Here is a 72,089-nt window from a genome sequence, read left to right on the forward strand (position 1 = left end):
CTTTTGTTGCGTTCATTAATTTCCCTATAGTGCTCAGGTGATTGTTAGCGCTGCAAAGGCTAACTTATGAGAATCGTTTTATATATATGAGAATCTTTTTATACATGACTGGTCATACGTGTTTTCTAATAAACTTTTGTATGTTTGTACCCTATATTATACATTATGTATATTATTTTAAGTCTTGGAATATACCTTTTTATAACATTTGAACATATTTAACCCTATAGCTGCTAGCACTCATATACTACTATTTTCTGTTTACTATCAGTTTTTTTCCTTCTGTGGGAGCGGGATTGTATATGTGCAAGGGTTTTTGTACCAGCGCAAGAAACGATAATGTGAAATCTATCATATTAAGCAATATCAGATTACTATCTACTATTCCTATGATACCCTGAAGTTTTCAGAATTTCTGCAATTGCCTGTATATGCTATTATTTTATTAAAGGGACATGCAAGTCAAACTTTAACTTTAGTGATTCAGAAAAAACATTCAATTTTAAGACATTTTCCAGTCCCAAGCTGTTTGGATAAACATTTTTTTGTACCTGTATCTTTGTTTTAAAACAGCATGCAAAATTGCTCCATTTTTTTCTAAATGTAACTGTTGTTGCTGGCTGCTCTGATGAAAAATCGGTGCCACTAAAGAAAGTTTAAATATGACTTTACTGTCCCTTTAAATGGACAATAAAATCAAAATGAAACTTTCATGATTCTGAAAGAGCATGCAGTTATAAGAGGCTTTCCAATTTACTTTCAGTATCAGATTGTGCACAGTCTTGTTATATGTACACTTTCTGAGGCACCATCTACAGCTGAGCATGTGCAAGATTCACAGTGTATACAGGGAGTGCAGAATTATTAGGCAAGTTGTATTTTTGAGGATTAATTTTATTATTGAACAACAACGATGTTCTCAATGAACCCAAAAAACTCATTAATATCAAAGCTGAATATTTTTGGAAGTAGTTTTTAGTTTGTTTTTAGTTATAGCTATTTTAGGGGGATATCTGTGTGTGCAGGTGACTATTACTGTGCATAATTATTAGGCAACTTAACAAAAAACAAATATATAATGGGGTTATTTAAGCTTAACTGGAGCTTTTTGTAAGTATTTTAGATTTGTATAGGTTGAACTCGATGGACTTCAGTCTTTTTTTCAACCTTATCTACTATGTTACTATGTTACTATGTTACCCATTTCAATTATTTATTTTTACCAGTGAAACCAATATAACATCTCAACATTCACAAATATACATTTCTGACATTCAAAAACAAAACAAAAACAAATCAGTGACCAATATAGCCACCTTTCTTTGCAAGGACACTCAAAAGCCTGCCATCCATGGATTCTGTCAGTGTTTTGATCTGTTCACCATCAACATTGCGTGCAGCAGCAACCACAGCCTCCCAGACACTGTTCAGAGAGGTGTACTGTTTTCCCTCCTTGTAAATCTCACATTTGATGATGGACCACAGGTTCTCAATGGGGTTCAGATCAGGTGAACAAGGAGGCCATGTCATTAGATTTTCTTCTTTTATACCCTTTCTTGCCAGCCACGCTGTGGAGTACTTGGACGCGTGTGATGGAGCATTGTCCTGCATGAAAATCATGTTTTTCTTGAAGGATGCAGACTTCTTCCTGTACCACTGCTTGAAGAAGGTGTCTTCCAGAAACTGGCAGTAGGACTGGGAGTTGAGCTTGACTCCATCCTCAACCCGAAAAGGCCCCACAAGCTCATCTTTGATGATACCAGCCCAAACCAGTACTCCACCTCCACCTTGCTGGCGTCTGAGTCGGACTGGAGCTCTCTGCCCTTTACCAATCCAACCACGGGCCCATCCATCTGGCCCATCAAGACTCACTCTCATTTCATCAGTCCATAAAACCTTAGAAAAATCAGTCTTGAGATATTTCTTGGCCCAGTCTTGACGTTTCAGCTTGTGTGTCTTGTTCAGTGGTGGTCTTCTTTCAGCCTTTCTTACCTTGGCCATGTCTCTGAGTATTGCACACCTTGTGCTTTTGGGCACTCCAGTGATGTTGCAGCTCTGAAATATGGCCAAACTGGTGGCAAGTGGCATCTTGGCAGCTGCACGCTTGACTTTTCTCAGTTCATGGGCAGTTATTTTGCGCCTTGGTTTTTCCACACGCTTCTTGCGACCCTGTTGACTATTTTGAATGAAACGCTTGATTGTTCGATGATCACGCTTCAGAAGCTTTGCAATTTTAAGAGTGCTGCATCCCTCTGCAAGATATCTCACTATTTTTTACTTTTCTGAGCCTGTCAAGTCCTTCTTTTGACCCATTTTGCCAAAGGAAAGGAAGTTGCCTAATAATTATGCACACCTGATATAGGGTGTTGATGTCATTAGACCACACCCCTTCTCATTACAGAGATGCACATCACCTAATATGCTTAATTGGTAGTAGGCTTTCGAGCCTATACAGCTTGGAGTAAGACAACATGCATAAAGAGGATGATGTGGTCAAAATACTCATTTGCCTAATAATTCTGCACTCCCTGTATGTATTTAAGTCTGTAGTTGGCTGATGGCTGTCACATGATACAGGTGGCTCACAAATTGTAGTACATTTTTACAATTTGTCACAAAAAAATCTACTGCTCATTTAAAATTCAAAATAAGGTCTATAGCATTGTCTTTTTAATATGCATTTGTTGATTATGTAGTTCTACGGTATTTAAAGGACAAATTTACCTATCAACCCTCCTAACTATCCGAGAGTGGAGATAAGTGGGTGAGAATAATTGCAAATTAAATGATCCTATATCGATCTACCCCGACCTCTGCCATCTCATAACAGGTAATATTTGTAATCGCCATGTAAATTCTCTAGTTTTCACAAGGGAGGGCTGCAAAATATATAAAGCATTACACATAACTTTGTCCCTTTGCTTTTCTCAAAGTTACTGAGCACAATATATCAATCAATAATCCATGAGTACTGGTACTTTTTTTTCTTTTTTTTTTTTTTTTTTGAGTACCGGCAACTTTTTAACAAAAAAGCACTGCTCTGCATATATAAAACATTTATACAAAATAGACTGATAAAGCCTGACATAAACTAATGGGCAAATGTATCAAATGGAGAATGGTTGTGCGTGCCTGCAACAGCAAGTTAAAGGGACATGAAAACCATTTTATTTTATTTTATGATTCAGACAGAGCGTACATTTTAAAATAACGTTCCAATTTACTTTTATGATCAATTTTTTTTCATTCTCTTGGTATCCTTATTTGAAGGGACAGCAAAGCACTACTGGGAGCTTGCTAAATACATCAGTAAGCCAATGAAAAGAGGAGTATATGTGCAGCCACCAATCAGCAGCTAGCGCTCAGCTCCTGAGCATACCTAGCAAATATTATAATAGGAGTAAATTGGAAAGTTATTTACAATTGTAAGCTGTATACGAATCATGAAAGAAACTTTTTGGGGTTTTATGTCCCTTTGCTGATGTCTAACTTCTCTGCAACCTCAAAGGTGGCAGATTAAAATCACCCGTGGCCCAGACTTATCTGCCCAGGGTGATTGGCAAGTCATGTTCTCCCACAGCCAATTGCAGGGGGCTGTTTTGCGTAAGAGAGTTTTTCAATTTGTAACCCTACAGGGCCGATTTATGAAGCAGTCAATGCTGCTTATTCCGTGCGAGCCTTCTGGCTCGCTGGAAATGTAAGTTAAGAAGCAGCGGTCTTATGGGGTATATTTAAGACCGCTGCTTCCTAACTCATCCGCCATCTCTGAGGTGGCGGAGAGCAATCACCCCGATCGGATACGATCGGGATGATTGACACCCCCTGCTAGCGGCTGATTGACCGCAAATGTGCAGGGGGCGGTATTGCACAAGCATTTCACCAGAAATGCTTGTGCACTGATAAATGCCGACAGCGTATGCTACAGTGGATTATGTCCATCCGACATTTGTTAAATCGGCCCCTACATGTAAACCTTGTCTGTCCTGAGCATGATAAATCTGCCCCTAAAGGTGCCCACTGGTTGCTGATTGTTTTTTTAATGCTAAAATATGACTTTTCTAGGGACTTCAAATCAATTGATGGGTCCTTAACTGTTGTGCAATCACAGATCATACAAAATTCTCATTATGGATACCAGTTTTTTTTAAATAATCTTGACTCATTAAATGAATAATAAGCACTACATATATTTTATGCACATTCCTCTAATTATGGACACAGCTGGTTTGGAACCTAGGTTTCACTGCAGGTATCTGAAAGAGTTGATGCACATGTGCAAACACATCAGCACTGGAATGCAGTGAAAGCTAGATTTCAAGATGGCGGCCCCCATTTTTGGAGTAGACTGTCCCTTTAAGACATGCTGGCCCAGATTACAAGTGGAGCACACCAGATAGCACAAGGTGCGTTATCCTTAGTGCGACCCTGTAATAAGAATAGTGCACAATCTGGTATTACAAGTGAATGGTAAAAAAGTTTTACCGGAGAAAACAAGGCTAACGTTTATTAAGCACGGCCTGTACTTTAAATGGTTAATGCAGGGTGCACTATTATATTAGCGTTGTGCTCAAAATATTGCTGGAAAATGTAGTGCTTTTGGAGACCTGAAGTAAAAAGTGTTAACACTAATATATGCATAACTAAATACATGTAAATTATATGGAAATATCAAATGTAAAATAAAGGGTTATTATTGAAATAAATGTTTTTACACTGGGATATGGTATATATGACAAGGCACTAGACTGGGAATGACTCAAAGACGTGTATGTATATATATATATATATATATATATACAGTATACATACATATATATATATATACATACACACACACATATATATATATATATATATATATATATATATATATATATATATATATATAAATTATCACAAAAATTGGCAATCTCCCTTCAAACCGCTTCTACCAGGGTGCAGAAGCAGTAATAGAATCCAAAAACAGGCATGCGCTCTCTGGAGTTTTTCCAAATGTGCTTTAATTTACAAAAAAATTATGTTACATCATACACTAAAATGTGTGAATATTTTTAAAAATATCAACAAAGGACTTATCGCATATAGGCTATATTAAAACACAGAAACAAAATGTGCAATTTTTTTAATGCAGTCAACAATATGTCTGTTTATGAATCTATCAAATTAAATGAAAGCATGTATTCAAGCTTTATATACATCATTTTTTTTAGAGTTGACTGTCCCTTTAATTCCCGTTTGAGTTTCCACAGCGTATGCCGCAGCCAGACTGGCCAGTATACTACACTGGTCAATAGGTAAAAAAGAATGATTCTGTCCTACGTCTACAGTAACGCCCATTTCCCCTCCCTGCTCCCCTTAGCACCACGTGTAAAACCTGAAATCCTAAGCCTTAGTAACTGGCCGACTGCCGCGGGAAGCTCAGATATATAGCCGATGACGTCACCATTACTTCGCCTTAAGCCAATCAGTGCTCGATAAACAGCGTTCCAGGAAATAAGTGACTCAGATTTCGCGCCATTAGGGATGTGTCATGCATGCTGCTGACTCTGAGGAGTTCAGTATAACTGGGTTGTAGTACCAGTAAAGAAATTTTAAAATAACTTGTTTGGCTACTTTCACTAAATCTTACTTTGTTTTAGTCAAATATAAAGTGTTTTGGTCTGGTCAACTTTTACTAGTTCAAGGCGTGTTAGTTTTACATAGTTTTGTCAACCAGAATACTTAATAAAGTTATAATTGGCATTTGTACTAATGACTCCTCTAGCACACAGTGGCTTGCACATGCACACAGAGAGCTCATAATACAACTATATATGATTGTGTATGTTGGCTACTTCGTTGTATAGGCTAATGGTAACATTTGATTGCAGCTTTGTTTTTTTCTTCATATTTATAAATAGCTGATATCTGAACTCACGTGATTAAAATCTAAGTGCATTGCTTGATTACTGGAAACTATAGAACAATGTGATGTTTATTAAAAAAAAAAAACCTTTAGGACCCATTTAGAGAATATAAGAACGAAAAGCATACATTTTCTAACTCATTAGATCATGTAATGTTTAATTGATGACAATTCTCTATAAAATTATAGGATGTTCTTATAACTATGCCACTTAATTGAAATCACATTGGACTTTATTGGAGTTACAGCATGTCTGGGCAAAGGATGACAGAAGCAGACAGTGCATAAAGAACAATTGATTCTGTATAGGATCAGATTTACATGACAGCAGGGGTGGAAGACGAAGTTTGACTGTGGCAGCGCTCACACCTTCATTGTCCTATTACAGATACAAATGTTTTATTATTGAAATAAAGTGTATTATGTGGTATGCTAATTTCACACGTTTACAAAACATTTTATTAGGCTACCACTTGCAAGTCTTGTATATTGTACTTTAATAGTGCAGCATAAAAAAGTAAGATTAATTCTGGGCTGAAAATAATATTTTTTTATAAAAATGTGTATAATAATATCACCTCAATCTACAATGCTATAATATCTGAATAAAAGTAAATATGCACATATGTGAACGTGAAAAAGAGAGGGTTAATAACTTTTATATTAAAAGTGACACAAAAGTCACAGTTTTTCTCTTGCCTTTTGATGCCTAGGATGTAACACCTTGTCAAACCCTACAGCAGGAAAGAGCATCTAAAGCTCTAGTAGTGTAGATCATATTGTATCAGATACATACAGGAAATAGTTGCACTCATTTTTACATTTGAATTCTTATTAATTGCTAGTTGTTACTTTATTGAACATGGTGTATGTACTGTTACTGTGCTGCTATTATTTCATCAATACTCAAGTGATGGCGTGTAGCTTGTCACTTTTTATGTCCCACACTCAAATGGTTGGGATACTTTGTTCACAGACAGAATACAGCTCCACCCTCCTGCAGTTAACAACTTAGATTTAGTTTACCCACCCAAACAGGATGTGCACAGTGGCAAGTGAGGTATTGCTGGCCACAAAAGTAAATATATAGAAGTACTGAAAAACATTATGCAAATTATTCAATATAAAAATGTATTTATATATATATTATTTATGGATTGAACATTAGCAATTTCTCACATATTTTTCCACATTTATAATATTTTAAGATGGGATTGATGGACAGTTATGTTCTCTTAAATTAACTGTACTGTCTGTTTCCTTTTTGGGGACTATATTTACAACTTTCATTTATTTGTTAACTATATTTTTAATACTGTAAATACAAAAAAACAATGCAAAGTTTATATTTTTATAACAGCCATGGTTGTTTCTGGTCTCACATAAAACAAGCTATAGAATAAAGAAAAGTGCTTGTCATCAAGGTAAGGTGAGACAGGACTTTCTGTGGAAGACAATGCTACATTATTATGTACATGACTTCTGTCAGGACAAGTTAAACCACAACAAAGATGGCGGCTCGCCCACTTTTCATGTATTCTATTCCTGGTTTCACAGACTTTTTGCCCTGCCCACTCCCATGCGGCAAGCACCACGTGTGCTATCACGGCTTTGCCGGCAAAGTACTGGGGCTGTGGGGCAAGATGGCGGCGCGGTGGGGAGCAGGAGATGAGACGTTAACTATCGGAGGAATGGAGCTCTTCACTGCCGGTAGCCCCTTCCAGGTATAGTACGAGTGCGCCGGGCTTAGGACAAGCCGTGTTACCTTATATCTCCCGCTGTTCTAGCGCAGACATGAAGTGTTTCCTGCCTGCCGGTGACACGTGGATCTTGAGCCACGCGTGTGAGTTTGCTGGAGCCGCCTGATGCAGGCCTCTACAGCTAGATATAGACTATAATAAGACTCTACCCACCCAAACCATATGCAGACTGCCGCAGCGTGACTGTCCGAGCTCTGAATCTCTTACCTGGCGGCTGTCTGACACGTGGAGACAGTGTGCAGAGATCTTGTCTCACTTATAGCCATGAACTAACTTTTTATGCTTTGCCATCATCTAATAACTTCTAGATTGTTATTGACTCTTACAATGCGCAGCTATCTTACATGAGAACATATATTTATTATGTAAGTTTATAAATATAATACGACCTATGCAAACCCAAACCACACGTTAGAGATCTTTACAGTAAGTAGATAATTTGACACGTGACTTTGGAAATTCATATAGTAGCTTATTTGCTATGGGTTTTTTTCAGTGGTGATACAGTATAGCTGTTTATACTGTTTAATGTTTGTAACAATGTATCAGTTTGCAAAGCATATTCCAGCTGGCACTGTTTGGTATATTAATCACGTCTTTTATAAAACTATTAAATGCCAATTAAAATGAATGACATAAGGGCATATACGTTGTTTAGTGTGAAATAGTGTAGAATAAGCACACTTTTAAAGCTAACTTTCTGTTCTTGTCCAGGGAGGCGCATGGGAGTATACCCACGTGTTACATGGGAGCCTCATTCACTGCAGCAATGCCGTGTTCTTGGAAAGTGTTATCATACATTTCAAAATACCTTGTACATACTGTTTACAAAACTCATGATTGCTTATTTGTGGTATTAATTTCCCTACATATTTAACAGCCATTGGATTATTTAAATAGATATTTGTTGAATCACAATGTTATTTTACCATGTTTCTCTCATTTCGGATACATTGTTAGTTTCCTTTAAAGTAACATTTTATACAACTAAAGTAGACGTGGACACACTACTAGGATGTTTTTGAAGATGAATAGTATTTGTTGAATGTTTGGTCACTGTTGCTTTTTCTGTTCCTCTAATGACACTTACTCAGTTTGAAACAATTCAACAAGATTAAAGTGTAGATATGTTTAGGAGCTGTGGAAAAGTTTCATTCAGAAGTGTGATTTTATTATTTATTTATTTATATTTGTATTAAAATATAAGTAGTCAGAAGTGGTGATTCATGTCTAGATGTTTTGTAACCTTGTTCTATGCTGTGTTCATTGCTTAGTATTGGCAGCTGCTGTAAGCCATGGGGGGTAACCCCTCCCACTTACCTATAAGCATGTGGTGTTGTTTTTATAATATATATATATATATATATATATATATATATATATATATATATATATATATATATATATATATATATACCAATACAGTATATATATATGTGTGTGTATATATATAGACCAATACAGTATATATATATATATATATATATATATATATGTATATATATATATATATACCAATACAGTATATATATGTGTGTGTGTATATATGTATATATATATAGACCAATACAGTATATATATATATGTGTGTGTATATATGTGTGTGTGTATATATATATATATATATATATATATCTCAAATTATTTATTTTGTGTGTAAATTCAGCAAATAGTTGCATATGTAGGTATTTTAGAGTCACAGAAAGATCTTAATTTTTTTTTAAATCCCATTAAATATACACTTTATTATCTGTTTTAGAAATCCATTTCACTATAATGAATTACAGATCAACATATTACGGTGTATAAATAAGATTATTTAAAAATTAAGTTTATCACCTGCAGCCATTGACTTTCCAGGAACAGTTTTAATAATGGTTCTTCACAACTGCTTGTAAATGTGAAATATATGCATATTTAAGTAGTTTAATATTTATACCATTTCTATATGTAAGCCGAAAGTGGGTAATCTATCTTTTTATTTAGGGCTATGTATATTTTAGTACGCTTCAAGCAATAATAGTTTCCAATCTATGTAATTGTATAACATAATATCAGTGTTCTCCCTAGGGTCTTTTTTTAACCCCTTAAGGACCACAGCTCTTTTCCATTTTCTGACCGTTTGGAATCAAGGCTATTTCTACATTTTTGCAGTGTTTGTGTTTAGCTGTAATTTTCCTCTTACTCATTTACTGTACCCACACACATTATATACTGTTTTTATCGCCATTAAATGGACTTTCTAAAGATACCATTATTTTCATCATATCTTATAATTTACTATAAAAAATTATAAAATATGATGAAAAAATGGAAAAAACACTTTTTCTAACTTTGACCCCCAAAATCTGTTACACATCTACAACCACCAGCAAACAACCAAAATAAATAGTTTCTAAATTTTGTCCTGAGTTTAGAAATACCCAATGTTTACAGGTTCTTAGCTTTTTTTTGCAAGTTATAGGGCAATAAATACAAGTAGCACTTTGCTATTTCCAAACAATTTTTTTTTCAAAATTAGCGATAATTACGTTGTAACACTATCTGTCAGGAATCCCTGAATATCCCTTGACATGTATATATATTTTTTTAGTAGACAACCCAAAGTATTGATCTAGGCCCATTTTGGTATGTTTCATGCCACCATTTCACCCCTAAATGTGATCAAATAAAAATGATTAACTTTTTCTCAAACTTTTTCACAAACTTTAGGTTTCTCACTGAAATTATTTACAAACGGCCTGTGCAATTTTGCAGAAATGTTTGTAAATGCTTCTCTGGGATCCCCTTTGTTCAGAAGTAGCAGACATATATGGGTTTGGTGTTGCTTTTTGGTAATTAGAAGGCCGCTAAATGCCCCTGCGCACCACGTGTATTATGCCCAGCAGTGAAGGAGTTAATTAGGGAGCTTGTAGGGTTAATTTTAGCTTTAGTGTAGAGATCAGCCTCCCACCTGACACATCCGACCCCCTCAAAAAGCTCTCTTCCATCCCCCACATTAAATTGTCACCGCCATTGTAAGTACTGGCAGAAAGTCTGCCAGTACTTAAAAAAAAAAAAAAATGCTGTTTTTTTTTTTTTTATTAAATCTATTCTGCAGTGTAGCCCCCAACCTCCCTGATTCCCCCCCCCCCCCCTTCATACAGCTCTCTAACACTCTATTTGCTGCCATTTTGGGTACTCTCCCAACATCCGGAGAGCCCCACCATCGCTAAACAATTTTTTTTAAATGAAGCCCCCCTGCCGCTTCTGCCAACTGCCGGTTACATCTCCATGGAAGGAACAGACACGCAGGCCATCAATGGACCACCCACCCGTCTCCCAGCTGCTGCTCCCACCCACGATCATCGCCATCAATGCCCGATGCAGAGAGGGCCTCAGAGTTGGCTCTCTCTGCATCAGTGGCTAAACAAAGGTATTACAGTGATGCCTCAATACAGAGGCATCACTGCAACACCTTGAAAGCGGTTGGAAGCGATCAGGATTGCTTCCACCGCTTGAAATCCCTGAGGACATACTGGGCACTGACATTTTTTGTAGGAAATACCCTGTACGTCCTTGGTCCTTAAGGGGTTAATGGTTGCACCATCCGGCTGATTTTTTTTTTTTTTTTTTTAAACTAATTTTTAGCCAAAAATCTAAATTCTAAGTTTTGTCAATGTTTACTGCTCAAATTAGCATTAAATAAATACATTTATTTAATAATGCAATTAATTTGCTTTGGATAGCAGAAATGTTAGTAGAAAGTAGTACACTACCCTCACCTGGCTACTTTGTCATTCAACTGGCAAAAATTTCTGTGGAGAACGTTTACTGCATATTTTTTTAAAAGTTTTATGATGTGCAAGTTAAAGGACCAGTAAATACAGTAGATTTGCATAGTCAACAAATGTATGATAACAAGACAATGCAATAGCACTTAGTCTAAACTCCAAATGAGTAGTAGATTTTTTTTTTTAATGACCAATTTAAAGGGACATAATACTCAAGTGCTAAAATCACTTGAAACTGATGCAGTATAACTGTAAAAATGTAGACCAGGAAAGAACAAGGACTCATAGAATCAATAACCAAACATGGTTTATTCAAGCTATTACATGTGGAGCACTATTCAGTGTACAGGGCAAGTGCAAAGGAACTGACGCGTTTCGCGCATGCTCAGATGCGCTTCATCAGAGATGAAAAAACTGACAGGAAAATATCACCTGAGCATCTCTATGTAAAAAGGAAGATATTTTACCTCACAATTTCCTCAGCTGACCAGAGGAAATGCTGTGTAAAAAGTTATACTTTAGCTGCTGTCCAGCTGCAGGTGAAAATAAATTAACTGCAGCCAATCAGCATCAGCAGTGCTGAGGTCATGAACTCTTTTACTTTGATCTCATGAGATTTCACTTAACTCTCATGAGATTTTATAGTAAACTTCCTTAAACTGAATAGGGAAATAACACTAGTGTGCACAAAGCTCACTCCCTTGCCTTTCCTGGGACAGACATACTGATTTGCTGCTTAAAGTCCTTTGCAATGTGGTGTGAATACTTAGGATATTTTGAGGTAAATTTTTTTTTTTTTTTTTTTACATAGGGTTTTCCAGGTGATATTTTCTAGTCCGCTTTTTACATCTATGCTGCATCACTTTCAAGTGTTTCAACATTTGGGTATCATGACCCTTTAAGTTTTGTCTTTCTACTACCCCTGTATCATGTGACAGCCATCAGCTAATTACAAATACATATATGTATATTCTGTGAATTCTTGCACATGCTCAGTAGGAGCTGGTGACTCAAAATGTGTAAATATAAAAAGACTGCACATTATGTTAATGTAAGGAAATTGGAAAATGATATGCTCTGAATCATGAAAGTTTAATTTTAACTTGAGTGTCTCTTTAAATAGAGTAGAATTGCATAGTTAAAGGGACACTGAACCCAATTTTTTTTTTTTCGTGATTCAGATAGAGCATGGAATTTTAAGCAACTTTCTAATTTACACCTATTTTTCTTTGTTCTCTAGCTTTCTTTATTTTAAAAAGAAGGCATGTAAGCTAATTTTTTTTGGTTCAGAACCATGGAATGCACTTGTTTATTGGTGGGTGAATTTTTCCACCAATCAGCAAGAACAGTATGTTCACCAAAAATGGGCCGGCATCTAAACTTTCTTGCATTTCAAATAGATACCAAGAGAATGAAGAAAATTTGATAATAGGAGTAAATTAGAAAGTTGCTCAAAATTGCATGCTCTATCTGAATCACAAAAGAGAAAATTTGAGTTCAGTGTCCCTTTAACGTGCATAATAAGCAGATTTCTTTTAACAAAGGGATAGTCTAGTCAAAATTTTACTTTCATGATTCAGTTAGAGCATGCATTTTTCTAATTTACTCCTATTATCACATTTTATTTGGTCTATATGTATCTTTATTTGAAGAAAATCAAGAATGTAAGCTTAGGAGACGGCCCATTTTTGGTTTAGCATCTGGGTAGCACTTGCTGTGACTGGTGGCTACATTTTGACACCAATCGGCAAGCACTACCCAGGTTCTGAACCAAAAATGGGCCTGCTCCTAAACTTACGTTCTTACTTTTTCAAATCAAGATAAGAGGACAAAGAGAAATTAAAAGGAGTAAATTGGAAAGTTGCCTAAAATTGCATGCTTTATCGCACTGCTTTTCAAACCTGTCCTCAGGCCTCCTCAGCAGGCCAGGTTTTTAGGATTACTTTGGATGAGAGCAGGTTAAAGGAACAGTACTCATTTTCATATATCTGCATGTAATATACACTACTATAAAGAATAATATGCAGAGATACTGGTATAAAACGGTTTAAAAACTTACTTAGAAGCTCAGTTTAGCTCAGATGAAAAGGTAGCTGGAAAGCCCACTGCAAGTGGGAAATAAGACACCTTCCTTCTTTTGCATACGAAAAGACGCTTTACACAAACAGGAGCAAGCTGGAGAAGGTAGCTGACTGTATTCTCATAAAACCTTGGGGCTTGGTTAGGAGTCTGAAAATAAGCAAAACTATACAATTTTTTAAAAACAAAACTTTATGGGCTATATAAATCATCTACAAAACATTTATGCAAAGAAAAAAATGTGTAAAATGTCCCTTTAATAACAGTTGACTAATTATCGGATTATTATACCTGTGCTCTAGTTAAGTTATCCACAAAATGCGCCCTCTTAGGCGGGTGAGGGGACAGGTTAAAAAACCAGTGCTCTATCTGAATCGTGAAAGTTTAATTTTGACTAGACTATCCCTTTAATTCCGCCCCCACACACTTTTGCCGGTCACCTTTATCATGTAACAGCCAATCAGACTATTATATACATACGCTTTGATTTTGTGCTCATGCTCAGTAGTAGATGGTGACTGCATATAGAAACATTGTACAATTTGATAATGTAAGTAAATTGGAATGACTTAAAACTTCATGCTCCTTTCTCAATTATAAAATGTTGATGTTTTAATTTAGTGACCCTTTAAATATATATTATTGTTATGGAATGTTTTTAGTAATTGAGTATTTTGTCCACCTATTTAAATAATTAATGGCAAAAATTACAATAGTAATATTTAGTTAGTTTAAAAAGCTACAGCCTAATTATTTCTCTAGATAATATAAACACTACTAAGAATGTATCATTAAATCCAATACATAATCACCCCTCACATTTTTGTAAATATTTTATCTTTTCACTTGACAACACTGAAGAAATGACACTTTGCTACAATGTAACGTAGTGAGTGTACAGCCTGTATACCAGTTTAAAATTGCTGTCCCCTCAAATTAACTCCACACACAGCCATTAATGTTTAAACTATTGGCAACAAAAGTGAGTACACCCCTAAGTGGAAATGTCCAAAGTGTCAATATTTTGTTTGGCCACCATTATTTTCCAGCACTGCCTTAACCCTCTTGGGCATGGAGTTAACCAGAGCCTACCAGGTTGCCACTGGAATCCTCTTACACTCCTCCATGATGACATCACGGAGCTGGTGGATGTTAGAGACCTTGCACTCCCCCACCTCTAATTTGAGGCTGCCCCACAGATGCTAAATAGGGTTTATGTCTGGAGACCTGCTTGGCCAGTCCATCACCTTTACCCTCAGCTTCTTTAGCAAGGCAGTGGTCGTCTTGGAGTTGTGTTTTGGGTTGTTATAATGTTGGAATACTGCCCTATGGCCTAGTCTCCGAAGGGAGGGGGCTTATGCTCTGCTTCAGTATGTCACAGTACATGTTGGCATTCATGGTTCCCTCAATGAATTGTAGCTCCCCAGTGCCAGCAGCACTCATGCAGGCCCAGACCATGCTTGACTGTAGGCAAGGCCCAGTTGTCTTTGTACTTCTCACCTGGTTGCCGCCACACACGCTTGACACTGTCAGAACCAAATAAGTTTATCTTGGTCTCATTGGACCACAGAACATGGTTCCAGGAATCCATGTCCTTAGTCTGCTTGTCTTCAGCAAACAGTTTGCGGGCTTTCTTGTGCATAATCTTTAGAAGAGGCTTCCTTCTGGGACAACAGCCATGCAGACTAATTTGATGCGGTGTATGTTCCGAGCACTGACAGGCTGACCCCCCCACACACGCTTGACACTGTCAGAACCAAATAAGTTTATCTTGGTCTCATTGGACCACAGAACATGGTTCCAGTAATCCATGTCCTTAGTCTGCTTGTCTTCAGCAAACAGTTTGTGGGCTTTCTTGTGCATAATCTTTAGAAGAGGCTTCCTTCTGGGACAACAGCCATGCAGACTAATTTGATGCGGTGTATGTTCCGAGCACTGATAGGCTGACCCCCCCACCCTTTCAACCTCTGCAGCAATGCTGGCAGCACTCATACATCTATTTCCCAAAGTCAACCTCTGGATATGACGCTGAGCACGTGCACTCAACTTCTTTGGTCGATCATGGCGGGGCCTGTTGTGAGTGGAACCTGTCCTGTGAAACCGCTGTATGTTCTTGCTCAGTTTCAGGGTCTTGGCTATCTTCTTATAGCCTAGGCCATCTTTATGTAAAGCAACAATTTATTTTTTTAAGATCCTTAGAGTTCTTTGCCATGACGTGCCATGTTGAACTTCCAGTGACCAGTATGAGAGGGTGTGAGAGCGATAACACCAAATTTAACACACCAGCTCCCCATTCACACCTGAGACCTTGTAACACCGAGTCACATGACACCGGGGAGGGAAAATGGCTAATTGGGCCCAATTTGGACATTTCCACTTAGGGGTGTACTCACTTTTGTTGCCAACGGTTTTGACATTAATGGCTGTGTGTGTTATTTTGAGGGGACAGCACATTTACACTGTTATACAGGCTGTACACTCACTACTTTATATTGTAGCAAAGTGTAATTTCTTCAGTGTTGTCACATGAAAAGATAATAAAATATTTACAAAAATGTGAGGGAGGTACTCACTTTTGTGAGATTTTGAGATTATTGTTTTTTGTTTTAACAAGACGAGTTCCCCTCCACTGAGTATAGTATTGTGCTAAAATTTTTTTTCGTATATTGTCTGTCTGAACATTTTCCTACATAAAAGCCCAACTTGATGTTTTTCAATTTGATCAAGAGTAAGGGTATGCAAATGAGCTTCACGATGCATCACCTTTTAGCTTCCAATGTCTTTCCTTCATGCTAGTGTAGTGTTTAAAGCATATCAAGGATAGGAAAGTACAATAAAAGGAATCGCATGTAGACAGTTGTTTGTCTTTCTTACAAGACATAAACCGCTGTAAACACCTATTTCTTATGGTGAGACAGCTAGTGGAAGTGCTGCATAATCTCTGACTACATTTATGAAGGAAGAAAGAAACTGTATCCGCAGGTACTGTTGATACCATATGTTAAAGTATTTAAATATTATAGCTGGGACCATTAACCCCAAACATCCTTACTAAATAAATATTAGTAAGTATAATCCACTGCCTGAATTTCGAAACACACAATAGGCCACTATACTATATCCAACGTGTATGTGCTCAGATCATATATTCAACTTGCTAGTACTACCGTAGGAAGCGAAAGGCTCATCGGCCGCCTTCGTATTTATCTGGCACAAAAATCCTGCCGTTCTTTTTGTTAGAGCTGGTCTGGGCTCACTGTTTTTCCAATTCTCTACCTGCTGCCGTAATGCCCATTGTCAGCCTGTGACACTGCTTTCCAAGCCGTAGGCAATGCCAGTTAATCCTCAGCATCTGCACACGGTAATCACGTCAGGGTGTGAGTGGTCCTGGTATCTGTCCAGTGTTTAGAGAACAAACAAACTTAACTAAATATCAAATTGAAATGAAGTTGCTTGCTCTCTGCTTTAAAACAAAGTTCTTTATTTAATAATTTTTATAAAAGTACATGACTCGGCTATATAAAAATCCAGAGTGTAGCTCTGACTGGGTCTTACGCGTTTCAGCGGTCAGTCGTAGTAATAGACTCGCTATGATTCAATAAAGGATCTTTGTTTTAAAGCAGAGCAAGCAACTTCATTTCACTTTGATAAATTTATGAAGGGCCAGCCAGCTTCCTATTCTGTGTGACTACAGCTGTAAAGGTACAGCCAGCAGAAGTTGGGGGCATTGTCTGTGTGACTACAGCTGTAAAGGTACAGCCAGCAGAAGTTGGGGCATTGTCTGTGTGACTACAGCTGTAAAGGTACAGCCAGCAGAAGTTGGGGCATTGTCTGTGTGACTACAGCTGTAAAGGTACAGCCAGCAGAAGTTGGGGCATTGTCTGTGTGACTACAGCTGTAAAGGTACAGCCAGCAGAAGTTGGGGCATTGTCTGTGTGACTACAGCTGTAAAGGTACAGCCAGCAGAAGTTGGGGGCATTGTCTGTGTGACTACAGCTGTAAAGGTACAGCCAGCAGAAGTTGGGGCATTGTCTGTGTGACTACAGCTGTAAAGGTACAGCCAGCAGAAGTTGGGGCATTGTCTGTGTGACTACAGCTGTAAAGGTACAGCCAGCAGAAGTTGGGGCATTGTCTGTGTGACTACAGCTGTAAAGGTACAGCCAGCAGAAGTTGGGGCATTGTCTGTGTGACTACAGCTGTAAAGGTACAGCCAGCAGTGGTGCAACAGGTAAACGTTGACCTATACCTTTCCACTTCCAAAGAGAATAAATCTAGGACAAGCTTCTTGATGCTAGGGACCGTTTTCCAGGCGCCAAGTTTTCGTAGAATTGTTCTTTTTCCCCCTTTAATTGCAATAAAATGCTGAAGTCAGATACAGGTATACCTCACTTTACAGCGCTTCGCTAATACAGCGCTTTGTGGAGCTGAAGTTCAACTTCCAAGAATTTTGAAACAGTGCTGTAATCTTTGTAAAATTGCGAGAAAAGTGTCTGGCACCATTTTGCTATGCGCAATTCATCCTTTTTACAGCATTACAGTGCAATCTGTGTCTCAGTGTTATAGTCTGGCAAGTTTCACTACAGTAATTGTCACTATTTTACAGGTACAGTTTCTATTGAGTGTTAAACTAAACGTAGCACTATTGTACCCCTAATATAAGTTAGTTCAAACATGTTTTTATGTTTTTAAACACACTGGCAAGTGAAAAGAAAGCTAAAACTGCCTTGTTTCACTTTAAGGCGGTTTTCACTTTACAGCGGGGCTCCGGTCCCTAACCCGCTGTATGAGCGGGGTATACCTGTATTATATATATATATTTTTTTTTTATTATTGAGGGTCTTTTCATATGCAAAGTAAGGGGGAGTGTCTATTTCCCTCTTGCAGTGGGTGTTCCAGTAACCTTTTAAACAGAGCTAAACTGGAAGCTTCTAAGTAAGTTTTTTTTTAAAAGGTTTTATACTGGATTTTCAGTGTCTGTGCATATTCTTTATAGTGGTGTCTATTACATGCAGTTATATGAAAATTGGTGTATACTGTCCATTTAAAGTGTTTTTGCCCATCTAAAGGAGAGTGGTTTTTCATTAAATAAACTAGGATTATTTAGCAGAGACAAACTCAACAGGGCTGGACAATCCTAGAAGTCAGTGAGCCACTGGCTTCTAGAATCTTACCCTAGACTCCTAACTTTTATGGTTAGTCTCCATATATCTATATACAAATACCACGGCCTTGCTAATGTATGTGAAATGGATTTGTCAACCCTTGAATAGAAACATTTTAGTTTAAAGGGACATGAAACCCACATTTTTTTTTCTTTCGTGATTCAGAGCATTTGATTTTGAATAACTTTCCTATTTACTTGTATTATCTAATTTGCTTTGTTTTCTGGATATCCTTTGTTAAATATGATACCTAGGTAGGCTCAAAAGCTGCCGATTGGTGGCTGTACATATGCCTCACCCAATGTGTTAACTAGCTCCCTGTAAAGCATTGCTACTTCAACAAAGGATAACAAGAGAATTAAGCAAATTGGGTAAACTGGAAAGTTAGTTAAAGTAGTTTTCTATCTAAATTATTTTTTAAAAAATAGGGGTTCCATTTCAAGACTCGAATATACCAGCTACCTGGACAGCTGTTAAAGCTCCAGAAGGCTCTTGTGGCACTTTTCAAGTGCTCGGCATCTTGTAAGTACCCCATTGTATGTGTAGGATTTGGTCTTTACTCGCTGATACCCGCTATGTTGGCGCCTTCTTCTTTGTCATCCTTCATATTATTCATGATTTAAATACACATGCAGTGCATTCAGCCTATTTGGGAAGAGTGGAGACACTACGGTTTCAGAGCTAAATGACAGGAAAAGCAGACACAATGTTTTGTTTTTTTTTTGTTTGCAAATCTTTAAATATAAAAGATACAGACACAGAGAACCACATGGTTCTTTAGATAGATACAGTGGCAACAACTGAGACAAATTTTCTATTGAGTCTCTGGTATTATGTTTTGTTTAACTTTGCATAATTAAATATTTTGGGCTAGATTACTTGTGGAGTGCAAATTAACACTCCTGCTTGATTAATTGCGCTAGAATTAAGACTTTTGTGTTTGTTGGGTTGTGCTCATTTTAAGGGTAAAGTAAACTGCTTTTGCTCTAGCTGTAACCAGACTAGTGCAAAACTCCTCTAGAATATAGCATGCACGTTCATGTATTCCCTCATTGAAGTCAATGGCGAAAAAAAGTGGAAAAAACCCTAACGCCTTACTCTCGCGCAAACACGATTGCATATTCTCATTTGCGCTAAACCAACACGGAAATATGCATATTTCATATTCCAATGTTCTGCCCAATATGTTCATAAATACATATTTCTACATATATTTAATGGTATTTTGGTACAATATATATTTATACCTAAATAAAGAGATTATATATAGGTAAAGATGTATACAGATATAAATATAGGAATATCTATTTAGAAATACTTAGGACATATTCCCCTATTTTCAGAACATTAGAATGTATAGTATTTATGTCTAAAATACATATGCACATAAATACATATGTACACACGCCTATCTCTATCTATAGACATTTTTATGTATTTATCTTAGTGTTGAAGCCCTTACCGTTTATGTGCAAACGTTTTCGCTTCACTCATAATATGGCTGGCCCTTTATGGGGAATACACGTTTGTTTGTCTGTTTAGGAAAATCTTAAATTTGTTAAAGTATCTTTTGGTCATGTTAGCTACTGAGGTATTGTACAGAATAAATTAAGCCATTTTTATTTCCTATAGGATAACATTCTTTTCTCTCCTTTCTGACAGTGCCGTGCATTGGATGAAGATGACACTTGTGGAAATCTATCTGATCTCTCACTTACATCATTGGATTCAGGGGAAATTTTGGGAACTTTTCAGGGCTATGTTGACCATTCAATTATTTCCATCATTAATGCTCCAGAATCTCAAGCTGACGTAAGGAAACAAAACACTATTAACTATTTATTTAACGAATACTTTTTGATCATAAAACGGGTCAGGAAGTTAAGAATTCTTAAATGGAATAGTCAACCTGAATCTATTAAAGGGACAGTAGTGTCAAAATTAAACTTTCATGACTTAGAGTATGCAATTTTAAAGTACTTTTGCTTTGGTTTTTTGGTATTCTTAGTTGGGTAAGCTCAGGAGAAGCGATGGGCTGCTGGGATCTAGCAGGTGATTAATACCTGCACATATATGCCGCTTGTGATTGGCTCAACTGATGTGTTCGGCTAGCTCCCAGTAGTTCATTGGTACTCCTGAGACTGCCTAGGTAGGTTTACTCTTCAACAAAGGATAACAAGAGATGAAGTAACTTCCGAAGTTTTTTTTAAAAAAAAACAAAAAAAACATTGCATGCTTTATTTGAATCACATTAAAGTGAAGGTGAATTTGGATGAATTAGTGCCTGGTTTTTAATAAACCTATTAAAAACAAGGGCACTTTAATTCATCGAAATTGACATTTCACTCCTTTTCTTCAAAAACTTGCCTTTTAATCCTGAATGCCGCTCCAGCGATTACTTCAGAAATGACGAATCCAGGTTCCTCCAATCACAGCTTTCCCCCCGGGGGGATCATGGCCTGATGCAACACCGTGATTGGAGGAAGCTGGATTTGTCATTTTGGACCCGCGAAGAGGGCTTGCGACGGGCGTAGGAAGCGCTGCAGCGGCTGACAAGATTAAAAGGTAAGTTTTTTGAAGAAAAGGCGTGAAATGTCAATTTTGATTAAAGTGCCCTTGTTTTTTAATAGGTTTATTAAAAACCGGGCACTAATTCATCCAAATTGACCTTCACTTTAATATGTTGACTTTACTGTCCATTTGAGCAGTTGAAATTTTTAAATTGTGGCCTTTTTGAGCTGGACACCTTTTTTTTTTTTTTTTTTTTTTTTTTTTTTTTGAGATATTAAGTTAAATGTTGTTTTTGTTTTTAGATGAAGTGTAATTTTGATGAAGAAAACGAATTGTCCCTTCTGACTGCACTCACTGAAATTTTAGACAATGCAGATGATGAAAACCTGTCGCCATTTGACTCTATTCCAGACTCGGAACTCTTGGTTTCACCTAGAGAGAGAGACAGTTCTTCAGTAAGTTAAATAAGTATAAAGTATTTATTTGAATTACTTCTTTGCAAGGCCTTTCTGTTCTTTCTCCCTTATTTGTGATTAGTTGGTGGGGTGGGGTGGGGGGACTGTACACATCTTATATACAGCTTTACTTTTTATTGTAAGGAAGCAAGTTTAGTTTGCTTTGCCACCAGCTTGACAGGAAAAAGAGTCACAGTAACACATCGGCTTTACATGTTATAGAATATTCTGCAGATGAAATATGAATTATTTTTTTCTTTAAGGGAAAATGTTAACTATGCCTTTTTAGACTTTCAGCAGTGTTGCGGATTCTTGTTCCATTCCATCCAGAGAGAGACTGGAGTTCAGATTATTCACTATTCTTCAACTCCTTAAAGGGACATTTTAGTCAATATTAAACTTTCAAGATTCAGATAGGGAAAGCAATTTTAAACAACTTTCCAATTTACTTTTATCACCAAATTGCTTTTGGTATTCTTTGTTGAAAGCTAAACCTAGGTAGACTCATATTCTTATTTCTAAGCCCTTAAAGGCTGCATTTTGTCAGTTTTTCACAGCTAGACAGTGCTAGTTCATATAGATGAGTTTGTCATAAATGCGGAAGTCTGCAGAGGCTTTGATACAAGGTAATCACAGAGGTAAAGAGTGTAGTAATATAAGTGTTGGCTATGCAAAACCAGGGAACAGGTAATAAAGGGATAATCCATCTTTTTAAACCATACACATTCTGCAGTAGACTTCCTTTTTAAGGTGGATTAGCAATGTTGCCTCAAAGAATATGAATGGTTTTTATACAGTGTGGTGCTTAACCACATTAACGGAACAAACTCAAATTAAACTTTAATAATTCAGACATATCATTTATTTCATGCTTCTGAACATACAGTTAGGCTCAACAATGACCAGGAGAACAAAATTATTTTAGTAACAAAAGCTGAAAATGTTTTTAGAATTTCATGCTCTGTCCCCCTGATTCAGATAGAGCATACAATTTTAAATAACTTTCCAATTTATTACGATCTCTAATTTTGTTTCATTCTCTCTGTATCCTTTATGAAAAGTATACCTTGGAAGGCTGCTGATTGGTGGCTGCCTTTAACTCCCAGTAGTGCATTACTGTTCCTTCAACACAGGATATGAGAATGATTGAACTTGGATATTAGAAGTAAACTGGAAAGCTATTTAAAACTGAATCGTAAACGAACAAAAATTGGGTTTCATGTCGCACTTAACTATGAAAGTTTCATCTCAACTTTACTGCTTATTTTAGAGAAGACAACAGAGGCTGGCTTCTCTCTCTCCTACTACCCATGTGTGAACAGTGCTCCTTCACATACCAGATTTTAATTGGTTAGCTAGGATCCTTTTTGTTTTGATACATGGATACCAGAGAGAGGAAAACGCACACAATTCACTCATTTAACAAATTGTAGCTTCCTATTTATGTTTAATGTTCCTTTAATTCCTGCTTTTATTTTTCCTCTATCTGCAGTTGCAGAAGTTTCTTAGTCTCTCTCGTAGCTCTGGTGAACGAGAGGTTTTATCAATGGATGACCAGCGTAGATCTAGCTGTGGCAAGGTGAGGAATGTTACATCTTACCATAAGATTTACTTATTAAAATGATTTACATAGTATATGCATAGTTTACATTTGTATATGTATGGGTATATCAAGATTGTGAAAAAATCTGTCGTAGGCAAAACAAATAAAAATGTGGAGCATGTGTATCATAGATCAGAAATTTTAAATGTTCGAGGTTAATGTTTCCCATGAGATCTTAACATTTAATATTATTTTTTTTTTTAATACAGTATAGAAAACTAAGGGACTGTACTGTGGCATTTTCTCCCAATTATCTATTGTACTTGCTGGAGTGTATTTAAGGGATGTAAAACACACATTTTGATACAGATAGAGCATGTGCTTTTAACCAACTTTCTATTTTACTTCTATACATTTTCTTTGTTCTCTTGATATCTTTTGTTGAAAAGCAGGGACATATATGCTTTGCAGCGTTATGTCAGCAGTTTAGCAAGAATGTTATCCATTTGCAAGAGCACTAGATGGCAGAACTATTTCCTGCTGCGTAGTGCTCCTGATGCCTACCTAGATATCTCTTCAACACAGAATATCATGAGAACGAAGAAAAATTTGCTTATTGAAGTAAATTGGAACAAAATGGTATTCTCTGTATGAATTATAAAATATTTTTTTATTGGGTTACATATCCCTTTAAATAGTTTAGAAATAACTCCTTTACCTTTTTGTCTTTTGGCATAGCTGCTTTTTCTGTTGAAACCTCCACCTATGCAAAATATTTTAAAATTTATTGAGGACTAAAAAATATTTTTAGTGAATGCCGTAATGCACAAAAGGGTGCCTCACCCCAATGACTACTTTTATAAGATAAACCTTTCAGGGATATATCATAGAGGGAGACAACCATTTTTTAATCACTCTCTCACACTGAATTGTCCCAAACCAAATTGGGAAATGCAGTGTCAAGTAGACATGTGCAGAAGGCTGACTCTCGTGGCATTCGGCTCTTCAGAGCTGGATTTATTAGTTTTAAGTTTAATACACTAATATATGTGCAAATCTGTATCCTAGTGTGTTGAACTTTCAAAAGAATAAATCCGGCTCCAAAAAGTGAAGAATTCCATGACTGTCTTCCACATTAGGATCCTAATGAAGGATCCAAATGCATGTCTAGACTGATAACGCTTTTATAATAAAAGATAATTTCAGTATTAATAGGTACTACTGTTCACAATTTCAGCAAGTTTTGTAGCCGTTTTTAATAGTTCTGTATTAAAGTAGTTTGTACTAGAAATAATGTCCATAATAATGTAAAATGATTACACTTCATTTATCTATTAACCACATAATTAAAAAAGTAAAATACTCCCTACAGATTGATGGTCGCTCTCCTGGTCATAATTGGGAGGCTTTCACAGAAAATATTAGGTCTACTCCAAAAAGGAACAGCCGACACAGAAATATAAGAGGATCATTACTTCATAGGGTGATAAAAGAGCCCAACCATGAGCGGAGTGATGGAGAAGAGGAGGAAGAGGCCCGCAGACCAAAAATGAAATTAGAAACATTTGGACAAGACTTTTCTATTGATCCAATAAAGAAAGTAGAGGAAACTAAGAGAGAAGAATTTCTAAAACAGAAAACCCCATATATAATAAATACAGAAAATGTTGCTGCTATTGACCTTGTAAAATATATGCACACATATTGCCTTCCATCTGTTACGGTTTGTTTGGAACCGGATGATTGTGAGTTAGAAGAAGATGATGATGATGATTTAAGCAATACTGTATTTCTGGAAATTGTGTCTGAAGAAGGTGAATGTGTAAAACTGCCTTTGTTGATGGATACAGAATTTGCTATAGAAAATGCTTCATCACTTGATAGTATAGATGAATTTGTTTCAGAAACAAACAGTCCTCTTCCGGACCATGAATTCATAGGACCCAGTATTTCTTCAGAGGAAAGAATCCAAGAAACGCTTTCTAAAGAGACTACGGATGAAGAACCACAATTGGCTGAACAAAATGAAACCAAAAACAAACATATGTTAAAGAATGAGAACAGTGGAAAACCAATGCTGGAACCCATGCAACAAACTCAAGTATTGGAAAATGAATTGAAGGATGATCTTGCATTGAAAAATGAATGCCTTAAAAAGATGGTTGATACTAGTAACCTAACACTTAATGAAAACAGACTTAAAGATCATCAGAACCTTGAGCAATTGGAAAATGTATCGTTAAAAAATGAAAATGAACACAGCTGTTCTAAAGATGCTTCCATGGAGATAGAAATAAAAAAACCAAAAAAAAAAGGTAAAGGAAGGAAAAGCTCTAAACGTAAAGCAAAAACAAACCATAAATGTAATGAAGACAAACTACAAGATGTTGTTGACAAAAGAACACCGCAAAGTGTTAACCAAGATTTACAAAGTCGTTCTAACAATCCTTTACTGAAGGAGTCTGATTTCTTTGTAAAACAAATAGATCAAGTTAAAAAGGATTCTCAAATGGAACTAAGAGTATCAAAATTGGTTAGGGCCAAAGGAAGAACCAGAGGCAACTTGGAAAATCCAAACTCTGCAGAAAAGAAATTGCCAAATGAAAATACTAAAAAGCCACAACAAGTGGAAAAAGAATCCTCAAAGCCTAGTTTAGAAAATGTGTCTGTTGTGAATAGCAGTACAAATGTTGAAATTAATTCTAGTGAAAAACTCAAGTCGTCTGCAACCATCGAAGATGAAACAAGTCAAAGTAACACAAACCCTGCATCAGAAGAAATGTCCAATCAGGAAGACGCAAGTAATATCCCTTCTGATGTAAATTTGACAAATAGTTTTGATATAGAAGAAAAACTGTTGAAAGAGGGAGACAATGGAGTTTGTGATGTAATTCAACAAAAGGAGCCAAAGCCCAAGTCACTAAGCTTAAGTGAGTACAGAAGGCGAATACAGCAACGTAAACCAAATGAGAGAGAGAATGAAACAGTTTCTGGAAATAAATGGCCATCTATTCCTGAGCCTCCAACAGAGCTGGCTGAAATTCCTTGCTTAATTATACCTGGAAAAGTGAACACTACCTTAAAACCCAACAAAGCTGTTGCATTACTGGAGGAAAAACCTTGCACATTAAAGGATGCTGAGAAACAGCTTCCTTTACCTAATATTAGTTGTAATTTAACAGAAATGCCTTTGCCACCTGTTACAACTCATGAAGTTCAGCAACCCCAACAGCATGTGGATATGCAATGCTCAACTTTCTCATTAGATCATAATCTGATACCTATACCCCCTCAATCAAATGTACCACCACCTTTTTACCAACAAGCTTGGCATGGGTTTCCACCAAACCCCTGTTACTCCACTCTTCCCCCTATGCCTACAATTCCTCACTTTTCAAATGGTGTCCCAAATATTATCCCTGTGGAGCCTACACCAGTGATGCCATGGCCAGTACCTCCATTTCCCCCTCCACCTATAATTGGGCAAGTTCCTCCTCCTAGTATACCTAGCTGGGGTCCTGGATTGCCACCACCACCACCTTTTTGGGCTAGTTCTACAGTACAGCAACAGTTTCATGACAGCGGTGTACCTCTTCAGAATTCTGGAGGCGTGTGCAGTGCTGTATCTGAGGGTGTTTTTAACACAACGGGTACACATGTTTTGCCAGATTTGCAAACTCATCAAAACCCCTATGTTGCACCAACAATAAGCCAGAACACACTACCACACAGCAATTTATCAAATAAAACACTTGTCCAGGATGTCAACCATGCAATATGTTCTGTAAAGGATACTACAAAAATAGATAAACCTAAGCTCTCTAAAGAAAGCATACCACAAGAAAAATCTCCCCATAAGAAATCTGACAATATATCCGTAAAACTTGTGCCTCAAGTTTGTAATGGTATAAAAAAGCCTGATCAAGTATTACCAGTCAAAACAGATTTCAAAATAGCTGCAGATGCAAAGAAACCCAATGTGCCAGATATTAAATCTGCAAATGAGGTGGTGTTGAAAGTAATGGAAATGTTGAAGAGGATTCAAAGACAGGGTTTGCAGGTAAAGACTCAGCCTACTCTGGAATCGGCAGGTTCAACTTCATCAACTTTACTGTCAAATCAGAAGTCTCCTGATTTTCAGAACTTAGAATCATCACCCAATGAAAAACGTTTGAGTTGTGCAGAAAAAACGGTTACTGCCTCTGCTGTGGTTGTGAAACCTTTAGTATCATCATCTGATTTAGAGACCCCTCAAAGTGCTGAGATTCCTGTCATGCCATCTGAAGTATTGAAACCGGTGGCACCAGATAAACTACCTGCAACACAAGTTCCAAAGAAAGAGGATGATCATTCTACCTACTCGGTTCTACCTCAAGATACTCTGACAACTAAGGGAAGTCAACAGATCCCTTTACTAGAACCGGGTGCCAAGTGTAATCTTAAAGTTTTAACTTGTGAAAACGGTAAGTTCTCTATGTAGGTTGGGTCAAGGGTAACTAGTCTGTGGCATTATGAAGTAGCTGGGTGGGGGCAGTTTAATACTTTGCATTATCACAAAATGTTCTGTTCCTTATAAATGTTACTTGTTAGCCAAAGTACACATTAATTGCATAATTTAACGTAAATTGATTTCATGGTAATTTGTGCAACAAGCATTGAAAATAATTTTTTTCGAATTTTAGCTGGCTAGTCAGTAAAATCTGCCATGTGGCGTACCCATTAAAGGGATAGTAAAGTCCAAATTAAACTTTAATGATTCAGATAGGGCATGCACTTTTTAACAACTTTCTAATTTACTTTTATTTCAAATTTGCGTTTTTCTCTTATTATTCTTAGTTGAAAGCTAAACCTAGGTAGGCTCATATGGCAATTTCTAAGCCCTTGAAGGCCACCTCTTATCTGAGTGACAGTTTTCACAGCTAGATGGCGTTAGTTCTTATGTATCATATAAATAACATTGTGCTCATCGATGTTGAGTCAGTACTAATTGCCTGAAATGCAAAGTCTGTCAAAAGATCTGAGATAAGGAGGCAGAAGCTTAGATACAAGGTAATTACATAGGTAAAAAGTATATTTCTTATAACAGTGTTGGTTATGCAAAACTGAGGAATGGTAACTAAAGGGATTATCTATCTTTTTAAACAATAACCTTTTTGGTGTTTACTATCCCTTTAATTAGGTATTGGAGAGAACACTGTAGTCTGGACAAGGAAATGTTTCCTTTTTGTTTTTTTGTTTTTGTTTTACTAATCTGCTTGCTTGATGTATCATTTTGATTTTAAGGTATTGAAGCGTCCGATCTAACCACCCTGTTGGAGGAGTTTGAAAAATCTGAAGGTAAATACATTCTCCAATGATCAAAGCTTATTTATTTTTATTCTGATCAGAATAAGTCAAGTTATATATTTTTATATTTATAATAAAGGAGGAATTGTATTATTGGACCAAAACATGCTACAAATACTAATCCCTCAGTTTACAAACTACTTTGTAAATACTTTATCTTGTTTATTAAAGGGACATTACAGCCAAAATTGGAATTCATATGGATGCATTTCAGTTTTGAATATAAGCATTGTTGTAATATAAATGTATTAGCAAATATACTTCTAATAAAAGCTATAGCTGTTTCAAAAGTGTATTTAAGTATGCAACGTGCACCAGCACTTGGTCGAGAGAGCCTAAGGTGTTTATCTGGCAATGACTCGATTTGTTAATAGCTGACATGATACAAGCCCCACTGAGCAGCTGCAGTCTTTAAAATTAAAATGCTGGTGCACAGAGAATATCTAGCTATGCTTCACATGCATAATGTTAATCAGTGATAACTTTTACTAGAATAATTTTTTGCCAATGGATGTATATTAATGTTTCTATTCAAAGATTTTATTCATTTATGTGCCTTTAAATTGTGACCGGAATGTCCCTTGAAGTTAAAATAAGTTTGTGTTGGAAAGACTTTAAATTTAATACAATCTGTAAATGTTTTATTAGTCTGGTATAAATAAAGCTATGTAGATATGTTTACAAATATGTTTGTGTATTCTCCTTCTTTGTTTGCAACTGTTTAACAAGTTTGGTTCTTTACAGCTAAAGATGAACAGCACATACAAACTCCTGTGTTAAAGTTAGCTGTAGGAAACTCGCGGTAAGTATGAGTTACCCTACAGCTGCAGTCTGATGGCTAAAAGCAGATTTTTTTTTTAATATTTTTTTTTTTTTTTTTTGCCTACTCTCCAGGTTTTTTAAAATAAAAATTCCCTCAAAAATTGTTTGTGATCCCATTATTATAATATAGTGCAAAACAAACCCCTTGTCAGATGGGTATTCTAAAAAGTTTATAATTTTTGTTTTATCCCTTACTCGACACAGCGGTTTCCGCGCACACTTCTCTTACACTACTTCAGCACACTATACTATTTTGAGAATTACGTATGTTTTATAAGAGTTTTTTATAAGAGTTCTTTTTCGTGCCTAATACAGGAATCTGTATTATGGATGTACTTATTAAGGAACATAACCGCTTATTTCTCTTTTTTGTCGTAGGGTTTTTATGTGGAGTACTGCGTGTCTCCTATTGATTTCCTTATGTCTGAAAAGAATTCCTGTTTTGTAACATTATCTTAAACATTTACAAGTAAAAAAACAACAACAAAAAAAACCTGTTGCAAATATTTCATCTGCAGTTAATTTTTTAACCAACAAAAATAACCGCACAATAACTAACTTTACTATAGTAGCAAAATGCATTGCTAATTTTCTATTTGAATTCAGTTTTCTCTTAACAATGTTTTAAATTAAGAAAGAGAGAGAGAGAGAAACTTTCAAAGTTAAAGGGACACTGAACCCAATTTTTTTCTTTTGTGTTTCAGATAGAGCATGCAATTTTAAGCAACTTTCTAATTTACTCCTATTATCAAACTTTCTTCATTCTCTTGTTATCTTTATTTGAAAAGCAAGTTTGTAAGTTTAGATGCCGGCCCATTTTTGGTGAACAACCTGGGTTGTTCTTGCTGATTGGTGGATAAATTCACCCCCCAATAAACAAGTGCTGTTCTGGGTGCTGAATCAAAAATTGGCTGTCTCCTTAGCTTAGATGCTTTTTTTCAAATAAAGATAGCAAGAGAATGAAGAAATTAATAGGAGTAAATTAGAAAGTTGCTTAAAATTGCATACTCTATCTGAATAACATGTCCTTTTAATCCAAATAAAGAATATTTTGGTTGATTCCTACAGCATTAAGCTATACTTTTATCTTAGAGATGGGCAAAATGCATAATATTTTATTTATTTAAAAACACAATTTTTTTTTCTTCCTATGTAAAAGCCCATTCTATTTTTATACTCTTATTTTCTCTAAATGCTTTGATTGAATTCTTATTCCTTAGTTCTGAGAAACCATCAGAGAAGAAAATCCTGGATAGACTTGCAGCCCCTGAATTGGTTAACACGGCTGGTAAGTTCTGCAAAATGGTTTTAAAGGGGCAGTGGTCTCCATTTTAACCCTTTGAGTGCTAAGCACTTTCCCACCTGGGTACTAATATTTTCCTATAATAAACATTAAGTATAAAAAAAGTTGCGCAGTGACGTCATTGCGCGTGATTTCACCGTGCATCACGTGAAGCTCCGGCAATGCCTGTCACTCTACAGGCACAATCGCCAGGGTAGGAGCGATTAGGAGATCCCAGATCTCCCTCAAGGTGGGAGAGTGCTTATGACGGCTCTGAGCTGTCGTTAGCACCAGAGTGATAAACTCTGTGGCGGCTCAGAGCCGTCATTAGCAGTCAAAGGGTTAATGACCATGGTTTTCCATTGACATGTCCAACAAGCTCATGTAGGTGTGCTGTTCAGGTGTCCACTTTTAGCCATATAGTTTGTATACATTGTGTGTTTTTGTTACTATGCATAAGCAAGCAAAAAAACAAACAAACTTGGCAGTATTTTAAAGGGACTAAGGGCTAGATTTATTAAAGCTGAGGCGTACAGGGGCGCGTATACGCGCCTGTGGCAGGGAGAAATTATCCGCAGGTATTCGCTATTGCACACAAGCGCAATTTTGCGTTTGCGTGCAATCCCGCGCGGGCAGGAGCTGTCAATCTCCTTGGTCTGACTAGACCGAGGAGATTGAATTTCACGACCTTAGAGGTGGCGAATAGGTTAGGGAAGCGGCGGTCTGGTGACCGCTGCTTGATAAATACGGCGAGCAAGTTCTTATGAGAACTTGCAGCCGTAGGGCTTTAATAAATCTAGCCCTTAATGTCCCTTTAACTGAAGAATGTTTGCATGAGTGAAAGCTCCATAAAAAGCTTTTAATGAACTGCATGGAAATATCAGAAAGTAAACATATTTGCTGAGCTTCTTTAGTTTCTGTGATTGAGTTGGATAAAGGTCATGTGGTGGTTTTGGTTACAATAGTAATGTTAATTTACTTGACTTTAAAGGTTTGACTCCTCCAGCGACTCCACCACACCAGTTATGGAAGCCTGTTACAGCTGTTAATCAAATTGCAAACTCTAAACCGCCTAATGCAAAAGCTCAAGAAAAGTTACACCCTTCCCCCATGAAGACTGCAAAACTTATTGAACCGAAACCTTTGCCACAAAACAAATTGCGAAATAGGAATTCTGTTGCTACTACCAACACGGTTGTACCACCAGTCCATGTTGGATCAGGAGATCATGATTATTGTATTCTTTCAGCCTCCAACCCTGAGAAGCGCCCAATCACACCTCAACCAGTAGTGGAAAAATCATCTATCACATCCTCACATTGTGAAGAAGGTTCTCGCTGGAATGTTAAGCACCATCAGAATATTTTGATAAAGCCAATTTTGACAATCAGCAAAAGTAATGAAGAGAAAGTGTGTCAAAAGTTGCCAGCTTCGGAATCCTTGAATGTCACCAACCAAAGTAGTAACTGTGATGCTGTCAAGTCAAGGCCACTGTGTAAAACAATTCAGAAAGATCAGTTGGACCATAGGACTAATGATGATTTGGAGAATTTAGACAAAAGGCAACCTGATACTGTGTTAATGTCTCCAGACTCTTCACCTTGTCGAAGTGATGCTGGGGATGCTAGAACTGGTGTTCAAAAAGAAAATGCTCCAGTTTCCAGAAGGGCTTTGCGCTGTTATAGAAAACACAAGAGTTCTCCAAGCCCTCAAAAATCTAGTTGGATAGGCCGAGGGATACGTAGTTGTCGTTCTTGTAGTTCTGGAAGTGGTAGTGAATCTACATCTTCGTCGTCAAGGTCTCGGTCAAGATCACCTCCAACAAAGAGGAGAAGAACGTAAGTAATCCAGTAGTTAAGGATAACCTATTTTCTGTATTTTACATATCTGGTTCCTACAAATGTATTTTCAGCTCCATAATATTTATCATTCCTTGTCCTAGTAGCACAGTGCATGCATATAATGTTGACATAAAATATATATTTTCATTATATATTTTGTCCCCTTCCTGTAATTCCATTCTGAAATTGTGAGAGTTTCAGTTCCTGTTAGAAATGGAAATACAGAACACTTATTCCGCCCAGCCATTGGCTGCACACTATAGGGACCTATTTATGACTATCTCTAATTGGCCACAGCACAGACGGTAACCTAAGTTACAACATGGCAGCTTCCATTGTCTTATAGACCCTAAAATGTTACTTATTTTGTCAATATTTAACAGCTAAGGAAACTTTAAAAAATACATCTACATGTTCTCAGACTAGATTTTTCTTTGCATCATTCTATCTAGCATTCATTTAGTGTTTAATGTCCCTTTAAGTACTTTAATGTGCTTAGGGTGTTAGCAGTCAATGTGGATGTTTTTTTATTAAAATGGATCACATGGCAATCAACTGTACTAATGGCATCACAATCTGGGCTGCATTGACAATCCGTTGAATCCAACTAGTGAGTCTTTTGTGATTGGATGCCATATGCAGCCCAGATCGTGATGTCATCAGTGGGCGTAGCTTGGTAGCTATTCCAAAGTGGCCAGAAACAATTTTTATTTTAAAATAACTTTTTTACGGTCCCTGCTGCATGATTTAGCAAGGGGTGCATGAGGCTATTTGCAGCTTAATCTAAGGTAAGACTTTAAGGGACAGTCTACACCAGAATTGTTGTTGTTTAAAAAGATAGATAATCCCTTTATTACCCATTCTCTAGTTTTGCATAACCAACACTGTTACATTAATATATTTTTTGCCTCTGCAAACTGCCCCCTTATTTCAGTTCTTTTAACAGACATCCATTTAGCCAATCAGAGCTGGCTCTCTGGAACTACACGTGTGTGAGCACAGTGTTATCTATGACACACATGAACTAACACCCTCTATTGGTGAAACTGTCAAAATGTCCTGTGAAAAGAGGCGGCCTTCAAGGGCTTAGAAATTAGCATATGAACCTTCCTAGAGAACAAAGCAAAATTGGTGATAAAAGTACATTGGAAAATGGTTTAAAATTACATTCTCTATCTGAATCATGAGTTTATTTTGCACTAGACTGTCCCTTTAAGATGACTAAGGTGTAGACTGTCCCTTTTTTTTAATCCAAGGTTATATGTAAAATATTGTGTTAATACAAGCTCCCTGGATTTCTCAAGCCTTATGTTCTCAGTATCCTTTTAAAGAGTATACATTGGTAAGATCAGAGGAGCTCAGGACCATGTGACTGTCTTTTGCACTCTGATAACAATGTTACAAATGTTGCTATCACTGCTACCATAATAAAGGCACATGCATGCTCCTGAGCTTTTATAAGCTTATCTATTCAACAAAGGATACTGACAGAACAAAACTAATTGGACTATAGAAGTAAATTGGGAAAGTTGATTAAACTTGCCTGCTGTATCTGAATCATGAAAGTTTAAATTGCAACATCTATAGTTATGAGGCTAAATAAAAATCAATGATTTAAAAAAAAAAAAAAAAGTCTAGCTATTTCACCTCTTCTAGTTCAGATATCCCCAAAATATGTCCTGTTAGGGAAGCCTGAGGACTGGTTTGAATGAAAACCAGTGTGATGGAGCATATTTTCAGATTTCAAATGTGTTGTTAAATATTGCATGTTCTATGTGATTCATGAAAGATCAATTTTAATTTGACTGTCCTTGTAATGCTGTTTTCTCCCTTGCAAATCTATGTACACAAAATCAACTCCTAAGTTTCAAGATTCTTAATGTATCGAAGATTGTTTGGAGTGGAAATCTGCCCAAGGACCTAAGTGTGAGGAGGGAGGGGCAAGCAGTAAAAGCTGATCAAATATGAACCTATTAATCAGGAGAGAGTTCACCTCCCAACAATTTAATTCATTTCAATTATCTATGTATTTCTAATGGTATATAACTAAATCAGTATTTTCAGATATAATTAAAAAATCTGAATGATTTATTCTAAAAAATAAATCATTTATGTAGAAAACCATGATCTAAATTGATTTAAATCAAGTAAAACTACATGATTTAAATTACTAGCTGTAATGTCGTTTCATGCCCCCCCTCCCCCCACACTAAATAGAATTAATACAATTGGCTAGAGTGTGGTATGTGTTTTTATATAGATTGAAATTGGTGGTCCTTTTCACAATATTTAAAAGGTTATATTCTAATTTATTATAAGTGCTTGAGTGAAGAACTTAAAGGGACAGTACACTGTAAAATTGTTTTTCCATTAATGTATTTTAAATGACTTGTTATACCAACTGCAGAGTATAAAATATTTGAGATTCTATTTTCATGCTTATTTGTGTATATGAAGTAGCTGATTTTGTGCTTTGAAACCACAGCCTATTACAATGGGTTGAATTTAAAGGTGATATCAGATCTCATTATGTTCTAAGTTTGTGTAAACAGACTTGCTTCCTTATCTTTTGTTTATCTGGAACACCAAAGCTCAATACTTAGAGAGAACAATGGAAAATGATCATTTTATTAACTATCCTGCATCCCACTGAGAGTGTAATCTCTTCTGCTGGCTGTGTATACTTAGGCTATTCAATAGCCTATACTCCAGTATTAATTTGTTCAGTGTAGGTGGCGATACCACAGGCTAAATCATCTATTTCAATGCTGAAATAGGAGTAAAGGAGCTACTTGTAACCAATTTAATACACTCTAGCAGGTTAAAAGGATCATTGGGAATAATTTAAAGGGGAGAATTTTTTTGGGTGAACTGTCCCTTTTAACTTTAATTTTTCACTTTTGCCAATGCTATCCATCAGAAAAAACGTTACCCATGAGTTTTTCACTTGTGTATTTATTTTTGGAATTGAGAATGAAAATGAGCATCTAGTTAGAAGGCATCCATCTTTGTTTTCAATTAATTGGGATGTCCTGCTGCACAAATCTCTCAACCACTTATGCAATAAAGTGCTTTCGGATGGACTTGGATTAAGTTGTCCAGTGGTTTTAATGAGAACAGCATGATGAGCAAGAGAGGTGTGAATAAAAAACAATAAAAAAACTGTTTCAATGGGTTTTCTAATTGATTTTGAATGAGCTTGGATTTAAAACCAGGAAAGCTAGTACTGTTACTTCCACCTAGTCACCTTGTTACAACACTTTGGGGATAAATTGATTGCGCCCAACAGAGGAAACAACAAAATAAATAAGACTCAAAATTCAAATGCATATAAAGTTGTATTGATACCTGCGTTTCAAAATGCAGTTATAAAATGACCTTCCACTCCTGGGAGAGATTTTCCTTTAATTGTCAGCATAAAAAAAATAGTAATTTCAGAAAAATCATAGAATAGTTCTCATCTTTTGTGTGTCACGTGGCGCATATTTAATTATAACTGATTTGTTTAAGGGTCATGAAAGTCAAAATGTAAATTTTTCATGATTCAGTTAGAGCATACAATTTTACAACACTTTTTTTTTTTTTTTTTTTTTTTTTAAATTAACTTCTTATTGGTGGGTACACACTTGTCTTTTCTAATTTTTCTAACCAGATGTGTTCAGGTAACTCCCAGTAGTACATTGGTGCTTTTAATCTGTTTTTAATCCCTTTGCATGGGTTAAAAACAGTTTTGTGCAATCATAAAATACATATTAGGCCATTTTTTGTGTACTTTTTATGTAACGGCTACAGTTTTTTTATATAGTTTCTATGAACATCAAATTTGTTTAGTTGAACTATTCTAATTTTGCTCAATTCATATTAATAATAAAATACAGTATCCCTTATGCTCTAAAGACAAACCTATTCCACACAACACTTATTTAAACTGGATTACACTGTTAAAAATGATAGGTCTCATGCAGCTCTAGACAGTAGGTGATTGCCTTGTGAATTTATATAAAGGTACCTCCATGCCCTGCAGCATTTCCATTTATACTATTTAGTGTAGTACTTGACAAATATGCTTAAAATAAAGGAGTCCACCCAAAAATCTAGGAGCCATTTATCTTTCTGCAAGCATGCATGTGATATATCTCACTCACACACTCATTCTCTCACACACACACACAACTACATTTCCTCATTTATGATTCTGCTTTCAAACCATATTAAGGTATTCAGTGCTATACTAAAGTCTGTTACAAATTAGTTTACTCATTATTCTAATCTTTACATCACTGGCCGACAGTTGGTATCTATATAGCCAACCGCATGAGAGGAAAGGCGCTCTGGAACCAAAGAGTTTGGCACTCATCCACACACACTTATGGAATTCCAGACATTTCTGGCTCCTACAATTCTTTACTGGCTCCCACATTTTGAATATATTTGTCAATTCCTGCTCTACTTTATCTTCTGAACATCTGCCTCCTTTTTGCTCTGCCCTAAACAGCGATTGGTGCCTCTGTCCAGGATGCGTCTTACCTCTATCCCACCCCTGCAGTCTGCAAGGATAAAGCCACGCACCAATCTGTCCTACATTATCTTCCTTGATTATTTCTGTGGGACCTCATTTGGACATGGCTAAAGTTTTAACATTTGTAAATCTAATATTGTGGTCAACTGTAGACTTATGTTTATGGGTTCCCAAGATTTTCCTGTAGATTGCACAGTCAAACAATACATAGTTGCCTTGACAAATGTCATGCTTTCTGACTTTCTACACTTAAACATACTGTCCGTTTTCTCAAATTATAGTATTCTACATGACAACTTCTGGGAATTTTTCTTTTCTGTAACAGAAATCCTGAAACAAAAATGGGAAATGCTTTTGCACTTGTAAAATAACTTGAGTTTCAAACAATGTTAAGTATTTTGTCACTTTAAAAACAAGCAAGATAAATGTTTAAAAAAAATATAATATTGTAATATACATTTTATAGGGATTCCTTTTGAGTTTACTGGCCCTTTTTTAAGGTGTTTTGTGCCCATTCTGGTTCAGATTTTTTATTTTGAGATTTTTGCCTTTCTCCAAGTAGTGCCTTGATGTGACCTCACTAGTCATGAAATAATTTCCTGTGTCTTGACAATGCTTAGAATAAAACTGAATTAATAGTAAATATTAGGGTTCTGCATTTGTTGATTTTGTGTTGCAATGAATGCTGAGTCATTTGACTCTTTTCAGAGCTGGATTTCTGTGTGTGAAAATACAAATTTCCTTCTTAATATGAGGAGGGTCCACGGCTTCATTCCTTGTGGGAATACAGAACCTGGCCGCCAGGAGGAGGCAGACACCCCAGCCAAAGGCTTAAATACCTCCCCCACTTCCCTCATATCCCAGTCATTCTTTGCCTTTCGTCACAGGAGAAGGCAGAGAAGTGTTAGAAGTTACGGAGTAGTTCCTTATGGAGGGTAGTATTCTTCAGAATGGGACTGGAGTTTTAAGTAGTCTTGTCAGCTTCTTAGTGAGAGCATTGACGAATGTTAGGGTCTGGAGATGCAGGGAGAGTCTTTCTGCGAACCCATCCAGACTCATATTAACAGCTCCTAAGCAATCGGTGCTGATGAGTTTCACTGCCTTCTATCACTTAAGTCCATGTCAGGAGCGATGCTACAAAACTGTCAAACAGAGATTCCGGTAAGATCGTTTAATTTTTATACTCTTCTGATAATGCAAGAAGATAGGGTCACAGTGTGACTCCTTTTATCTGTATGGAATCAAAGGTTAATATCTCTGGAAGGGGATTATTGAACAGAGGGGATTTGTTTTATTATGTTTTATGCTGCGACGTGTGAAATGAGGCTCAGGCAGATGTTGGAACATTCAGGTTTTACTTTTGTTTTGGATAGCTGCGCGGCCTGTTAGGTTTGGCACACTTTCCTGTAGCAGGAGCGGTCCTGCATGGCACACCGTGTGACCGGGTGTGGTCACACTGTTTTCCTCTTTCCTGACGTGCGGTTTCTCTGTGGGGCCTTGGTCATAGGTGGTAAGTGCCCCCCAGCCATTGGGGGTATAAAGTTGCCATTTATCTTTTTCTATAGTCCATCTTAAAAGCGCAAGCTATGGAGGACTCTGATACATTAGAGGGTACTCCCTCTTTACCCAAGTCTAATACCTGTTTATATTGTGAGGAGGCTATGGTGTATATACGCCTGCTCAATTATGTTCCACATGCTTTGATAAAGTAATTATATCTAAGAAAACTACAATGTTTAGTACCACTGAGCCGTCCACCTCTGAGGAGTCTCCGTCCCCTGAGGTGCGTTCCCTGCAGTCATCTATTACACATGCAGCTTCCCATTGCACTGCTATTCCTCCTTCTGGAGGGGCCCTTTTATCGCCAGACTTTACTGAACAGCTACAAACAGCAGTGTCTGCGGCCTTCAGTGCTTTACCTCTCCCTGCTAAGCGCAAGCAAAAGGTCAAATATTTCTATCCTTACCAGGGGTCATCTACTAACTTGTTGGATTTATCTGATTCAAGATTATCTGCTGATGACGCCTCTGATACTTCAGAGAATGCTCTTTCTGGGATGGAATCTGCTGCCTCCTAGGCCTCTGGCTGCGGAGGAACCAACTTTTTTTAGATTTAGGATCAAACACTTAAGATTCCTGTTAAAGGAAGTTTTGGCTATTTTAGAGGTTCCAGAACCTAAATTACCTGAGGATCCTTGTATTCCTAAATGAGGACAGGGTGGTATCACAGACCTTCCTGGTTCCTGTAAAGATGGCGAATATTAAGAACGAATGGGAGAGACTTGATTCTTCTTTTTCCACTTTGTCTTCCTTTAAGAAATTGGTCCCGGACTCTCAATTGGAGTTGTGGGGTTCTATCCCTAAGGTGGTATTGGTGCGACAATTTATCTGAATTAATCAAGAGGGAAGGTCCCCTTGACGTGATCCAGGAAAGAATTAAGTCCTTGAGGGTAGCTAATTATTTTATCTGTGATGCATATATGCAGATTATTCGCCTGAATGCCCAAGACATCAGGTTTTTCTGTGCTAGCCCGTGGGGCACTCTGGTGGAAATCTTTGTCTGCGGACATTACTTCAAAATCTAGACTTCTTTCCCTTCCATTTAAGGGGAAGATTCTATTTGGTCCAGGCTTGGACTCCATCATATCCATGGTCACTGGAGGCAAAGGTGCCTTTTTACCGCAGGATAAGAACAAACCTAAGGGACAGGGTCCTAATTGTCATCCCTTTCGTTTGGATAATACCCAATGCCAGCAGCCCTCCGAAGTCTGAACAGTCCAATGGAACTTGGAAACAGACTCAATCTTGGAATAAATCTAAGCAGAACAAGAAGCCTGCTGAGTCAGTCGGCATGAAGGGGGCGGCCCCCGATCAGTCTCTGGATCGTGTAGGGGGCAGACTATCAATCTTTTTTTGGAGGCTTGGCTTGGGGACATGCCAAGACCCTTGGGTCCTGGAGGTCATTGCTCAGGGATACAGGATAGGTTTCAAAACTCATCCACCCAGAGGCAGATTCCTCTCGTCAAACCTGTCTTCAAGGCCAGAAAAGCGAGAGGCCTTTCTAGGGTGCGTGTGGGATCTCTCCTCCCTGGGAGTAATTGTACCCGGTACCTCTAGCAGAGAGAGGACTGGGATACTACTCAAACCTTTTTGTGGTCCCAAAGGAGGGAACTTTTAGCCTCAATTCTGGACCTGAAGTGCTCAAACAAGTTCCTGTCAGTCGCATCGTTCAAGATGGAGACGATAAGGTCCATTCTGCCCCTAGTGCAGGAAGGACAGTTCATGACTACAATAGACTTGAAGGATGCTTACCTTCACATTCCGATCCACAAGGAACACTTCAAGTTTCTAAGATTTGTGTTCCTGGACCAGCACTTCCAGTTTGTCACACTTTCATTTGGTCTTTCTACTGCCCCAAGAGTCTTTACGAAGGTTCTTGGGACTCTACTCGCAGTGGCAAAAAGAGGTATAGCAGTAGCGCCATACTTAGACATCCTGGTTCAGGCACCATCCTGTCGGCTGGCAGAGGACCATTCAAAAGATCTACTTCGATCTCATGGATGGAAGATAAACTTAGAAAATAGTTCTCTTGTTCCCAGTACCAGGGTAGAATTCCTGTGTACGATAAGACTCCATATCCATGAGGATATTTCTTATAGACCAGAGACATTGCAAAATAACTTCCAATTGACCTTAAGAGGCCCTCTGGGGCCCGGTGTATGGAGGTATTTAGGCTTATGGTGTACAGCATAGACATCATTCCATTCGTCAGATTCCATCTCCGATCTCTTCAGCTGTGCATGCTGAGTCAGTGGAACGGCGACAACTCAGATCTGTCGCAATAGATTTCTCTGGACAACCGGTCGAGAGAATCGCTCTCTTGGTGGCTCTGTCCAGATCACCTGTCCCAAGGGACATCCTTTTTGAGACCATCCTGGGAGGTTGTGACTATGGATGCAAGTCTATCAGGATGGGGAGCTGTTTGGGGTGCCAGGAAGGCACAGGGCCTGTGGATTAGAGAGGAATCTCTCCACCTGATTGATATTTTTGAACTTTGAGCGATCTTCAATGCTCCTGAAGGCTTGGCCTCTTCTGGGTTCGTCCCAGTTTAACAGATTCCAATCGGACAACATAACCTCGGTGGCTTACATCAACCATCAGGGGGGAACGAGAAGCTCCCTAGCAATGAGGAAAGTATCTCTGATTCTAGAATGGGTGGAGGCCCACAGCTGCTCGCTGTCAGCGATCCACATTCCGGGTGTGGACAACTGGGAAACTGATTTCCTCAGCAGACAGTCCTTTCATCTGAGGGAATGGTGTCTCCATCCCAAGGTGTTTGCGGAGATCTACATCAGAAGGGGGACGCCGGAGACGGATCTCATGGCGTCCAGGCTCAATACCAAGCTACCCAGATAAGGGTCCCGGTCCAGGGATCCTCAGGCAGAGCTAATAGATGCATTAGCAGTGCCTTGGAGGTTCAATCTAGTTTACATTTTTCCACCGTTACCACTACTCCCTCGGGTAGTGGCACGCATCAAGCAGGAGCAAGCTTCGGCAATACTAATTGCTCCATCGTGGCCACGAAGGACGTCTTCATCTCCTCCATGGAGTTTACTTTCTTGCAGGGATCTTCTGGAACAGGGTCCTTTTTGTTCATCAAAATCTAGATTCTTGGAGGCTAACTGCGTGGAGATTGAACGCTTAGTCTTAGCTAAGAGAGGTTTTTCTGAGTTAATGATACTCATTCAAGCTCGTAAGCCGGTTGTGGAAGACCTACTTTATTCTGGTGTGAAGAGCGTGGATTCCCCTGGCATAAGGTCAAGGTTTCCAGGATTCTTTCATTTCTCCAGGATGGTTTCTGCTAGTTCCCTTAAGGGACAGATTTCGGCTCGATCTGTGTTATTGCACAAGAGGCTTGCTGAGCTTCCTGATGAGTCTTTTGTTCAGGCTCTGGCTAGAATCAGTCCTTTGTTTAGTTCTACTGCTCCTCCTTGGAGTTTAAATCTAGTTCTTAGTTTTGCAGAAGGTCCGTTTGAGCCTATGCATGTGGTTGACATTAAATTACTGTCTTGGAAGGTTCTTTTTCTACTGGCTATTGCTTCAGCTTGCAGAGTTTCTGAGATGGCTGCCCTGCAATGTGAGCCTCCTTACCTAGTTTTTCATGCTGATAAGGCTGTTCTTCGTACTGGGTTAGGTTTTCTCCTTAAGGTTGTTTCTGATCGCAACATCAATCAGATTGTGGTTCCTTTCTTGTGTCCTAATCCTTCCTCTTCGAAGGAACGGTTACTTTATAATTTGGATGTGGTTTGGGCTTTGAAATTCTATCTTCAAGCTACGAAGAAATTTAGACAGACTTCATCTTTGTCTATTCTGGGAAGCGTAGAGGGCAGAAAGCCTCTTCCACTTCCTTATCTTTTTAGTTGAGGAGACTTATTCTCTTAGCATATGAGACAGTGGGACATAAGCCTCCTCAGAGGATTAAGGCTCATTCAACTAGAGATGTGGCTTCCTCGTGGGCCTTTAAGAATGAGGCCTCTATGGAGCAGATTTGTAGGGTGGCTACCTGGTCCTCCTTACAGACTCTTTCAATATTTACGAGTTTGACGTGTTCACTTCGGCTGAAGCAGCTTTTGGGAGAGAGGTTTTGCAGGCTGTGGTGCCCTCAGAATAGGTCCTGCCTCTCTTTTTACCCTCTTGTTTTCATTCAGTGTAGAGCTTGGGTATATGTTTCCCACAAGTTTGGAATAAAGCCGTGGACTCTCCTCATATTAAGAAGGAAAACATAAATTATACAGAAGGAAAGGAAATTATCTGGTAAGCATGAGGAGTCCATGGCCCTTGCTCGTGTTCTCCGTTGGGCGGACCAACATTTTTGTTCTTCTGGCACCTTGTATACCCTGATATTTCTCCTACTGTTCCTTGTTCCCTTGGCAGAATGACTGAGATATGAGGGAAGTGGGGGAGGTATTTAAGCCTTTGGCTGGGTTGTCTTTGCCTCCTCCTGGTGGCCAGGTTCTGTATTCCCACAAGTAAGAAATGAAGCCGTGGACTCTCCTCATACAGAAAGAAAGGAAATGATCTGGTAAGCATAATTATTTTTTTTTGTCTGCTGTACTTTAGAAAGAAGACATTTGGCTCAGAAAAGAGCTGAATGCCACTGCGGGTGGCCATATTCGGCATTTGTTGCAACATAAAGGCAACACATCCCTAGTAAATATTACCTTAAAGGGTACAATACATTCAGGTGCTGATGTGTTTCCACATGTGCAGAAACTCTCCTACAGTGCATTGTGTAACGTAACCTAGGTTACAAAATGTGAGCAGCAATAAATAGAGGGAGGTGCATGAAATGTATTTAGTGCCTTTAAATACATAGCTAAAACGGATAACCATGGTTACGAAGGAACATAGATTAGTCTAATTTAACAAATTAGAGCATTTTTATTATCTATCATGTCTAGTTAAATCCCTTTTTTTTTTTTTTATATATATATTTTTTAAATATTTCATGAATGTTTTTTTAAACCGAAAATGTAGTTGTTGAGAGTGGATTGTTTACTTGTGCTATTTTAATAGCATAGTATTGATGATTTCCCTCTGCTTCCACAGGTATAGACCCCAAAGTCCTAGATCAAGATCTTCTTCAGTGTCTAGTTATGATTCAAGTAGATCTAGATCATCATCATCTTCATCTTCATACTCTTCCCAATCATGCTCCTCCCCATCCTCCAGCCGGTCTCGCTCAAGATCTAGGTCTCCTTATCGTCGTCGGTACAGGAGTAGAAGTAGAAGGTAAAGAACAATTTTTGAATGAATTATATGCTTACACTCAGATGAAGTGCTAAATCTGTTTTATGTGCACTTTAGTATTAATATTGTGAGTTAAAGTAGTGTCAGTGTGTGTGTGGGGGTATGTAAGTATTTTTGTCTTCACTTTGAGGTCATTTTAATTTATTTAAAAAAAAATAAAAAAAAATATACACCCTACTGACAAGCACTGAAATTCGTACTGTGTGTATATATGTTTCATACTTGGTTTTTAGGACAAGCTAGTTACAAAATGGTGAACTGTGGCATGTTTTAAGTTGTCCTTCACCATTGTTTTGGTTTGGCAGGTGTGAGTCAAGAGAAAGCTATAACAAACGGAAAATCTTTCACAAGGAACGAGCTATAGTGAGTATTCTGTGCAGCTTTGATATGTTTCTTGACACACTATACTGAGCTGTAAAAGCTTTACTGAACAGCAAATATTCTGCTTTGCTACTCTATTTTGTACTGGGTGGGCGTGTTTTAAAATATACAAATACATGTATCTAAAATATAATCATCCTGAGACCATGATATCCAACCTCAGTCTTCCAGCACTGCAGCTTTCCATTGGGTTTTAATATCTCTGTTAATGCTATGAAGGCTATGACTTTGGCAATATGCTGAAACGCGTAAGCCACACATTGCTATGCTCCTACTAGCTATGTATACAGGTACTGCTGTCCTGTATTTTTAAAGCTTTTGAAATAAAGTATGTATATTTAACTTTTCAAACAGTGGTGATATTTTTCGTCTTTGTACTAATGCTATGATGAGTCATAGTTCAGTTCGATTTATTTTCTGTCAAAGAGCTCTTTGAAGTGGTGGTAAACTTTACATGTTTCAAAATCATGTCCAGAATCTAAGCAATATTTTAGATGGACTTTAATCGATCACTTCTAATGAAGATGTGCTAGCTTTGCCACTCTAATCCCCCACGCTCACACTGCCCACTTCAAAACTCAACCAATCAGTGCTCTAGCCATACGGCACTTTTTTGTAGCTAGAGCACCTACTGGAGAACAGTTCAAAATATTAGCTCATAAAAAAAATAGTTTTGAGGTGGGTGGCCGGAGCACGGGGTATTAGAATGGCACGGCTAGATGAAAAAGTTACAGCGCGTCATTAGAAGTTATTTATAGTCCCAGCAAAATATCGCTTAGATCCCGGACCTGATTTTAAAACCTGTAAAGCTTACCATCACTTTAAGTTCTAGCTTGTGACCCCAGATGATTTTTGAAAAACCTACTCAGATATTTACAATGATGTGACAATAGTAAAGAGCCTTTGGAAAAAAATGAATATACTTTTAGATAAATAACATTGTTTGCTTGGCATGTTTGAAACATTTTCTCCTTTTTAAAATGATATAAATGTGCAAAAAGAAGTCTCTACTGTGTTTGCAGTTTATTGCTTGTGCAGAACAGTGTTTAACCCCTGCAAAGAGATTAAACACACAGTTAAAGGGACATAAAACCCAATATTTTCTTCTAGGTATGTGCATTCAGTACATGTGGATTTGCACAGATCTTAGTGTGTTGCACTTTCACAAGAAGAAATCCAGCTGCAACAAAATGGCTTAATGCTACTTTCGGCGGTGGCCCTATTCTGCATTTGTTTCATAACAAACATTCCGAAAGAACATCCCTAATTTTGTCTTTCATGTTTCATATTCAGCGTCCAATTTTGCTTTTATCAAATTAGCTTTTTTTGTATCCTTTGTTGATAGAGCAGCAAGACGCTACTGGAAGCTAACTGAACACGACATTTGTGAGCCAATAAGATATGTACAGCCACCAATCAGAAGCTAGCTCCCAATAGTAGGTTGCTGCTCTTGAGCCTACCTCGGATACCAAGGGAATGAAGCAAATTAGATATTAGAAGTAAATTGGAATGATGATTAAAACTGCATGCTCTTTAAGAACCAGAAAATGTTTTGGATTTTGCATTTTACTGCACCTTTAAAGCCAGATCCTGAGCAGCAATGTGCTACTGGGAGCTAGATGAAAATATCTGGTGTGATACTGCTGAGGCAAATGTTTGTAGCTACCAATCAGTTGGATCTTAGTAGTGATCAGAGTACAAAGTACAATTGAAAATATAAGTTTAAGTGTCTTGAAATTGCATGCTCTGTATGAATCGTACAAGTTTAGTTTTTACTTTCCTATCCCCTTAAAAAGCCCCCCCTCCATTTTTTTTTTAAAATTCAATTTATAAGTAATGGCCCTTCAGGTTCTTGCTATGTAGCTGGATAACCCCAATGGAGAACATGCAGTGATATGAGATTTCATTGAAGAAAGAACAGAATATAAGCATGAACTATTAGCACTTTTGCTTAGCTTCGCTGCTTCATATCAGGCGCTTTTCTTCAAACAGCGCTGTGATCTGGCTGTATTGTGAAAGCTTTACTTATTACAGTGCAGACAGAGTGAAGCACTATTTGAAGAGAACAGTCAAATACGGAGCAGTTATGCAAAGTAGCAGCGCTTTGATGACTGGCTCTAAGGGAAAAAAATTTAACCCTGCTCCTAGCCTTTCCCAATCTGCAAACCTGTGACTCTCGGATGTAAAGACATTCTTGTGAGAAATCCTCTTTTTTTTTTTTTTTTTTTTTTTTTTTTTTTCCTCCTTGTAATAGACCCCCCCCTTATTTTTTTTCTTGTGATAATAAATAAATAAATATATATATATATATATATATATATATATATATATATATATATATTTTAATATTTATGTTCAATAAAAATATTTGCATAGGAAACTAGCACATGTTGGCAAGATTCCCCGCTTGCTTTTCCCCAGAAATACTCCATAAACAATGTTACAAGAAAATTCTGGGCAAATTCGCAGTTTTTTTGCTTCAAATACTGTTTTAACACAGCGATCCTTTTAACATGATTATTGCAGCAATACAGAAATCGCTCACTAGACAGCCTGTTCGTTCATATCTTACCCAGAATTCTCTTGTGCATTGGTAACATTGTTTATGGAGTATTTCTGGGGAAAAGCAAGCGGGGAATCTTGCCTAGATGTGCTAGTTTCCTATGCAAATATTTGTATTGATTTAATATTGAGACATGGAGGATAATTTTTAATGGAAAAAAAAAAAAAAAAAAAATATATATATATATATATATATATATATATATATATATATATATATATATATCCTTTTAATAATTGTGATGATTGACCAAGAGCAAAGGAATCAAATTTATTTGTGACATTTTAAAAAACTTAATGTATTTTTACTTCTCTGCTATGAATTTTTAACGTAGTTTTCAACTACTGCAATATAATGTACAATTTTAAAAACTGCTTTAATTTCCAGTTAATCAAAACATTACAATTAAATGCTGAAAGTGAATTAAAGTTCTGCCTTTAGGCTGAATTATTTATAGCAATATTTATATTCTACTGCAAAAACAAAGTAGGGTACACTAGTGCAAAAATAACACGCTTCCTGTAGGTAAACTCTGCAGAGGTTAAATTACACAGCAAAAAAAAAACACTTGGTAACCATAGCACTTCATTTCTTGGGCAAGACATGGCAAGTTATATAAAGTATGTAGCCAGCCGTTTACTGCTGTGTGTTGTGGTTCCCATGTCAGGTTTTAGCTGTGGGGTTAACCTCTTTCTGGGGTTAAACACATAGGAAACGCTAATACTAAAATGGCGTGCTGTAATGAACCAGAGGTTTTTGTTTGCAGTTGATATGTTAACACAGATTTAAAGTGACCTGTTAATCAAAATTAAAAGTTCCTGATTTAGCATTAAATAAATAAAAATTGTTTGGTATCGTGTTTTGCATGTGTCTTTAGAATTATATGTATAACATTGTTGCAGCTATATAATTCTTAAGACATGAATGCTATTGAGCAGGCCTAGAAAGAAGGTATCTCAACAAAGGATACAGAGAGAGAAGTAAAATTGATAGATATTTATTATCCGTGGACATTTTAGTATGTTAAAATGTGTAATTTATCTCATTGCAGGAGGAGAGGAGAGTTGTGTACATTGGTAAAATTAGCAGTCAAATGACCAGATCAGAGTTGAGACAACGCTTTTCTGTGTTTGGAGAAATTGAGGAATGCACAATTCACTTTAGAGAACAAGGGTACGTTCACTGAAGAAGATGCTACTTATTGTCAGGTTCTTAATATTAGGTAACTATGTTCCTCAGTCATGTAGTTTTATTATTGCTAACTTCACCGTCTGTCATGTGGGATTTTTACAGAGATAATTATGGGTTCGTCACATACCATTGCACTAGAGAAGCCTTTGCTGCTATAGAGAATGGCCACAAATTGCGCCTCCCAGATGAGTTGCCTTTTGACCTTTGCTTTGGTGGCAGAAGACAGTTTTGTAAAAGAAATTATGCTGATCTTGGTAAGTGTTTTCTTAAGTCTAATTTCAGTTGTAGCTTTACAAATAGACTCCGGTATTCTCTCTTGTTGACTTTTCTTCTGAAATGCGTATAATTCTGAAGTTTGTTTTGTAAAAGTAAACAATACGAAGAATCTAAGGATCTAAGATTTGTTTTCAGGTTTTATCGGTGCTCTCTACATCAAAATTGTTTAAATAGAAACATTTTTTAAAATTTCTTACCTGCATAGAATTAGGATGTTGTGAAACAGTAGATTGTGCTGAACACAGTTACAGGTGCTTCCCAGAAAATACTGAAAATTGTTTAAATAAGTTGTAAAGAGATGCATCAAGGTTCAACCAACTCCATGTCTAAATCTTCATTAGAAAATAAACGTCCCCATTTTAGGGTTTTAGACTTTGAAAACTTATTTCAGGTTAAATGCACAAACCTACTTTTAAAAAAAATATTATATCTATTCCTTTTCTGGATAACCAAGTGCTGTTGCCTGTGGCACATTTACCAGTTCTCAGAGTGCTTCCTAGGGTTACTCATGTACAGGGGTCCAGACTGCCTACTAACTGATGCCAGCCAGTTTAACGTCCATATATGAGCTATACACTGAAGCACTCTTTATGTGTTGTAAACACTAGAGGTAGAAGTTGGTTTCCTGAATAGAAATGTCTGAAATTTTGTTTAAGGGAATTATGTGGGTTTGCTGATATAGCCATTTATGTGTAACTTGTAGATTGAATACATTTTAATGGAATATTTGGTCTCTGGATAATGTATAGCTGCAGTGTGTGTATACAGGTATGTGTATGTGTATATATGTATGTATATATTTCTTTAAGGGATATGAAACCCCAAAATGTTTTTTGATTCAGACGGGGCAAACCATTTAAAAAAAAAAAAATCAAATTTGCTTTGTTCCCATGATATTCTGTGTTGAAGAGAGATCTAGGTAGGCACCTGGAGCACTACATAGCAGGAAATAGTGCTCTCATCTAGTGGTCTTACAAATGACATTCTTGCTTAAATTGCTGCCTTATATTGCTCCAGCAATGGGCCGGCTCCTATGCATACGTTCCTGCTTTTCAACAAAAGATACCAAGAGAACGGAGAACAATGTATAGTAGAAGTAAATTAGAAAGTTGTTTAAAATTGGATGCTCTATCTGATTTATGAAATGAATTTTGGGTTTCATATTCATTTAATGTAATATGTAATACAATTATAGTAGCTAGCAAGTCGTGATATATTTGCCCTGCTTCCCATGTGTGATTTTGTTCCCTTAAGTCTTTTTTGATTTTGCTTTTACAGATTCAAACCGTGATGAGTTCGATCCAGCACCTGTTAGGAGTAAATTTGAAACTCTTGACTTTGATACGTTATTAAAACAAGCACAAAAAAGTCACCGGAGGTAACATTGGACCTAATAAAATCTTGTAAGAAAAGAGATCAAATTATAAAAATATAATATAATATAAAAATTATGTATAGCCAAAAATTACCTCAAAACACTGGAGATGGCCATTCACTATATGGAAGCATGAAACTCCGTAAAAGGAAAATGCCTTTTTTTTTTTTTTTTTTAATTAAACAGAAAATCAAAATAAAAAAGGTTTAAAAACAATTAATTTTTTTTTAATGACATTCGGGTTTTTTTCTAACCTATTTAACAAATGTTTAATATGCATTCTGGAAATTAAGTCTCAAAAATATTGTAAAATGAGAAAAAAAAAATCGCTATGCAGATCAAAATATTAAAAATATGACGCAAAACTTGTCTGTCCTGTTATTGGAATGTCTTGGTAGTTTTATGAATGTAATCATACTTCAATGCACTTTTAAATTCTGGAGAATTGCATAATCAACAAACGCATAGTAAAAAGACAATGCAGTGGCGCTTAGATGAGTAAAAAGATCTTTTCTGACAAATTAGTTATTTCCATTTTCTCTTGTAAAGGTGTATCCAGTCCACGGGTTCATCCATTACTTGTGGGATATTCTCCTTCCCAACAGGAAGCTGCAAGAGGACACCCACAGCAGAGCTGTCTATATAGCTCCTCCCCTAACTGCCACCCCCAGTCATTCTCTTGCAGCTCTCGACAAGAAAGGAAGTATCAAGAGAGATGTGGTGACTTAGGGTAGTTTTTACCTTCAATCAAAAGTTTATTTTTAAACGGTACTGTTTTACTCTCAGGCAGAAATTGGAAGAAGAATTCTGCCTGGAGGTTTGATGATCTTAGCGGTTTGTAACTAAGGTCCATTGCTGTTCTCGCACATAACTGAAGAGTATGGAAAGAAAACTTCAGTTGGGGGGACGGTCTGCAGATTACCTGCTTTGAGGTATGTTCAGTATATTTTTTTCTAGAGAGATGAGGTCTAGAAAATGCTTACAGTGCCTGTTATATTTAAGGTAAGCCTGATACAGTGATTTAATAATGACTGGGATCATGCTTGCAAAAAAGGGTAATATTCATGTTAATACTCATATTACATAGTGTAAAAACGTTTGCATGGTTTATAGAAAAACGCTTTTTTCTCTGAGGGTGAAATCTTTATTTGGGGCCTAGTTTTCCACATGACTAGCTTGATTACTCCTAGGAGTACTTTTTTTAAGGCCCTCTGACTTTGAGTGCATGGTGGGAGGGGCCTATTTTCGCGCACTTTATGCGCAGTTGATATTCAGACTGAGACATCCAGCTTCCCTAAAGGAGCCCTCTGGCATCTAGGACCACTATTGAGGGTTTTTTCCTGCAAAAATCGTGTTTAAAGGGACAGTATACACTCATTTTCATATAACTGCATGTAATAGACACTACTATAAAGAATAAGATGCACAGATACTGATATAAAAACCCAGTATAAAACTGTTTAAAAACTTACTTAGAAGCTCTGTTTGGCTCTGTTGAAAAGGTAGCTGGAAAGCCCACTGCAAGTGGCAAATAAGACCCTCCCCCCTCCCCCTTCTTTTGCATATGAAAAGACCCTTTACACAAACAGGAGCAAGCTGGAGAAGGTAGCTGACAGTATTCACATAAAACTTTGGGGCTTGGTTAGGAGTCTGAAAATCAGAGCAATGTTATTTAAAAATAAGCAAAACTATACATTTATTTTTTAAAAAAACTTTATGGGCTATATAAATAGATAATCTACAAGACATTTATGCAAAGAAAAAATGAGTGTATAATGTCCCTTTAAGGGCAGGTAGGAGCCACAGCAGTGCTGTGGCAGTGTGTTTGACTGTTTTTTTAACGGTTTTACCGTTTTTCTAATCCGGTTTGGGGCCTAAGGGGTTAATCATCCATTTGCAAGTGGGTGCAATGCTGCTTTAGTTACTTATACACAGTGTAAAAATTTCGTAGAGTTTACTACTTTTTAACACTGTTTTGCAGTTTGTGGTAGTTTTTTTTCTCAAAGGCACAATACCGTTTTTGTTTAATTGCTTTTTCACATTTATTAAAGTTTTCCAAGCTTGCTGGTCTCATTACTAGTCTGTCAAACATGTCTGACATAGAGGAAACTCCTTGTTCATTATGTTTAGAAGCCATTGTGGAACCCCCTCTTAGAATGTGTACCAAATGCATTGACCTTTCTATAAGTTATAAAGACCATATTATGGGTTTTAAAGATTTATCACCAGAGGTTTCTCAGACTGACAAAAGGGAGGTTAAACCACCTAGCTCTCCCAATGTGTCAGAACCTATATCTCCCGTGCAAGTGACGCCAAGTACATCTGGCGCGTCCAATGCGTTTACCTTACAAGACATGGCGGCAGTTATGAATCATACCCTCACAGAGGTATTGTCCAAACTGCCAGGGTTACAAGGAAAGCGAGACAGCTCTGGGGCTAGAACAAATACAGAGCTTTCTGACGCTTTAGTAGCTATGTCTGATATACCCTCACAATCTACAGAAGCCGAAACAGGAGAGCTTCTATCTGTGGGTGACATTTCTGATTCAGGGAAGGCGTTACTTCAGTCTGACTCTGAAATGACAGCATTTAAATTTAAGCTCTAACACCTCCGCTTGTTGCTCAGGGAGGTTTTAGCAACTCTGGATGACTGTGACACCATTGTAGTCCCAGAGAAATTGTGTAAAATGGACACATACTTTGCAGTGCCTGTTTACACTGATGTTTTTCCAATCCCTAAGAGGTTTTCAGAAATTATTACGAAGGAATGGGATAGACCAGGTGTACCGTTCTCTCCCCCTCCTGCTTTTAAAAAGATGTTTCCCATAGATGCCGCTACACGGGACTCGTGGCAGACGGTCCCTAAGGTGGAGGGAGCAGTCTCTACCTTAGCAAAGCATACAACTATCTCCGTCGAGGACGGTTGTGCTTTCCTAGATCCAATGGATAAAAAATTAGAGGGTTTCCTTAAGAAAATCTTTATACAACAAGGTTTTATTCTCCAGCCTCTTGCATGCATTGCCCCAGTCACTGCTGCAGCAGCTTTCTGGTTCGAGTCTCTTGAAGAGGCTCTACAGGTGGAGACCCCATTGGATGATATCCTAGACAGGCTTAAAGCTCTTAAGTTAGCCAATTCATTTATTTCTGACGCCGTTTTTCATTTAACAAAGCTAACGGCTAAGAATTCAGGTTTTGCCATTCAGGCGCATAGGGCGCTATGGCTTAAATCCTGGTCAGCTGACGTTACTTCAAAGTCTAAGCTTCTCAACATCCCCTTCAAAGGGCAGACCCTATTCGGGCCTGGACTGAAGGAGATCATTTCTGATATTACTGGAGGAAAAGGCCACGCCCTTCCCCAGGATAGGTCCAACAAATTAAGGACCAGACTAATTTTCGTTCCTTTCGAAACTTCAAGAGTGGCGCAGCTTCAACTTCCTCTACTACAAAACAAGAATTAAATTTTGCCCAGTCCAAGCCAGTCTGGAGACCTAACCAGGCTTGGAACAAGGGAAAGCAGGCCAAAAAACCTGCTGCTGCCTCTAAGACAGCATGAAGGAGTAGCCCCCGATCCGGGACCGGATCTAGTTGGGGGCAGACTTTCTCTCTTCGCCCTGGCTTGGGCAAGAGACGTCCAGGATCCCTGGGCTCTGGAGATTGTTTCCCAGGGATATCTTCTGGATTTCAAAGCCTCATCTCCAAAGGGGAGATTTCATCTCTCACAATTATCTGCAAACCAGATAAAGAGAGAGGCTTTCTTACGTTGTGTTCAAGACCTTCTGGTTATGGGAGTGATCCACCCAGTTCCAAGGGAGGAACAGGGGCAAGGATTCTATTCAAATCTGTTTATAGTTCCCAAAAAAGAGGGAACTTTCAGACCAATCTTGGATCTCAAGATCCTAAACATGGTTCGAATAGTCTCCATCTTGAAGGATGGGACCCTGAGAAATATCCTACCTATGATCCAGGAGGGTCAATATGACTACCGTGGAGTTAAAGGATGCTTATCTCCACATTCCGATACACAGAGATCATCATCTGTTTCTCAGGTTTGCCTTCCTAGACAGGCATTACCAGTTTGTGGCTCTTCCCTTCAGGTTAGCCACGGCACCAAGAATCTACGAAGGTTCTAGGGTCCCTACTGGCGGTTCTAAGGCCACGAGGCATAGCGGTGGATCCTTACCTAGACGACATTCTGATACAGGCGTCTAATTTTCAAATCGCCAAGTCCCATACAGACATTGTTCTGGCATTCCTGAGGTCTCATGGGTGGACGGTGAACAAAGGAAAGAGTTCTCTCTCTCCCCTCTAACAAGAGTTTCCTTCCTAGGAACTCTGAGATTCAGTAGAAATGAAGATTTTTCTGACAGAGGTCAGGTTGTCAAAGCTTCTACCTTCCTGCCGTGCTCTTTATTCCACTTCTCAGCCATCGGTGGCTCAGTGTATGGAAGTAATCGGCTTAATGGTAGCGGCAATGGACGTAGTAACGTTTGCCCGCCTACATCTCAGACCACTGCAACTTTGCATGCTCAATCAGTGGAATGGGGATTGCACAGATTTGTCCCCTCTGCTTAAATATGGATCAAGAGACCAGGGATTCCCTTCTCTGGTGGCTATCTCGGGTCCATCTGTCCAGGGGAATGAGCTTCCGCAGGCCAGAATGGGCTATAGTGACGACAGATGCCAGTCTTCTGGGCTGGGGCGCAGTCTGGAACTCCCTGAAGGCTCAGGGTTCGTGGACTCAGGAGGAAGCCCTCCTTCCGATAAACATTCTGGAACTAAGAGCGATATTCAATGCTCTTCAGGCTTGGCCTCAGCTAGCTGCGGTCAGGTACATCAGATTTCAGTCGGACAACATCACGACACTAGTCTATATCAACCATCAGGGGGGTACAAGGAGCCCCCTGGCGATGTTGGAGGTTTCAAAGATAATTCTATGGGCAGAGGTCCACTCTTGCCATCTCTCAGCTATCCATATCCCAGGAGTAGAGAACTGGGAGGCAGATTTCTTAAGTCGCCAGACTTTTCATCCGGGGGAGTGGGAGCTCCATCCGGAGGTATTTGCCCAGCTGATTCAACTATGGGGCAAACCAGAACAGGATCTCATGGCATCTCGTCAGAACGCCAAGCTTCCTTGTTACGGGTAAAGGGATCCCAAGGCAGCGCTGATAGATGCTCTAGCAGCGCCCTGGTCCTTCAGCCTGGCTTATGTGTTTACACAGTTTCCTCTGCTCCCTAGTCTGATTGCCAAGATCAAGCAGGAGAAAGCTTCAATGATTTTGATAGCTCCTGCGTGGCCACGCAGGACTTGGTATGCAGATCTGGTGGATATGTCCTTTTCCACCATGGACTCTGCCGCTGAGGCAGGACCTTCTACTCCAAGGTCCTTTCAAACATCCAAATCTAATTTCTCTGCTTGGAGATTGAACGCTTGATTCTATCAAAGCGTGGTTTTTCCGAGTCGGTCATTGATACCTTAATTCAGGCTCGAAAGCTTGTCACCAGGAAAATCTATCATAAGATATGGTGTAAATATCTTCATTGGTGTGAATCCAAGGGTTACTCATGGAGTAAAGTCAGGATTCCTAGGATATTGTCCTTTCTCCAAGAGGGATTGGAGAAAGGATTGTCTGCTAGTTCCTTAAAGGGACAGATTTCTGCTCTGTCTATTCTTTTGCACAAACGTCTGGCTGAGGTTCCAGACGTTCAGGCATTTTGTCAGGCTTTAGTTAGAATTAAGCTTGTGTTTAAACCTGTTGCTCCGCCATGGTGTTTAAATTTAGTTCTTAAAGTTCTTCAAGGGGTTCCGTTTGAACCTTTGCATTCCATAGATATTAAACTTTTATCTTGGAAAGTTCTGTTTCTAGTAGCTATCTCCTAGGCTCGAAGAGTTTCGGAGTTATCTGCTTTACAGTGTGATTCCCCTTATCTGATTTTCCATGCAGATAAGGTAGTTTTGTGTACCAAACCTGGGTTTCTTCCTAAGGTAGTATCTAATAAGAACATCAATCAGGAGATTGTTGTTCCTTCATTATGTCCTAATCCTTCCTCAAATAAGGAACGTCTTTTACACTATCTTGATGTGGTTCGTGCTTTAAAGTTTTATTTACAAGCTACGAAGGATTTTCGGCAAACATTTGCTTTGTTTGTTGTCTACTCTGGACAGACGAGAGGCCAAAAGGCTTCGGCAACTTCTCTTTGTTTTTGGCTGAGAAGCATAATCCGCTTAGCTTATGAGACTGCTGGCCAGCAGCCTCCTCAAAGAATTACAGCTCATTCCACTAGAGCGGTGACTTCCACATAGACTTTTAAAAATGAGGCTTCTGTTGAACAGATTTGTAAGGCGGCGACTTGGTCTTCGCTTCATACTTTTTCTAAATTCTACAAATTCGATACTTTTGCTTCTTCGGAGGCTATTTTTGGGAGAAAGGTCTTACAGGCAGTGGTGCCTTCCGTTTAAGCGCCTGCCTTGTCCCTCCCTTCATCCGTGTCCTAAAGCTTTGGTATTGGTATCCCACAAGTAATGGATAAACCCGTGGACTGGATACACCTTTACAAGAGAAAACAAAATTTATGCTTACCTGATAAATTTATTTCTCTTGTGGTTTATCCAGTCCACGGCCCGCCCTGTCATTTTAAGGCAGGTGTTTTTTATTTTTAAACTACAGTCACCACTGCACCCTATAGTTTCTCCTTTTTTCTTGCTTGTCTTCGGTCGAATGACTGGGGGTGGCAGTTAGGGGAGGGGCTATATAGACAGCTCTGCTGTGGGTGTCCTCTTGCAGCTTCCTGTTGGGAAGGAGAGTATCCCACAAGTAATGGATGAACCCGTGGACTGGATACACCACAAGAGAAATAATTTATCAGGTAAGCATACATTTTGTTTTCCCTTATGTATAATGTGACAGCATTCAGCCTATTACAAAGGCATATACGTATGTAATGTAAACTCTTGCACATTCTCAGTACAAGCTGGCTCCAAAAGTAGGAGCAAAATATCCTTATAAAAATACGAAATGTATCGACTTGTAATTAAAATGTACATATTAATGCATTCCTTTCTAGCCATGCTTTTTTGAACTGGTGCAAGAAGTCTTAAAGGGACGCTGAACCCAAATTTTTTCTTTCGTGATTCAGATAGAGCATGCAATTTTAAGCAACTTTCTAAGTTACCCCTATTATCAATTTTTCTTTGTTCTCTTGCTATCTTTATTTGGATAAGGCATCTGAGCTTTTTTATGTATTCAGACACTAGACAGCACTTTTTTTATTGGTGGATGAATTTATCTACCAATCAGCAAGAACACAGGTTGTTCACCAAAAATGGGTCGACATCTAAACATACATTCTTGCATTTCAAATAGATACCAAGAGAATGAAGAAAATTTTGATAATAGGAGAAAATTAGAAAGTTGCTTAATTTCTTGCTCTATCTGAATCGTAAAAGAAAAAATTTGGGTTCAGTGTCCCTTTAAGCATTTTCAGATAACCTTTTTCAGATATAAAAGGACAGTCTACTCCAAAAATTTTATTTAAAAAGATAGATAATCCCTTTTATTACCCATTCCCCAGTTTTGCGCTACCAACATTATATTCATATTCTTTTAACCTGATTATCTTGTATTTAAGCCTCTCTTGACAGCTCCCTGATCACATGGCTATTATCTATTGACTTTCATTTTAGCCAATTAGTGCAGTGTCATCCACAACCCATGGGCGTGAGCACAATGCTATCTATATGGCCCACATGAATTAGCAGTGTCTTGTGAAAATCTAATAAAAAAAAAAGCATGTGATAAGGTTGTTCTGTAGTGGCTTAGAAACAGGCAGAAATTTAGAGGTTTTAATGTTAAAGTATATTAATATATCAATGTTGGTTGTGCAAATCTTGGGAATGGGTAGTAAAGGCATTATCTATCTTTTTAAACAAAAACTATTTTTGTGTTAACTGTTCCTTTAATAATAATAATGTACAAATGTGATTCTATTTGTAGCCAAAATCAAAGAACACCTGTTACTCCAATTTAAACACTTGAATCTGCAATGCTATTAATGGCAGAAACAATTAGAAACTGTTTTCTACAATCAGTTGACTACTTAAAGGGACATTATACACTATTTTTCTTTGCATAAATGTTTTGTAGATCCATTTATATAGCCCATACAGGTGTTTTGTTTTTTTTAAAAAAAAGTATAGTTTTGCTTAATTTTAAATGACATTGCTCTGATTTTCAGACTCCTAAACAAGCCCCGGTTTTTGGAGAATACCAAGGTATACCTACTCCAGCTTGCTCCTGTTTAGAGAGTCTTTTCATATGCAGAGGAAGGGGGGGGGGGGGTGGAGGGAGAGAGTGTCTTATTTCCCTTCCCACTTAAAGTGGGTGTTCTAACTACATTTTTAACAGAGCTAAACTGGGAGCTTCTAAGTAAGTTTTTAAACAGTTTTATACTGGATTTTTAAACCTGTATCTGTGTATATTATTCTTTATAGTAGTGTATTACATACAATTTTATGAAAATTGTTGTATATTGTCCCTTTAATAATTGTGATGGGGTAATTTTAAAGGTGAGTTATAAATCCTTTATGCTCCCAAAGTGGAGGTTTAAAGGGACTGTTTCCAATGGTTCATTTTACCTTATGGAGAGTATTAAATTGTTTACAACTAGCTCCTCTTACTTTATTTTGACATTCAAAATAGCTGATTTTTCCTGTGGTATCACTACATATTCTAAAAGTTGCTATGCTTATACAGTGTACTCAAAATTTAAATTTGATTCAGATATGGCATGCAATTTTAAACAACTTTCCAATTTACTTCTATTATCAGATTTGCTTCTCTTGGTATTCTCAGTTGAAACTTGAGGTTTACTAGGTTTAGCTGTAAAAACTGAAATACTCTGAGATGAGAGGCAGCCTTCAAGGGTTTAAAACCTAGACAGCTGTGCCATATAGATAACATTGTGCAAATCTGTCAAAAGACCTGAAATAAGGGGGCAGTCTGCAGAGGCTTAGAAGGTAATCAGAGGCAAAAAGTATATTAATGTAACAATGTTGATTATGTTAAACTGGGGAATGGGTAATTTATGTATCTTTTTAAACCAAAGCAATTCTGGCACAGACTGTCCCTTTTAAGTATAGGTTAAAGAAAACTTATATAAACATAGCCATCAGAAGAAATTACTCCTGTAGGAGGTAGAAGAATCAATAAAATGTTACTTTTCATTTGTTCTATATATTAGGCTTTTGTGTACAGATAATATAAAGAAGCATGTGTGTATACAGAAAGTGATAAACTAAGTTTTTCTGATTTCCCTGCAAATTCCACCCATTTTGATGGGTTGTGGTTTCAAAGGACAAAACGCACTGTTTTAAATGAAAAAATTAAACAAAGGAGCAATTTCTCCAACATTGGTGTGTCCGGTCCACGGCGTCATCCATTACTTGTGGGAATATTCTCTTCCCCAACAGGAAATGGCAAAGAGCACAGCAAAAGCTGTCCATATAGCCCCTCCTCAGGCTCCGCCCCCCAGTCATTCTCTTTGCCGCTCTGAACAAGTAGCATCTCCACGGAGATGGTGAAGAGTATGTGGTGTTTAATTGTAGTTTTTTATTCTGCTATCAAGAGTTTGTTATTTTAAAATAGTGCCGGTTTATACTATTTACTCTAAAACAGAAAGGGATGAAGAGTTCTGTTTAAGAGTATGATTTTAGCAGCAGTAACTAAAATCAATTGCTGTTCCCACGCAGGACTGTTGAGCCCAGAGAACTTCAGTTGGGGGGAACAGTTAGCAGACTTTTCTGCTCAAGTTATGACTAGTCCATTTTCTAACAAGACTGTGTAATGCTAGAAGACTGTTATTTTCCCTCTTGGGGATCGGTAAGCCATTTTCTTAGACTCTTAACAGAATGAGGGCTTATTATGGGCTATACACTGGTTGACACTCTTATGGGCTAAATCGATTGCTTTATTTAAGTTTTTTATGAAATCTAGAGGTGATTTATAAAACTTTTATTGTGGGGGAACGTTTTTAGGCGCCAGGCAGTTGCTTAGACACCTTTCCAGTCAGGAAGGGCCTTTCACTATAGTAGGCAGAGCCTCATTTTCGTGCCATAATTGCGCAGTTTCTTTTGGATGCAGTGCATGCAGCTGCATGTGAGAGGGTCTGGTGATCATTGAAAACGTTCCTGGAAGGCTTAATTTGGTATCGTATAACTCCTAAGGACAGGTGAAGTTGCAGCAAACGCTGTGGCTGGGACGGTAGTGGGGTTAAAAATTGTTATTTGATTAAACGGCTCCGGTTTCCTCATTTAAGGGGTTAAAAGCTTGAAAATTGCAATACTTTTAAGGCATTAAGACACTGGTGAAAATTTGGTAAAGATTGGATATTTCCTTCATACTTTTTCACACATTCAGAAATAAAGTGTGCTCTGTTTAACATTTAAAGAGACAGTAACGGTTTTGTTTTAAAACGTTTTTTTTTGCATTATTAACCTGTTTAAGCCTGTCTAACATGTCTGTACCTTCAGATAGATCATGTTCTGTATGTATGGAGGCCAAGGTGGTCCCCCCTTCAAATGTATGTGATAATTGTGCCATAGCGTCCAGACAAAGTAAGGACAGTACTGTCACATTTAATAAGGTTGCCCAAGATGATTCCTCAAATGAAGGTAGTGGGGATAGTTCATCATCCTCTCCTTCTGTGTCAACACCAGTTATGCCCGCGCAGGCGACCCCTAGTACATCTAGCGCGCCAATGCTTGTTACTATGCAACAATTAACGGCAGTAATGGATAATTCCATAGCTAATATTTTATCCAAAATGCCAGCATTTCAGAGAAAGCGTGATTGCTCAGTTTTAAATACAGTGGAGCAAGAAGGCGCTGACAATAGTTTATCTGTCATACCCTCACACCAGTCAGAAGTGGCAGTGAGGGAGGGTTTGTCGGAGGGAGAACTTTCAGATTCAGGAAGAATCTCTCAACAGGCAGAACCTGACGTTGTGACATTTAAGTTAGAGCATCTCCGCGCATTACTTATGGAGGTGCTATCTACTCTGGATGATTGTGACTCTTTGGTCATTCCAGAAAAATTGTGCAAGATGGACAAATTCTTAGAGGTCCCGGTGCACCCTGATGCCTTCCCGATCCCTAAAAGGGTGGCGGACATAGTGAATAAGGAGTGGGAGAGACCAGGCATACCCTTTGTCCCACCTCCTATATTTAAGAAATTGTTCCCCATGGTCGACCCAAGGAAGGACACATGGCAGACAGTCCCTAAGGGGCAGTTTCTACCCTAGCTAAGCGCACGACTATCCCCATTGAGGACAATTGTGCTTTAAAAGATCCTATGGATAAAAAATTGGAGGGTTTGCTTAAACCTTACCTCCTCCAACCAATTTCGTGCATTATTCCTGTCACTACGGCGGCGTGTTTCTGGTTCGATGAACTAGAAAAGTTGCCTAACATGGAGACTCCATATGAGGAAGTCATGGACAGAATTCACGCACTTAAGTTAGCTAATACCTTTATTTTAGATGCCGCTTTGCAATTAGCGAGACTAGCGGCGAAAAATTCAGGGTTTGCAATTGTGGCGCGCAGAGCGCTCTGGCTAAAGTCTTGGTCGGCGGATGTATCTTCCAAGACAAAATTGCTTAATATCCCTTTCAAAGGTAAGACCCTTTTTGGGCCGGAATTGAAAGAAATTATTTCAGACATCACTGGGGGAAAGGGCCATGCCCTCCCACAGGATAGGCCTTTCAAGGCTAAGAATAAGTCCAATTTTTGTTCCTTTCGCAATTTCAGGAACGGACCGGCTTCTAACTCTGCAGCCTCTAGACAAGATGGTAACGCTTCCCAGACTAATCCAGCTTGGAAACCAATGCAAGGCTGGAACAAGGGTAAACAGGCCAAGAAGCCTGCTGCTGCTACCAAGACAGCATGAAGGGGTAGCCCCCGATCCGGGACCGGATCTAGTAGGGGGCAGACTCTCTTTGCTCTGGCTTGGGCAAGAGATATTCAGGATCCTTGGGCACTAGAAATAGTCTCTCAGGGTTATCTTCTAGAATTCAAGGAACTACCCCCAAGGAGAAGGTTCCACATGTCTCACTTAACTTCAAACCAAATAAAGAGACAGGCATTCTTACATTGTGTAGAAGACCTGTTAAAGATGGGAGTGATACACTCAGTTCCAGCTGTGGAACAAGGTCAGGGGTTTTACTCAAACCGGTTTGTAGTTCCCAAAAAAGAGGGAACTTTCAGACCAATTCTGGATTTAAAAATTCTAAACAAATTTCTCAGAGTTCCATCGTTCAAAATGGAAACCATTCGAACAATTTTACCTACAATCCAGGAGGGTCAATATGACTACCGTGGATTTAAAGGATGCGTACCTACATATTCCTATCCACAAAGATCATCATCATCAGTTCCTAAGGTTCGCCTTTCTGGACAAACATTATCAGTTTGTGGCTCTTCCATTCGGTTTAGCCACTGCTCCCAGAATTTTCACAAAGGTGCTAGGGTCCCTTCTGGTGGTTCTAAGACCGAGGGGCATTGCAGTGGCACCTTATCTAGACGACATTCTAATTCAAGCGTCTCTTTCCAAGGCAAAGGCTCATACACACATTGTTCTAGCCTTTCTCAGATCTCACGGGTGGAAGGTGAACGTAGAAAAGAGTTCCCTTTTTGGGAACAATAATAGATTCTTTAGAAATGAAGATCTTCCTGACAGAAGTCAGAAAGTCAAAGCTTCTTAACGCTTGTCAAGTTCTTCACTCTATTCTGCAGCCTTCCATAGCTCAGTGCATGGAAGTAGTAGGGTTGATGGTTGCAGCAATGGACATAGTTCCTTTTGCTCGAATTCATCTAAGAGCATTACAACTGTGCATGCTCAATCAGTGGAATGGGGACTATGCAGACTTGTCTCCAAAGATTCAATTTAGACCAGATGACCAGAGATTCACTCCGTTGGTGGTTGACCCAGGATCACCTGTCTCGGGGAATGAGTTTCCGCAGACCAGAGTGAGTCATTGTCACGAACGACGCCAGTCTATTGGGCTGGGGCGCGGTCTTGGATTCCCTGAAAGCTCAGGGTCTATGGTCTCGGGAAGAGTCTCTTCTCCCGATAAACATCCTGGAACTGAGAGCGATATTCAATGCTCTCCGGGCTTGGCCTCAACTAGCGAAGGCCGGATTCATAAGATTCCAGTCAGACAACATGACGACTGTAGCTTACATCAACCATCAGGGAGGAACAAAGAGTTCCTTGGCGATGAGAGAGGTATCCAAGATCATCAAATGGGCGGAAGATCACTCCTGCCATCTATCTGCAATTCACATCCCAGGGGTAGACAACTGGGAGGCGGATTATTGGAGTCGTCAGACTTTCCATCCGGGGGAGTGGGAAATCCACACGGAGGTATTTGCCCAGTTGACTCAATTATGGGGCATTCCAGACATGGATCTGATGGCGTCTCGTCAGAACTTCAAGGTTCCTTGCTACGGGTCCAGATCCAGGGATCCCAAGGCGACTCTAGTGGATGCATTAGTGGCGCCTTGGTCGTTCAACCTAGCTTATGTGTTTCCACCGTTCCCTCTCCTTCCCAGGCTCGTAGCCAGGATCAAACAGGAGAAGGCCTCGGTGATTCTGATAGCTCCTGCGTGGCCACGCAGGACTTGGTATGCAGACCTGGTGAATATGTCATCGGCTCCACCATGGAAGCTACCTTTGAGACAGGATCTTCTAGTACAAGGTCCATTCGAACATCCAAATCTAGTCTCTCTGCAGCTGACTGCTTGGAAATTGAACGCTTGATTTTATCCAAGCGTGGGTTTTCAAATTCAGTGATAAATACTCTGGTCCAAGCCAGAAAACCTGTGACTAGAAAGATTTACCATAAAATATGGAAAAGATATATCTGTTGGTGTGAATCCAAGGGATTCTCCTGGAGTAAGATTAAAATTCCTAAGATCCTCTCCTTTCTCTAAGAAGGTTTGGATAAGGGATTGTCAGCGAGTTCTCTAAAAGGACAGATTTCTGCTTTATCTGTCTTGTTACACAAACGACTGTGCCAGATGTACAAGCTTTTGTACAGGCCTGTTTACAGACCCATGACTCCTCCTTGGAGTCTAAATTTAGTTCTTTCAGTTCTTCAAGGGGTTCCGTTTGAACCTTTGCATTCCATAGATATCAAGTTACTATCTTGGAAAGTTCTGTTTTTGGTTGCTATTTTTGGTTGCTATTTCTTCTGCTAGAAGAGTTTCTGAATTATCTGCTTTGCAGTGTAATCCACCCTATCTGGTGTTCCATTCAGATAAGGTCGTTTTGCGTACTAAGCCTGGTTTTCTTCTGAAAGTTGTTTCCAACAGGAATATTAACCAGGAAATAGTTGTTCCTTCTCTGTGTCCGAATCCAGTTTCAAAGAAGGAACGTTTGTTGCACAATTTAGATGTAGTTCGTGCTTTAAAGTTCTATTTAGAAGCAACTAAGGATTTTAGACAAACCTCATCTTTGTTTGTCGTTTACTCTGGTAAGAGGAGAGGACAAAAAGCTACTGCTACCTCTTTCTGGCTGAAAAGCATTATCCGATTGGCTTATGAGACTGCCGGACTGCAGCCTCCTGAACGAATCACAGCTCACTCCACTAGGGCTGTGGCTTCCACATGGGCCTTCAAGAACGAGGCTTCTGTTGGTCAGATATGTAAGGCAGTGACTTGGTCTTCTCTGCACACTTTTGCCAAATTCTACAAATTTGATACTTTTGCTTCTTCGGAGGCTGTTTTTGGGGGAGAGGTTTTGCAAGCCGTGGTGCCTTCCGTTTAGGTAACCTGATTTCCTCCCTCCCTTCATCCGTGTCCTAAAGCTTTGGTATTGGTTCCCACAAGTAATGGATGACGCCGTGGACCAGACACACCAATGTTGGAGAAAACAGAATTTATGCTTACCTGATAAATTACTTTCTCCAACGGTGTGTCTGGTCCACGGCCCGCCCTGGTTTTTTAATCGGGTTTGAAAAATTTCTTTCTCTATACCATACAGTCACCACGGCACCCTATAGTTTCTCCTTTTTTTCTCCTAACCGTCGGTTGAATGACTGGGGGGCGGAGCCTGAGGAGGGGCTATATGGACAGCTTTTGCTGTGCTCTTTGCCATTTCCTGTTGGAAGAGAATATTCCCACAAGTAATGGATGACGCCGTGGACCGGACACACCGTTGGAGAAAGTAATTTATCAGGCAAGCATAAATTCTGTTTTCTCACACATTTTATACTCTGCAGCTGTTTAACAAGCCATTGATAACACAATAACAAAATGTATGCTTACCTGATACATTTTCTTTCCTGGCACTGAGAGTCCATAAATTCATTTTGACTAGTAGGAATTCAACTCCTGGCCACCAGGAGGAGGCAAAGAGCACCCCAGCAAAGCGTTAGACATTGAACCCAATTTTTTTCTTTCATGACTCAGAGCATGTAATTTTTAAAGCAACTTTCTAATTTAATCCTATTATCAATTTTGCTTAATTCTCTTGCCATCTTTATTTGAAAAGAAAGAATGTAAGTTTAGAAGCCGACCCATTTTTGGTTTGCAACCTGGGTTCTTGTTGATTGGTCAGCCACCAAAAACAAGTGCTCTTCAGGGTAATGAAGCAAAAATTGTCTGGCTCCTTATTTTTATTTGAAAAAGGCATCTAAGCTAGCAAGAGAACGAAGAAAAAATAAAAAAAACATGTGGTTTAAGTATCCCTTTAAGTATCCTCCCCCTTCCAACAATCCCCCAGTCATTCAGCCGAAAGAATATGGAAAGAGGACACAAAGGGTATAGAGGTACCTGAAGTTTAGAAAATGACAAAAGCGTCTCAATTTAAATAAGGGCGGATCGTGAACTCTCCATGCCAGGAAAGAAAAGAATTTATCAGTTAAGCATACATATTTTTTTTTCTTTCCAATGGCATGGAGAGTCCATGAATCAGTTGTAATTACTAGTGGGAACCAATACCGAAGGGAGGGGAGAACAAGACAGGCAAACCTAAACAGAGGTCACCACCGCTTAAAAAACTTTTCTCCCAAAAGAAACTTCAGCAGAGGTAAAAACCCTTCATATTGTAGAATTTGGAAAAAGTATGCAACGAAAACCAAGTAGCCGCCTTGCAGCTTTGTTCCACAGAAGCCTCATTCTTAAAGGCCCAAGAAGACAGCCCTAGTGAAAAGAGCCGTAATCCTCTCAGGAGGCTGTGTTGTCCAGCCGTCTCGTAGGCCAATCAAATGACACTTCTCAACTAAAAAAAGAGGAGGGGAAGTTTTTTTTTGACCCTTATGATTTACCAGTAAATACAGCAAAAAGGGCAGTAGATAGATGAAAATATCTAGTTGCTTGCAGATAGAACTTCAAAGCATGCGCAACATCCAGGTTATGCAACATACGTTCCTTATGAGAAGGATTAGGACAAAATGAAGAAATCTCAATTTGGTACGAAGGACCACCTTACCTGCATGGAAAATAAGGAGAGTCTCACTGTAGAGCTGAAACTCAGCTCAGACTCTATTAGCAGAAGATACAAAATCTTTCAAGACTTAATATCAACAGAAAACATAGGCTCAAACTGAGCCTGCTGCAGAGCCCTAAGAACAAGATTAATGCTCCATGGAGGAGCAACAGACTTAAACACAGGCTTGATTCTGACCAAGGCCTGAACAAAAGATTAAACATCTGGAAAGTCTTAATTGAAAGGGCAGAGATCTCACCCTTCAGAGTACTTACTGACAAACCCTTTTCCAGGCCTTTCTGAAGAAAAGACAGAAGGCGGGGAACTGTCATCTGACTTCAAGGGAAACCCCTAGATTCACACCAGTAAAGGTATGTACATCACACCATATAGTAAATGTTGCAAGTTACCAGCTTAAGAGCCTGAATCATGGTAACAATCAGCTTTTTGGAAAAACCTTGTCTAGATAAGTCTAGGCGTTTTAATCTCCAAGCAATTAGCTTCAGAGAATCTAGGTTTGGATGAAGGAAAAGACCCCGACATAGAAGGTCCTTCCTCAGAGGCAATTTCCATAGGAGTAAGGACAACATTGTCACCAAATCCGCAAACCAAAGTCTGCAAGGCAAAGCTGGAGCGATTAGAATCACCAACGCCAGCTCCTGTTTGGTACAGGCTATCACAGAGGAAGGAGGACAAACGTGGGAAACGGGTAGATTAGACCGAAATCCCATGGAACCTCCAGAGCGATGACCAGAGCTGCTCGAGGATCCCTTGATCCAGATCTATAACTGGAAAATTGGAATTTAACGATACATTGTCAAATGCAACTCCAGAACCCCCCCCCCCCCCCACCTTGGGGTTATCATTGAGTTAAATCCGGATGAAGAACTCCTGAGCGGAACGTCTGTATATCAGAAGACTCACTAGCCACCGAGGGAATTCCCAGATGTCCATACCTGGGATGTGAATGACCCAAAAGTGGTAATTGAGAAAACTCTAATCACTGAAGGAAGTGAGACACCTCCATCGTTTAGGAACTCCTAGATCCTCCCTGAATGGAGATATAAGCCACTGATGGGAGCTGACCAACAGAAATCTGAGAAACTGGACTCAATTCAGTTGCAATCAGGCTATCAATGCATTAAGAATTGCTTGTTGGAAGTAGATCCGCTAGAGACCAGGTTTCCTGAGGTCATGAGACACCAAACTACTTCCTAGCCGGAAAAGCTGGATCCATGATCGCCACCTCCCATGATGGTCACAAGAAGCATATGGATTGGGACAGATGGTCTTAAGAAAATCACCCGGACCGAGAGTCTCTTTAGGCCTCTAAGACCATCCTCAGACAGAGGACCAAGAGTTTCCTGAACCGTAGTCTGAGCATGCATAACTGAAAAAGACCATGGAAGCCATTATTAGGTCAATAATTTTCATACCTGAACCACCAAGGGGCAGACGGATAACTGGAGAGGCAGAAAGAGAGGACTTTCTGACTTCTGATAAGAAAATCTGCATGGAGATAGAGTCAATGATCGACCCCCTAAAACACAAATCCTGGAATTTTTGTACCAAGGAACTCCTTTCTAGATTCACTTACTACCCGTGAGATTGGTAACAATAGAAAAATCTGTATGGATTATTGTTAAATGAAAAGCCAGCACCTGAACCAAATATCGTCTAGGTAGGGTGTCACTGCAGTTCCTAGTGTTCTGGCAATTGCCAAAGCAGCCCTTAAAACCTTTGTAAAGATTTGGGGAGCTAAGGCTAGGCCGAAAAGCCGGATTACAAATTTGAAGTTAGTCTGAAGGAAATGAAAAAGATCCTTGAGGAGAGGAACATGAAGGTAAGCTTCCTTCAGGTCAATGGTGGTCACACCCTGACTCTCCTGAACCAAAGTAGAAAAGTCTCCATTATGGAGAATGTAACCCTGCGAATATGTTGAGGCACATCAGGTCTGGATTAGGCCGAAATATCCCTCCTTCTTGGGAAACACAATGTTATAAGTTAACAACCATGCTTACTAGAAGTCCTGACCCTGATCTGCCAGAGCGACAGGACCTTCCCCCCTAGAGAAGGTAGACCCATGACGCAGGTAAGAATGCCTCTCACTTTTCCTGGAATAAGACAATCTTGACAGGAAAAAAAAAAATCTGCCTCTCAAAAGATGAGTGCAGTTTATCCTGAATCCCTGAGAGATCACTTCCACCGCCCCAGGATCTGGAACATCACGAATCCAAGCTTTTTTGAAAAGGAAAAAGGACTGCCCCCTACCTGATCCATTTTTTGGATCGGTGGGTGAACTCTTCCTGCTGAATTGTTCTGCAAGGAAGGATTATTGGACTGCATACCCCTACTCCAAGGTTGACTGTCCAGAGGAGCATGGACTGTAAAGGATTGGGAAAAAGAAAAGGATTTCTGTCCCCTGAAAATGTGAAAGGGAAGAAAATTTGAAGTCCGGCGACCCTTAGGTCTAATCTTAAAGGGACAGTAAAGTAAAAAAAAAAAAAAACTTTTATGATTTTAAATAGGGCATGTAATTTTAAACAACTTTCCAATTTACTTCTATGACCAATTTTGCTTTGTTCTTTGGGTATTCTTAGTTGAAAGCTAAATCTAGGAGGTTCATATGCTAATTTCTTAGACCTTGAAGGCTGCCTCTAATCTGAAAGCATTTTGACAGATTTTCACCACTAGCGGGCGTTAGTTCATGTGTTTCATAATAACTAGTATTTATATAGCGCCTTTCTCCCAGTGGGACTCAAATCGCTTTTTCAGCGCTCGCTCTCGGAATTCACCAAATCGGCAGCTGAATAGTAATAGTTGTTATTATTACCCAATTTAATGGTACTCATTTTATCGACCTCGGAAGGATGAAGGGCTGAGTCGGCCCTGCCGGGATTTTAACCTGTGACCTTGGATCTTTTAAACAGGCTTTTGTTGTAGTCAGGGCATTTACCAACTGAGCTACCTCAACGGCAGTATCATATAGCTAACATTGAGCTCAGGCACGTGAAGCTCCTAGGAGTCAGCACTGATTGGCTAAAAATGCAAGTCTGTCAAAAGAACTGAAATAAGGGGGCAGTTTGCAAAGGCATAGATACAAGGCAATCACAGAGGTAAAAAGTATATTATAACTGTGTTGGTTAGGCAAAATTGGGGAATGGGTAAAAAAAAAAGGGATAATCGACCTTTTTCTCTTGTTAAGTGTATCCAGTCCACGGATCATCCATTACTTGTGGGATATTCTCCTTCCCAACAGGAAGTTGCAAGAGGATCACCCACAGCAGAGCTGCTATATAGCTCCTCCCCTCACTGCCATATCCAGTCATTCTCTTGCAACTCTCAACAAAGATGGACGTAGTAAGAGGAGAGTGGTGTATTATAGTTAGTCTTTTAACCTCTTAAGGACATATGACGGAATTTTTCCGTCATAAAACAATTGAGCAAACTGAAAGCTGTGTCCTTAAAGGGTTAACTTCAATCAAAAGTTTATTTTTAAATGGTACCGGAGTGTACTGTTTCATCTCAGGCAGCATTAGAAGAAGAATCTGCCTGTGATTTCTATGATCTTAGCAGAAGTAACTAAGATCCACTGCCGTTCTCACATATTCTGAGGAGAGGTAACTTCAGAGGGGGAATGGCATGCAGGTTTTCCTGCAATAAGGTATGTGCAGTTAACATATTTCTAGGGATGGAATTTGCTGGAAAAATGCTGCTGATACCGGATTAATGTAAGTTAAGCCTTAAATGCAGTGATAGCGACTGGTATCAGGCTTATTAACAGAGATACATACTCGTATAAAAGTGTAATATAAAACGTTTGCTGGCATGTTTAATTGTTTTTTATATGTTTGGTGACCAAACTTATTGGGGCCTAGTTTTTTTCCACATGGCTGGCTTGATTTTTGCCTAGTAACAGGCTTTCCACTGTTGCGATATGAGTGGGAAGGGCCTATTTTAGTGCTTTTCTGTGCAACTAAAAATACTGACAGATACATTCAGCTTCCCTCTGCATGATACAGGACATCTCTGAAGGGCTCAAAAGGCTTCAAAGTCGTGTTTGAGGAGGGTAACAATCACAGTAGACTCTGGCAGTTGTGACTGTTTAAAAAAACGTTTTTGTCATTTATTATTCTGTTTTTGTTATTAAGGGGTTAATCATCCATTTGCAAGTGGGTGCAATGCTCTGCTGACTTGTTACATACACTGTAAAAATTTTGTTAGTGTAACTGCCTTTTTTCACTGTTATTTCAAATTTTGTCAATTTGTTTCTCTTAAAGGCACAGTAACGTTTTTTATATTGCTTGTTAACTTGCTTTAAAGTGTTTTCCAAGCTTGCTAGTCTCATTGCTAGTCTGTACAAACATGTCTGAAACAGAGGATACTTGTTCATTATGTTTAAAAGCCATGGTGGAGCCCCATAGGAGAATGTGTACTAAATGTATTGTTTTCACCTTAAACAGTAAAGATCAGTCTTTATCTATAAAAGAATTGTCACCAGAGGGGTCTGTCGAGGGGGAAGTTATGCCGACTAACTCTCCCCACGTGTCGGACCCTTCGCCTCCCGCTCAAGGGAGGCACGCTAATATGGCGCCAAGTACATAAGGGACGCCCATAGCGATTACTTTGCAGGACATGGCTGCAATCATGAATAATACCCTGTCAGAGGTATTATCCAGATTGCCTGCATTGAGAGGCAAGCGCGATAGCTCTGGGGTTAGACGAGATACAGAGCGCTGTAAGAGCCATGTCTGATACTGCGTCACAATATGCAGAACCTGAGGACTGAAAGCTTCAGTATGTGGGTGATGTCTCTGAATCGGGGAGACCTGATTCAGAGATTTCTAATTTTAAATTTAAGCTTGGGCAGGTATTAGCTGCTCTGAATGACTGTGACACAATTGCAGTGCCAGAGAAATTGTGTAGGCTGGATAAATACTATGCAGTGCCGGTGAGTACTGATGTTTTTCCAATACCTAAAAGTCTTACAGAAATTATTAGTAAGGAGTGGGATAGGCCCGGTGTGCCCTTTTCCCCACCTCCTATATTTAGAAAAATGTTTCCAATAGATGCCACTACACGGGACTTATGGCAGACTGTCCCTAAGGTGGAGGGAGCAGTTTCTACTTTAGCAAAGCGTACCACTATCCCGGTTGAGGACAGTTGTGCTCTTTCAGATCCAATGGATAAAAAATTAGAGGGTTACTTTAAGAAAATGTTTATTCAACAAGGTTTTATTTTACAGCCCCTTGCATGCATTGCGCCTGTCACTGCTGCGGCGGCATTCTGGTTTGAGGCCCTGGAAGAGGCCATCCAGACAGCTCCATTGACTGAAATTGTTGACAAGCTTAGAACTCTTAAGCTAGCTAACTCATTTGTTTCTGATGCCATTGTTCATTTGACTAAACTAATGGCTAAGAATTCCGGATTCGCCATCCAGGTGCGTAGGGCGCTATGGCTCAAATCCTGGTCAGCTGACGTGACTTCAAAGTCTAAATTACTCAACATTCCTTTCAAAGGGCAGACCTTATTCGGGCCTGGTTTGAAAGAAATTATTGCTGACATTACTGGAGGTAAGGGTCATACCCTTCCTCAGGACAGGGCCAAATCAAAGGCCAAACAGTCTAATTTTCGTGCCTTTCGAAATTTCAAGGCAGGTGCAGCATCAACTTCCTCTGCTTCAAAACAAGAGGGAACTTTTGCTCAATCCAAGCAGGCCTGGAAACCTAACCAGTCCTGGAACAAGGGCAAGCAGGCCAGAAAGCCTGCTGCTGCCTCTAAGACAGCATGAAGGAGCGGCCCCCTATCAGACAACGGATCTAGTAGGGGGCAGACTCTCTCTCTTCGCCCAGGCGTGGGCAAGAGATGTTCAGGATCCCTGGGCGTTGGAGATCATATCTCAGGGATATCTTCTGGACTTCAAAGCTTCTCCTCCACAAGGGAGATTTCACCTTTCAAGATTATCTGCAAACCAGATAAAGAAAGAGGCATTCCTAAGCTGCGTACAAGATCTCC

The 72,089-nt window shown here is 38.7% G+C and overlaps 1 protein-coding gene across 1 annotated transcript; it reads left to right on the plus strand.

The window, feature by feature from the left end:
• Positions 1–7,519: 7,519 nt before the first annotated feature.
• Positions 7,520–49,958, plus strand: PPRC1 (PPARG related coactivator 1). Its single transcript, XM_053692499.1, has 14 exons — positions 7,520–7,629; positions 20,342–20,491; positions 21,493–21,645; positions 23,138–23,224; positions 24,561–27,651; positions 28,472–28,525; positions 29,279–29,336; positions 30,577–30,644; positions 31,630–32,476; positions 43,607–43,789; positions 44,113–44,170; positions 47,803–47,924; positions 48,045–48,196; positions 49,497–49,958. The coding sequence occupies exons 1-14, from the start codon at positions 7,549–7,551 to the stop codon at positions 49,598–49,600; spliced, it is 5,208 nt and encodes a 1,735-aa protein (XP_053548474.1). The 5' UTR covers positions 7,520–7,548; the 3' UTR covers positions 49,601–49,958.
• Positions 49,959–72,089: the final 22,131 nt, after the last annotated feature.

Source organism: Bombina bombina, chromosome 9, assembly GCF_027579735.1.
Source record: "Bombina bombina isolate aBomBom1 chromosome 9, aBomBom1.pri, whole genome shotgun sequence".
Lineage (NCBI taxonomy): Eukaryota > Metazoa > Chordata > Amphibia > Anura > Bombinatoridae > Bombina > Bombina bombina.

Bases quoted from the DNA above. Each gene is read 5' to 3' on its own strand.
- PPRC1 (XM_053692499.1), top strand. From the start codon at position 7,549: ATGGCGGCGCGGTGGGGAGCAGGAGATGAGACGTTAACTATCGGAGGA. The intron at 23,225-24,560 runs GTGAGGAATGTT...TACTCCCTACAG, and splicing joins GTAGATCTAGCTGTGGCAAG to ATTGATGGTCGCTCTCCTGG. The intron at 47,925-48,044 runs GTACGTTCACTG...GGATTTTTACAG, and splicing joins ATTCACTTTAGAGAACAAGG to AGATAATTATGGGTTCGTCA.